This window comes from Loxodonta africana, chromosome 19 (genome assembly GCF_030014295.1).
Source record: "Loxodonta africana isolate mLoxAfr1 chromosome 19, mLoxAfr1.hap2, whole genome shotgun sequence".
Classification (NCBI taxonomy): domain Eukaryota; kingdom Metazoa; phylum Chordata; class Mammalia; order Proboscidea; family Elephantidae; genus Loxodonta; species Loxodonta africana.
This window is the reverse complement of record NC_087360.1, coordinates 4,064,084-4,136,172: the sequence shown is the minus strand read 5'-3', so window position 1 is coordinate 4,136,172 and position 72,089 is coordinate 4,064,084. Positions and strand designations below refer to the sequence as shown.

Sequence of the window (72,089 nt, the reverse complement as noted above, 5' to 3'; positions counted from 1 at the left end):
TATTTATTTTTTAGAATTAGTCTTAATTTGTTTGTTTTTGTGCTTTCCCTGTTTGAGTTGCGTTGATATCAGGACGTTCTGTTTTGTGACCTTGTATTGTGCTGGTACCTGATATTATTGGTCATCAGGCCAAACAATCTCCTTTAGCATTTCTTGCAGTCTTGGTTTAGTTTTTGCAAATTCTCTAAACTTGTGTTTATCTGTAAATATCTTAATTTCTCCTTCATATTTCAGAGAGAGTTTTGCTGGATATATGATCCTTGGTTGGCAGTTTTTCTCGTTTAGTGCTCTGTATATGTCGTCCCATTCCCTTCTTGCCTGCATGGTTTCTGCTGAGTAGTCTGAACTTATTCTTATTGATTCTCCCTTGAAGGAAACCTTTCTTTTCTCCCTGGCTGCTTTTAAAATTTTCTGTTTGTCTTTGGTTTTGGCAAGTTTGATGATGATATGTCTTGGTGTTTTTCTTTTTGGATCAATCTTAAATGGGGTTCGATGAGCATCTTGGATAGATATCCTTTCTTCTTTCATGATGTCAGGGAAGTTTTGTGTCAGGAGTTCTTCAACTATTTTCTCTGTGTTTTCTGTCCCCCCTCCCTGTTCTGGGACTCCAATCACTCGCAAGTTATCCTTCTTGATAGAGTCCCACATGATTCTTAGGGTTTCTTCATTTTTTTAAATTCTTTTATCTGATTTTTTTCCAGCTATGTTGGTGTTGTTTCCCTGGTCCTCCAGAAGTCCCAGTCTACATTCTAATTGCTCGAGTCTGCTCCTCTGACTTTCTATTGCGTTGTCAAATTCTGTAATTTTATTGTTAATCTTTTGGATTTCTACATGCTGTCTCTCTATGGATTCTTGCAACTTGTTAATTTTTCCACTATGTTCTTGAATAATCTTTTTGAGTTCTTCAACAGTTTTATCAGTGTGTTCCTTGGCTTTTTCTGCATTTATCCTAATTTCATTTGTGATATCTTTAAGCATTCTGTAAATTAGTTTTTTATATTCTGTATCTGATAATTCCAGGATTGTATCTTCATTTGGGAAAGATTTTGATTCTTTTGTTTGGGGGGTTGGAGAAGCTGTCATGGTCTGTTTCTTTATGTGGTTTGATATGGACTGCTGTCTCCGAGCCATCACTGGGAAACTAGATTTTACAAGTAGTCAGCTAAAAAAAAATGCAGTCAGATCCCTATCTGAATTCTCTCTCTGGCTCCGGGTATTCGGATGTTAATGGGGTCGCCTGGGGAGGGTGGGGGAGGGATCTGAGAGCTAGGAGTGTAGCACCACAGAATATAGAGCTGAACACCACGTTCACGCTCCGCCCCCGTTCGCCAAAATCCGGGCTGGACGGGTCCCTGGCTAGGACACTGCTTTCCTTGCTCGGAAACCAGTCCCTTCCTCCTGGGGACTTCCTCCGGTGCGCGGCACCGCTCGTGGGCACTGGGTGGGCGTTTCCCGCATGAACGGGTGGGCCCGCCCCCAGGGTCTATTCAGGCGATTATAATTAGATCCCGCGGTCACGCCCCGCCTGTGCGCGCGCCCAAATCCCAGCGGGATGACTTCCGGGTTGAGACGCTACTTTCCCTGTTCGGGAACCAGTCACTTCCTCCCCGGGACTTCTCCTTCCGGAGCGCCACACCTCTCGCGCGAACTGGGTTGGCGTCACCTGCACGGCCAGGTGGGCCCGCCCCCTGGGTCAATTCAGGGCAATAAAAATGGACTCCGTGCTCACGCCCCGCTCGTGCGCGCGCCCAAGCCCCGGCAGGACGGAACCCCGTCTGGGACGCTACTTTCTGCGCTTCGGGACCAATCAGTTCCTCCGCACGGCCAGGTGGGCCCGCCCCCTGGGTCAATTCAGGGCGATAAAAATGGACTCTGCGCTCACGCCCCGCCCGCGCGCGCCCAAGCCCCAGCAGGGCGGCACTCTGTCTGGGACGCTACTTTCTGCGCTTTGGGACCAATCAGTTCCTCCGCACGGCCAGGTGGGCCCGCCCCCTGGGTCAATTCAGGGCAATAAAAATGGACTCCGCGCTCACGGCCCGCTCGTGCGCGCGCCCAAGCCCCAGCAGGGCGGCACTCTGTCTGGGACGCTACTTTCTGCGCTTTGGGACCAATCAGTTCCTCCCGGGGACTTCTCCTTCCAGTGTGCCGCACCTCTCGCACAAACTGGGAGGGCGTCACTCGCACGACCAGGTGTTCCCGCCCTCTGGGTCAATTCAGGGTAATAAAAATGGACCCCGCGCTCATGCCCCGCCCGCGCGCGCGCGCGTGCCCAGATCGCAGCGGAATGGCTCCCCGTCTGGGATGCTGCTTTCCCTGTTTTGAGACCAGACACCTCCGGAGATTTCTCCCTCTGGTGTGCCGTGCCACACGCGCGGACTGGGTGCGCGTCCTCCCGCACGAACGCGTGGGCCCCGCCCTGGGGTCACTCCAGGGAAACACAGCTGACCCCCCCCCCGCGCGCGCCCCGTCGGCTTCTCGCCTAACTCCCGGCGGACGGCACGGCACCCCAGCTGGGACGCTGTTCTCCCCCCTCTCAGATCAGTCACTGCCTCCCGGGTGTTTCTCCCTCCGGCTGCGCCCCTACGCCGCCCGCGCCAACCTGCTAGGCTTCCTCCCGGGATGGGTTCGGGGGGGAAGGGGTGGGCCCCCTTTCTGTGCCGTCTGCCCCCCTGGGCTCTGCCCCAGATCGAGCTCCGAGGGTCACCTGCCTGGTGCGCTGGCTCCTAGTTCTGAAAACAGTCGCTGTCTGCCCGTATTTGTTCGTCCTCCGTCTCTAAGTCTGTGCTTGTTGTTCAGAGTTCATAGATTGTTATGTATGTGATCGATTCCCTTGTTTTTCCGAGTCTTTGTTGCAAGAGGGATCCGCGGGAGCGTCCACCTAGTCCGCCATCTTGGCCCCCCTCCAAGTCTGTTATCTTTTATTGCTGAAAAATATTTTACCTTATGAATATAACAAAGTCGGTTTATTAGATTGATGGAGATTTCCATTGTTTGCAATTTGAGGATATTATGAACGCAAACTCCCTGGTCATTTTTGTGTTGTTTTAGGCAACAATGCTTTCATTTATCTTGGAGAAACAGAAGAGAAATTGCTGACTATAGGGTAGGGGCACATTTAAGATCATAAGTACCTCCCAAACTGTTTTCCAAAGTGATCGCACCATTCCTGATGCTGAACAAACCTACCAGAGGCCAGTAAGCACCAGGGCCTGGGAAGGCAGCCTCAGGACCAGGCCCCGGGACACAGAGCAGGGCAGAGGAAGGTGGCATGAGTCTGACAGCAAATAAAGGGCCAGCAGTGCAGGGAAAACCAAAGCTGGGCCACTCCCCTGTCATCTCTGCAGCCTCATGAACAACTTGGGCACCTTCATCTTCCGCTTCCACTCTCTGCCTCCTGCTCCCCCAGGTCAGAATTGCTCCCACAGTCCCTCTAGCCCTCATTTTCTTATGCTACAGGAAACACATGCTCAGGATGGGCTGGATGGTGCACAGGACAGGCCAGGGCAGAGGCTGAGTCTAAGGGGTTCTCGCTGACTCCCACCCTAGCCCAAATCCCACCTACTCCCCAGTGGGATCATAACACTTAGGAAGACCTCACATGAGCACCTCAGCATCCCTCAGCTACAGTGTCCATGTTCTCAGAAGCTGAGTTCACTCCTCAGGCTTATGGAAACGTCAGCCTGCATCAAATGAGTGTTCTGATAATATTTTGAGCTTGTGTCTTAAGACAGTAATCAGGTGCTTAACAGGAAAGACAGCTTCCCCACGCTCTCTCTCTCATTCCTGCCATCTAGTCAGTCCTCAACTCATGGCAACCTAAGACACAAGGGAACAAAATGTTGCCCAGCCCTGTGCCAACCCCATGACTGGTTGCGGGTCCAATTGTTGTGAGCCATAGGGTTTTCACTGGCTGATTTTTGAAGTAGATTGCCAGGTCTCTCTTTCTAGTCTGTCTTAGTCTGGAAGCCCCACCAAAACCTGTTCAGCATCATAGCATCATGCAAGCCTCTACTGGCAGATGGGTGGTGGCTGTGCACAAAGTACCCTGGCTGGGAATTGACCCTAGGTCTACCACATGAAAGGCAAGACCTCTACTACTGAACCACCACCGGCCCCACCTCTCGTAGAAGAGGTCATAAGTTCACGGGTTCTAATCTACCAGGGTCTTCACTCTCTTGCTTCCATATTGGATAATATGGTACATGTGAGAAGGCAGTGGCTAGACTAAAATGAGGCCAGCAGGCCCCCATGGAGGAGGGTAGAATGCTCTTCATTTCTTTTCCCATTAAAAAAAAAAAAAAATCCATTACCTTCCCCAGGTAAGTGCTTAAGTACTTTATTTCGCCTTTTAAGATACAATGAGTATCTCCCACGTCTCATAGTAGCGGCAGCTGAATAAAATATTAATCTTTAGTGACTAAGATATTCAAACTCCAAACCCTCCCTGGGCACGTTAGAAGGAACGAGAAGGGGCTGCCCTGGATGATGGAAGGACGTGTTCCCTCTCTGGTGCAGGAGTGGAAGTCAGGTGGCATGCTAACTACAGTTAATTTAAAGTCCCAATTTCCACTCTTTATTCAAAATTCATAGAAAATGTTATTTAGCTTAATTACCCGTGTGTTTTCTTCTCTCTCTTAGTCAGAACTCTGATTTTAACCCGAAGTTGTGCATTTGTGTCTGAAGGTCAAATTGTGTGCACCGTGGTTGCGTGCATGTGGCTGCACAGATGTGAGGCGGTATGTTCCCAGGTTTCTCCTTTAATTGCCCTTGTAGATGTGGCGAGAAACACCATCAAAAGCATAGAAAGCTCAGCAAATGTTCTCAACATGGCCCATGGGAGCACATATGGATTCCGTATGTAAGAGTAAGTAACTGAAATCTCAACTACAGTTATAAATGATCTTGGAGACTTTGGAAGTATCCCACTTTCTGTGAGCTGGAGATACGAACCCACGTCAATCTATCAATATTCACACATAAGTCTGGGAAATTAAAAATACACAGACTCGAGAGCTTGGGACATCTGGTTTACCAGCCGCTTCCCCTCTAGCTCAGCTATAACTCATGCTCCCATTTGCTGCTGGGAGCCATGATTAACTCAGGAAGGTGGAAAGTCTTACACCCTGAAATCAGGCACTTTTAACTTAACCAACAGAGTTATAGTTCTGAGGCTAAAACATCTTCATCACAAACCACCGCTTTTGTTTGCATATTATTAAAAAAAAATCAGGTGCCATCAAGTCAGCTCCAACTCACGGCAACCCCACGTGTGTCGGCGTAGACTGTGCTCCATAGGGCTTTAAAGGGTTAAGTTTCTGGAGGTAGATCACCAGGTCTTTCTTTCAAGGCACCTCTGGATGGATTTGAACTGACGACCTTTTGGTTGGCAGGTGACTGCCTTAGTTGTTTGCACCACCCAAGGACTCCTACATGTTATATAACTGTGAGATGAATTTCCAGCTGTGGCTAGCAGAATTCTTTAGCACTATAAAAAGATGGAAGATATAGGAGGAATATCTTCTGAGCACACCCCTGACATAGCTTTTCATTTCACCAGTCACCCCCTGGTAGCCAAACAAATATTACAGGCTTGTATTAAATTCAATAACTAATCCAGCAAACGAGAGGAGTCTCCTAACCTTGGCCATTTTCATTTAGGACGTATTTCTTTTCCATTATGTTTTCTCCCCGATTCTTTGAATTATTAATCTATTATAGTTAAAACCTGTGCAAAACTGAAATTCATCAGGATCTGTCTTCCATTCACAGCACAGGGGCCGCCGCTCTGGCTTTCTCCTCTCCGCCGGTTTAACCTGAACATAAATACAGGTATTGGATGCAGGAGTCACTAAAGAGAAACTGCAAAGCCTTCAAAGCAAAGCTGGAGTCCTGCCTGAGATTCATATTTACTTCCCGTCTTTTTTGAGCACTTGGAGAAATGCCCACATCTTGCCGCTTTCATCCTGAAGGGAGTGGAAAACCGTCACCCTCCACCGTAATCAAATCCGGAAATAAAATCGACTGGCAAGACTTCACTTCTGAAAAATAATAATTGAAGCACAGGACCTGGGCTCTCTTAATGTGGCCAGTGTTCTGGGGCTTCTGTGCAAACTGGAAACTGATTCCTGTCTAGAAAGAGAAAACTCCAAATGTCATAGCAAATCTCCAATTCCATCACCTCTAACGCAGAAGGACTGAGGGGCTGCTAGCCACCGTGAGGCACCCCTAAGAACAGGATGAAACGGATGCTACTAAAATCTCATTTCTGGGGGGAAAAAAGAGGAAAGAGAAAAGGACTATGATTGTTTGTTTACAGTTTTTTTTTTTTTTTTTTTACTTTTTTTGTTCCACTTCCTCCCAAGCCCACATTTGCTGATGTTGTAAACAAAATGAGAAAAACCTACGATGTTAATAACAACCTTGGCCTAAGAACATATGGATAAGTTGTAGTTGATTTAGTCTAAATGTGTTCATAAGCAGGTAAGCAAAGTCTCAGAAAACAGATCCTTAAACAATGAAGATGCTTGGTATTTAGTCAATAAGAAGTCTGGAGGTGAACTCAGAATTGGTTCAGAATCTGAGGGATGCAATCAAAGTCCCGGGCTTTTTCCATCCTTCCAGGTCTCCATCCTCAGCACCTTAGTTTGCTCTGGAGTTGTGTACCTTGTAGTAACAGGATGGCTGCCACAGCTCCAGGCATCACATCCTCAGAGCACAGCCTCTAACCAGGCTGAGAAAAGAAAGGGCAAAGAAAGGTCTTCTCATATTGCAGTTTCCTTCACCAGGTAAGAAAAATTTTTCCATGAATTCACCAAAAGACCTCTCTGTGTTTCTCAGTGGCCAGAATACGATACATGCCCCATTCCTAGACCAATTCCTGGCACAGGGGGATAAAATCACGTGATTGTTTTACACCACGCTAGGTGGACTCCTGGGGCTGAGGGAGGGGTTGATGCTGCCCACCACCGTAGATATCCAGCAACGTCAGGAACAGAGTGGGGGACACGCACTGCTGGGGTTCCATCCGACGAGCCAGCGCTTTCAGTGTGATCTAGCTGGTTTAAATAGACATTTAATGACACAGTGACAAAGTTGTTCCCTTCAGATACTCTCTGGGCCCCTCCAACTACATCGAGGTGACAGTCTCACTTCTCTGCCCGAGTGTCTTTTACATCAATCTGACACTTCCCTTGTTTTTGTCTAAGAGGAAGCCAGCTCAGCCTTGACCCTTAGGCTGACCTCAGAATCCAAAAACAATGTTTTTCTTGTGCTGTTATTTATGGTCATAATTGTCTTCTACTCGGGGTAAGTACCAGTAGTTTTTTATTTGTAATGTCAATATGTTTTACTTTTGAAATACATCCATTTAAGTTAAACGAGTCTGTTTTACAGGAAATATTAAGTAAACAATGTTACGGGTATTATGGCAAATATGGCAGATATCATCACCGTGTTGCATAAAATGTTGGAAATCAAGAGAGGTTGTATTACACAGGAGTAGGAGGGGGGCTGTGGGCACAAGACGGAGCCTCTAGGACAACCAGGGACCCACAAGGGAGCCTGAAAGAGGAGTGGGAGGGCAAGTGGGGCATAGGATGGAGCCACCAGCAGGACCCCAGAAAGCTGCATCCGGGTTAATTTCAAAGCAAAATTGATGGAATCAGGGTTTTGCCAGGCCTTTCTTCTTTCTCACGCCACCTGTCGCTCCAAACAAAACCCCACGAGAAATCCCCAGTGTGGTGAATTTGCTCATTAACAAATATTTATTATTTCCTCATTCTTGCAACGACATGCTGGCATTCCTCACGGACTGTTATGGGCTGGAAGCAGTTCCATGGAGCCAGCCATGAGTCCCTGGGTGAAACAGTTAACATGCTCAGCTGCTAGCTCAAAGGCTGGAGGTTTGAGCCCACCCAGGGGCACCTCAGAAGAAAGGTCTGGCGATCTAGTTCCAAAAAATCAGCTATTGAAAACCCGAGGGAGCACAGTTCTACTCTGACACACGTGGAGTTGCCGTGAGTTGGCAACTTTACAGCAACTGGTTAGTGGTGGTAGGTTGTTGTCACAACTACTTTTGTTTCTGGAAATAAGCTGAGGTATTCAAGACCATGGTTAATGATTTCTTGAGATTTGCTACTAAAATGACTTAGGCATCCACGAGCCTGTGTGCGCACGTGTGTGCGTGCTTGAGAGCATGGGTATGCATGTGTGCGTTTCAGAGCAGTTAAGACTCTTTTACAAAAGTCACGGTGGGTAGCAGCAACAGTCTACACCCTCTAAAACCTGCTATGGCCTACATATCTGTCCTCGGTGCCATCACAGCCCTGACAGCCTACCTACATACGATAACAGCCTTTGCCAACCTGTGGGTCCCCCCCAGGGTGGCGCGCAGTGTGGTTTTAGGCGGTGCCACACAGGACATGAGAACATGGAATACATAATAAGGGATTTTATTTCCTCCTCAATCCTTTTTTAATCCTTTCCGTGATTCTGAGGAGAAACTCTTGCTCTGAGGACAGAAACCTTCAACAGCTCTCACATTTGTGATATCGCCTTCAACCCTGGTTGAGCCGGCTGGCCTCAAGCTCAGAGCCTTTGGTAGGAATCAGGATGTAACCAGACGTGCTTGTTTGTGTTTAGCAATTACTTTTCGTTTGTCTACAATTAGCAGAATCCCAACCAATAGCGACACAAGAACAGATTTTAATTTCCCACACAAGGAGCCGTCTGCGGGCCTTCTCTCCAGGGTTGTTCTGCAGCTGGAAGATGTCATTATCGTAGGTGTGTCTCTGAGGATCTACTGGCCTTTCTGAGTGGTTGCAAGATACTGAGCCTCCCAAACATGAATGAGGTGGGTAGGGTTAGCTTCCCTACATCCCTATGAAAAGGGTTTCTCCTGAAGAGACTCTGGCTCTACCTGGGTGCTTTCTTCCCCAGCCCTGACCCTTCTTCTGTCTCACTGGCCAGACCCGGGGTTTCTGCCCAACCTGGACCAGCCACAGGCAGAGGGGAGTGGAATCACCACAGTGTACACCCACCCTGACCTTCCTGGGTGACTGGCATAGGGGTCCAGGCCCCATTGAGGAAGCCCTGGCTGAGCAGAGATGTGGGAGGTGCTCTGGCATTTATCTCGCCCACTCTTTTGTCCTACAGAGAGCAGAGGCTCCCCTGTCCACAAGTCTCCTGGACACTGCACTGCCGACCCGAGGGCAATCCGTGTGAAAAGGGCAGCCCAAGTAAAGCCGCTCCCCAAGCAAACTCCGGTCTCGGTCCCGTGTCAGGACAGTGTGTGGGCAGGTCCCCAACACTCGGTCTTGGGGACTTTCTTGTCACCCTTTAACTGTTGTTGGCCTGGGATTTCAAGTAAAAGGAAAGGAGGTCTTTGAAGAGCCAACAGGTGCAGGGTAAGTCCGCGTGACCCAGGGCCGCTTAGCAAGGACACTGCAGATTCCCTCTACTGGACACTCACGCTTCTCTTTCAAAGAAAACTCCAGATTAGAAGTCCATCTAGATCTCGACAATGGTGCCTAATAAGGGGAACTTAAGGCTGTATTTGGAGCCGTGGTAGCACAGTGGCTAAGAGCTTCGGTTGTTAACCAAAAGGTCAGCAATTTGAGTCCACCAGCTGCTCCTTGGAAACCCTATGGGGCAGTTCTACTCTGCCCTATAGGGTCACTATGAGTCGGAGTCAACTCGATGGCAACGGGGTTTTTGTTGTTGTTGTTTTTTAAGGCTACATTTATTAAAGTTTGAACTATTAAATTTTGAAAATAAATGATTTTTTATTGTCAAATTCAGTAGCTAAAATAATTGAAACAAGGCATACCACCATTGAAACACGACTGTTTCAACGATCATCAGTATCCAACTGGGTTAACATAAACGGGGGCCTGTGTTTACGTTCCAAAGGGACGTTCGAAGGGAACACAAAGGCTGTGTTCCAAAGGGACAGTCTGACACATCACCGGGAACATCCATCCACAGTCCTGCCTGCAGGGCCGAGAGGTCATGCCGGGTCACCCTCTTCACGCAGCAGCCCATGGCTCTGCACAACTGCTGTTACGGCATCCACACACTCACACGTTTAGCTATATCTCTGTGTCTATATCTGCAGCCCCGGCCGGTGCAAACAATTAAGCGCTGGGCTACTCCAAAAGGCTGGTGGTTTGAACTCAACCACCCAAAGGTGCCTCGGGAGAAAGGCCTGCTGATCTATTTCTGAAAAATCAGCCATTGAAAATCCTATGGAGCACCGTTCTTTTCTGACACACGTGGGGTCGCCGTGCATTGGAACTGGCTTGGTGGCAACTGTTTTTTTTATGTCTATCTATACACATGTATACACACACACACGTACATTTATACATTATATACACAGACACATATACAGACATGCATGTACATACACACTATACATATACATACATATACACACACTCATATTTACACATTTCAATATACAACACACACATATACCTACACACACCTACGTTTACACTCACACGTATCCACACTGACATATATACAGGTAGTCCCCAACTTATAATGTGGTCAGCTGACAATGAGCTGCACTTTTGTCTGTGTGTTCATCTTCTCGTTAGTAATGTGTCAACATACCATGTTCCGACACGTTTGCTGAAGTTATCATTCTCAGATGCTCACTGGCAAGTGTTCAATGTTACAATTTCATGTTCAAAACATGACGGTATAGCAGTCTACGAAAACTTTAAAAAAAAGTATTTGACTTACATCAGAACCAATTTATGGCAGAGGAGTCGGAACAGAACCCCGTTGAAAGTCAGGGACTACCTGTGTACCCACACACTTAGACCAACACACAGCCACGTATCACCTCTCCCCAGCACGCAGCACACAGGATGAGAGGGTTGCTGTTCTAACTGTGAACAAGGGCACAAGGACAGCTGGCTTCCCCAGCAGCCCCAGCCTCCGTCTTTGGTGCCAGCTAACCCTCCATCTAACCGTTATCAAACATGTGGACACTTTCTGGAAAGCCAGTGGGGGGTGGCCCTGTTCTGCATCTCACTTCACTCTGAGGATGGACCACGAAGCACCCGGAATGCTTGAGAGTGGGTGTCACCACTTCACCACCCCAGGGCTGTAAGCTGCCATTCAGAAAACCAGATGCACCTGTCGAGCTAAGTACCCCACAGAGAGCAATGACACTTGGGTGAGAGGCACAGATTCTGGGCCCCAGTTAGTCACTGAGGTACAGTCATTACACCGTGGGCTTAACATTCTGCAGACGGCTACGCTGCCACAGTACAAGGCAGCTCAGTGGATATTGTGGTTAATGAAATAAATATGTTTTCCAGCTCTCATTAATGGGTGGCCTAGTGCGGCTGCTCTGTGTCTCACAGGGCTTCCACACTCCCCTGGGCCGAGGTCTCTATATGAGGAATGGATGACACAGGTTTTCTCATCTCCCTGCCTTGTCGCTCTGGACCTTCCACAGCACCCAGCAGCAGGTCTCACTCATCCTAGCGACCCAATCGGTCAAAAGGCATTAACTGGGCAGAGAGCACAGGGCCCTGAGGGAGAACTCAGAGGAGAAGGTGCTCAGGGGCAGAGTGAGAAAACCATAGAAAAACCATCTCCCTGCAGCCATCAGTTGGTCCAGCTACCCCTCACTCTTCTGGACTCCAGCAAGAGCTTTCTCACGTGTTTTCCTCACTCCCTGTCCCCAGGCCATTGGTCTACGTGGTGGCTCCATTCACTATCCCAAACTCTTTCTTTCTGCTCTGCTGCCTGTAGGGCCCACGCTTGGTGTTTGAAGGCTCCAGTCATCCGGCTCGCCTAGCTGCCCTTGTTCATCTCCCAGCACCAAGCATTGCCTGTATCCTTGCTGGGAGTACCTCATGGTGAACTTGTGCTTTGTGTCTGGTACTCTGGTCTAGAGACACCATTAAAAAAAAAAAAAAAAAAAACTGCCATAGAGTCGATTCTGACTTATAGTGACCCTATAGGACAGAATAGAACTGCCCCATAGGGTTTCCAAGGAGCATCTGGTGGATTGGAACTGCCAACCTTTTGGTTAGCAGCTGAACTCTTAACCGCTATGCCATCAGGGCTCCATGGACATCATGGTGAACATCTTATCCCTGCCTGCATGGAGTTACCTTTGTAAGTGGAGCCTACTGCCTGCCAGCTAAAGGGGTTTTCTTGCAAAAACTCGCTAAACCTGCACAGCAATTCTGTGACTCGTTAACACTAGTATTCCCATTTTGCAGATGAGAAAACTGAGGATCTAAGATATAGAAGCTGCCCAAGTCATTCAGGTAGTGTATAGCAGAGCCAAGGATTAAGCTAGACCTTGTCAGACTCCAGAGTCCTTGCCCCTAACTGCTAACCCACCTTGCCTCTAGTGCCTGTACCTTGTCTTCTGGTTCTCATTCCCGTTTGGAATGGACCGCTCAGAGTGGGATCAGTGGTTACAAGTGTCTGCGTATTTAATATTTCAATGGGTACTGCCAAAGTGACTTCTGAACAGACATGCCAATTTTCACAACCAACAACAGTGCTTTGCTTTACCTTACTCCCTCTCTTTGCTTGGCAACTGGGGTGTTTATTTGTAGCATTTCACTTAGAGACAAAGTAGATTCAACGCATTGCGGTGAAACATGAAACAGCCAGGCTCAGTCCCGGCCTACTATACACACGCTCATTGCCATTGAATCGATTCCGACTCCTACCGACCCTAAAGCACAGAGTAGAACTGCCGCATGGGGTTTCCAAGGCTGCCACATCTTTCCCCCGAGGAGCAGTGGGTTTGAACCGCCAATCTTTTGGTTAGCAGCCGAGTGCTTAACCACTGCGCCACCAGTGCTCCTTCTCAGTCTAAGACACCTCAGTGTCCCAGGCCCTGCAGTTAGCACTGGAAGCTGCTCAAACCTGTGTCCCAGCCCCATACCAGGGAGGCCACACTCCCCGGCCTGCAGTGCCCGCGTGCAGCATTGGTGCTTTCTGTGCGAGTCTATGCAATGAGCAGGGTCCTTGTGTGAACTGCCAAAACATGCCCTGAATCCAGCCACTCCTCACCATCGGCATTGTCCCCTCCAGCCCAGGTCACCATCACTTCTCACCTGGACACCTAACTGGCCACCTGCCTCCAGTCTTACCTCTGTACACACAAGCCACGTGGCATCCAAGTGCTGTTTTTAAAATTTAAATGAAGTCATAACACTTTTCTGAAAACAAGACAATGCTCAAAGACATGCACACATAATAATGGCTTCCTAATGTTGTTTTTTATTTTTAATTTAATGTTGTTGTTAGGAAACCCTGGTGGCATAGTGGTTAAGTGCTATGGCTGCTAACCAAAACGTTGGCAGTTCAAATCCACCGGGCGCTCCTTGGAAACTCTATGGGGCAGTTCTACTCTGTCCTATAGGGTCACTATAAGTCAGAATCGACTCGACAGCAATGGGTTTTAATGTTGTTGTTAGAGGGAAATCACTGACTACTTCAATTTCTTCCCGAGTTATCGTATCTCTTAAATATTTGTAATTATTTTCTTGTACCCTGGTTGTCTTCCCCACAAGGACGTTAGTCCCATAACAGCAAGTTTCTTAGTCCGATTTCCATAAAAACAGAGCCTGAAGCAAACCCTGCTGCGAATGCTGAGAACACAGGTAAAACGTCCATTTGCTTTAGCGATATGAAGGCCCTGTGTAACCTCAGCAAAACCAATGGCAGTGTCAGGCTGGGCCAGAAGCCAGATTGCTGTGGGTTTAAGGTAGCAGGAAGTGAGGAAATGAAAACCACAAACACAGACAGCTCTTCTGTGATGTTTGGCTCAGAAGGGGATTGGAGAGAGGACTCTGAAGGCAGAGGGGATGTCCTGAGCTGTCTGGAGGTGCTGTCAGGAGGACACTGGGGAAGGTTGGCACTGTCCCAAATGGGCGTCCGAGCCCTGTTCTGCTCGCCTGGCTGGTAAGCAGGAAACTTCTGCATCGTTTTCCATGGTGGTGACTACAGCTCTCATGACAGCATCGCGGGAATTAACCCAGATGCTGAGCGAGAAGCTCCCTGCACACAGTGGGGGCTCAGTGCACAGTGGGTCCCATAATGTAGCATAGGACACTGCATTTGGATGCATCTGGACAGATCTTGGTGAAGATTACAGAAATGACCCAGTAACTGGCCTTTACCTGACTCTCCGTGGATCATCACTTCTCTTTGATTTTTGTTTTTAAATGTCCGTAGCAACGTTATATTATTCCAAAACAGGAAACAACCCAATCCATCAACTGGTAAATGGATAAACAAGCCAAGATATATTCACAGCAGACAGCAATAAAAAAGGAACAGATAGACTACTGATGTGTGCCACAAAGCGGCTGGATCTCAAAGGCATCATGTTGAATGAAAGAAGTCACACACCGAAGACCACTGTATACCGTATTACGATTTCATTGACGTGACGTTCCAGAACAGGCAAAAATGACCTACATTAATGGTGAGAGAGTCTGATCATGGATTCCCTGGGGAAGGGGAGAGGGGGAGTTGACCACAAAGGGTAGAAAGGGAACACATGGGGTGATAGAAATCCTCTAATATTCTGATCGAAGGGAGAGTCACACAGGTGTATGCATCTGTCCGACTGTGCACTCAAGCTGTATACTTTATTGTATCCAAATTAGATCTCAATAAAGTTGACTTTTTGGCTTTTCTGTCAACAAACAATAAGCAAATTCCAGAGGCCAGACTTTCTGTGGTTAAAGCTATTTCTCTGCTCCAATAGAATTGCCACACCCATGCTGGAGTTCTTCTTGTCTACCCTGGGTCAAATTCTCCTTTCTGAAGTCAGCCAGGTAGTCGTTGCTGTTGTTGGTAGGTGTCATGGCATTGGTGCCTTGCGTTGTGTCTTGTCTTAGTTTTTATTTCCTTTACAAAGATTTCCCCTTTTCCCTTCCTCCTGACCCTGGTAACCACTAATAAACTTTGGCCTCTATACATTTGTCTGTTCTAAATATTTTATACAAGTGGGATCATACAATATTTGTCTTTTGTGATTGATTTACTTCACTAAGCTAGTGTTTTTCAAAGTTTATCCATGCTGTGGCATGTATCAGGACTTCGTTTTTCTTTCTGGCTGAGTAATACTCCACTGTGTGGATAGGCCATATTTTGTTTACCCATTCATTTGTTGATGCTCATTTAGGTTGTTTCTACCTTTTGGATCTTGTGAGTAGTGCTGCAATGAACACTGGTGTACATGTGTCTGTTTGCATCCCTGCTTTTAAGTCTATTGAGTATATACCTAGGAGTGGGATTGCTGGGTCATATAGTAGTTCTGTGTTCAACTTTTTGAGGAACCACCAAACTGTTCTCCAAAGCGGTTTACCATTTTACATTCCCACCAGCAACGGACAAGGGTTCCAGTTTCTCTGCATCATTTGTTGTTTTCCGTTTTTTTTTTTTTTTTTTTAATCTTAGCCATCCTGGTGGGGTGAAGTGTGATCTCATTGTGGTTTTGATTTGCATTGTATCTCCTTAATGGCTAACGTTGAGCATCTTTTCGTCGTTGTTAGGTGCCGTCAAGTCGGTTCTGACTCATAGCGACCCTATGCGCAACAGAACGAAACACTGCCCAGTCCTGCGCCATCCTTACAATCGTTGTTATGCTTGAGCTCATTGTTGCAGCCACTGTGTCAATCCACCTCGTTGAGGGTCTTCCTCTTTTCCACTGACCCTGTACTCGGCCAAGCATGATGTCCTTCTCCAGGGACTGATCCCTCCTGACAACATGTCCAAAGTATTTTGATTAGCTTCATTGGTCTTGTCGTTTCTGGATCTTCAATCATCTTCACGATTGGTTCATTGTGGACTTGAAGCTGGTGTGCAACAACTGTGACCCTTTTCTCTCAAGGGCGAGGAAGAACCAAACTGTATTTGTCCAGGTGAGCAGCAAACAAGGTGGTTGTAGATATGACTCTCCTGTATTAGGGACAAACAACTGCAGAACCTCTGTCCCACGAGAGTCAGCTGGGGCAGCTTGACTGGGGCATGGAGGATCTCTGCCCAAGACGGTTCACTCAACTAGCTGGCAATTTGGGGCTGCTGCCCTTCCTCTACACATGGGTCTCTCCACTGGCTTCCTCAGACGTTGGCATCTGGGTCTCAAGAGAAGAGATCCAAGTTCCCTTTGATTTTTAACAGTTGGGAATCTGAAAGGATAATGAGCAAAAAGGGAGGCAGGAAACAGCTAATATGAGAATGGGTACACTTTTATCAACGTACGAGGAAAATCGCTGGTTCATTATTTCCCAATTCCTGCTGCCTTCCACTTTAACCCATGATTTATGAACTGAATTAATAGAAACCAATTGAACATAGCTCTACACACAATGTCCTGTTCAACCACAGATGTTTCCCACAGTAATTATATTAGAATAATAACAATGCAGAAAAATGCCTGGTCATCAGTACCGGGTCATGACTGCAAACAAGAATGCAGTTCTGCCAATAAAACTGCCAGCTGCAGAGACCAGGAGAAGGGAGGTGATTCCCTGGGTACTTTCAATCAGTCATGGCAATTCTTTGTACCTCAGCTTCCTGCACTGAAGAATATAGAAAACAAAATACTTCATTGCTTTAGTTTATTCCAAAAGACACAGGTGTCTAAGGAAATTTGGTCAGAGAGAGAGAGGTAGAGTTTCCATGGACATCAGTTTCATCAAAAATTGTCTATGGTTTGTGTAAGTCTGCAAGCTTTTTCTGTAAATGGTCAGATTGTGGATTTAGGCTTTGGGGGCCAGAGGGTCTCTGTAGCAACTTCTCAACTCTGCCATTGTAGCACGAAAGCAGTCATAAACAAATGAGGTGACTATATTCCAGTAAAACTTTATGTATAAAAACAGACAACCAACCAGTTTTGGTCTGTAAGTTGTAGGTTGCTGACCACAGCTCTGAATCATTATATTTTACCTTTGGCTCCTAAAAACGGTGATCTGCATACTGGCAAATTAAGTTAGTTATTCAGAAGTTGTTTAGCCAGTTGTACATCACTCAGATGGCTCGCGTTCTGTCCATAGCCCTCATGCAGAAAGTGCATAGCCTAATGGATAATCCTGAGCCAGGTAGACATGGTCTGGAGTCAGGACCACCCTACCACCTTTGTAATGTGGTGACGTGCTAGTTACTGCCTCTGTACACCTCCCAGCACCTTTGTCTGTAATGTCTTTGTTGTTGGATGCCATTGAGTCAATTCCGATTCATGGCAACTACATAACAGAGTAGAACTTCCCCACAGAGTTTTATTGGTTGTAACCTTTACAGAAGCAGATCACCAGGTCTTTCTCCCACAGACTTGCTGGGTGGGTTCGAACTGCCAACCTTTTGGTTAACAGCTGAGTGCTTAACCATGGCACCACCAGGGCTCCTTCTCGTCTGTAATAGGGAGTCGGTAATAGCACTTAAGGAACTAACAGTTAAATGCTTAGCTGCTAACCGAAAGGTTGGAGTTCAAACCAACCCGAGGCTCTGTGGAAGAAAAGACCTGGAGATCTGCTCTCATAGAGATTATAGCCAAGAAAACCATATGCGGCAGTCTGTCTCTATCACCTGGGGTTGCCATGAGCTGAAATCGACTAGACAGCACGTAACAACAACAACAACAGCAAACACTTATTTCAAAGGGGTGTTGCCAGGATTACATACCATCACCCCGCGTGTAGCTGCGTGTGTGTCACCTGGCACACGATTGACATATTCAGCTGCTGTATTATCATCGTTGCGACCTTGTTCTCCTCTGAAGGGCACACGCTCACTGGCTGATCAGCTACAAACAGAGAGCAGAAGCCAAGCAATTCCACCGGGTCTGGAACAGTCTAGAAGAAGGAGGTGGAGTTTGAGCTCAAGTCACACATTCATGAAAGGCCTCAATTTAGTTTTTTGTTTTGTTTTGTTTGTTCGTTTTGCTTTTTTCTTTTACACTGTCTTTGAACTAGGTTTGTTGTTGGTGCTAGTTGGCCTGGAGTCAGCTCCTACTCATGGTGACTGAGACATAACAGAACAAAAGATTGCAGGTCCTGCACCGTCTTCATTATCGCTGGTATGTTTCAGTCCATGGACTAGGTTATACATCCAGAAATAGTCACACTAGTAAGACTTCACATCTTGCCACTTAAAACGTCTATTCGATTATAGGAACAGAGTTTCCACTGGGCACTGGTCCATTGGTGACAATTTTTCTGAGTTTTACTTCACCCAGAAGTGATTTTATTTATCCTTCATTCCTGAAGGACATTTCACTACACGCAGAATTCTGAATTGACAGGGTTTTATGTTTGTTTGTTGCCTTTCAGTAACATTGTTGTTCCGCTGGCTTCTAATGAGAAATGTGCACAATTCAGGTTATTAAAAAAAATAAAAATAACCAAACTGAACCCACAATGGGGGTTGATTCCTACTCATAGAACTGCTGCGTAGAATTTCCAAGGAATGGCTGCTGGTGGATTCTAACTGCCGACCTTTTGGTTAGCAGCCATGGCTCTTAACCACTGCGCCATCAGGGCTCCATTCAAATCGTAGTTTTCCTGTATCTACTGTGTCATTTTTTTCTGGCTGCTTTCTAGGTTTTCTTTTCTTTTTTCAGTATTTTAATTCCATGTGTTTGGGTGAGGTTTTATTTAAATTTATCCTACTTGGGATTCACTGAGCTTCTCAAATCTAAACATTTACTTCTTTTAACAAATCTAGGAAGTTTCAGTCTCTTATTCCTTCAGGTATTTTTTCTCACTCAGTCTCTATCTCTGATCATTCTAGGACTCTGATTATACATATTTTATACCTTTTTACGCTGCCCTACATGTCCCTGAGGCTCAGTTCTTTTTCTTTTTCTTCAATCTTTGTTTCCTCTCTGTTATTCTCACTGCATTAACTAATTAATTAATTAATTTCCTACTGATGTCCTCTGTCATCTCCATTCTTCTACTAATCTCATTTAGTAAATATTTAATTTAAAATATTGTATTTTCCGGTTCAAAAATTTCCACTTAGTTATTTTTTCCACATTTTCTATGTTTTTACTTTTCTGCTGAGAAACAGAGGGTGCTGCAGGGTGGATGGGCCCTCCAGCACTGATTCCAAAGCCAGGCACCTAGTGACAGTAACCCTGGGCTTTGGGGAAATCCACACTGTCAGTCTCAGTCCCTGAGGGGGAGCCAGCCGGGGACACTGTAAGTAGGGAGCTGGGGTAAAGGGGCCAGAATGAGCCAGTGTGGAGACTCCTCTAGGCAGGATGGCTTTTGCAAACCAGGAGCTGGTGGACAGAAGAGGAGGAAAAACAAACGCTCGGTTGAATGGAAGAAACACCATCTTTCACAGCTTCTGTGAGAGCCTTTTGTTTTAGAGGCTCCAAATGGTCCTGTGAACTTTGTAGAGATGTCAGGGTAACTTGGTGGACTAAGGCCTGAGTTTGAATCTCAGATCATCCCTCCACTAAGTGACCTTGGACAACGTATTCCAGTTTCCTCAATTCTAAAGTAGAAATAATGAGAAAACCAATTTTACGGGATGGAGGTGAACATTAAAATAGGTTCTGATAGTGTAGCCAGCAGAGGACCTGGCAAATGTGTGTGTGTGTGTGCACACACACACACAAGACTCTATGAGTCAGACCCTGCTCATGAAGAGAAATGAGCACTTTCCATGAAAGCAAAGAATAGCATCACACAGCTAATCATCCTGAGCCTCATTCCATCATTTGTTCATAATTAGATTTGGACCTTGATCCAGTTATCCAGATCTAGTGTCACGCCTTCCTCTATACTTATCCAATCTCTATGCTGAGCGAATAATCTGAGAAGCTGGGCTGTATGAAGAAGAATGCAGCACCAAGACTGGAAGAAAACTCATTAACAACCTGGGATATGCAGATGACACAACCTAGCTTGACGAAATTGAAGAGGACTTGAAGCACTTACTAATGAAGATCAAAGACCACAGCCTTCAGTATGGATTACATCTCAACATAAAACAGAAATTCTCACAACTGGACCAATAAGCAACATCACAATAAACGGATAAAACACCGAAGTTGTTAAAGATTTAATTTTAATGGGATCCACAATCAACACCCATGGAAGCAGCAGTCAAGAAATCAAATGATGTATTGCATTGGGCAAATCTGCTACAAAATACCTCTTTAAAGCACTAAAAAGCAAGATGTCACCTTGAAGACTAAGGTGTGCCTGACCCAAGTCATGGTATTTTCATTCCCCTCATATGCATGCGAAAGCTGGACAATGAATAAGGAAGATGGAAGAAGAACTGATGCATCTGAACTATGGTGCTGGTCAAGATTACTGAATATACCGTGGACTGCCAGAAGAGTGGAGCCCTGGTGGCACAGTAGTTAAGAGCTCAGCTACTAACCAAAGGGTCAGCAGTTTGAATCCACCAGCTGCTCCCTGGAAACTCTATGGGGCAGTTCTACTCGGTCCTACAGGATCACTACGAGTTGGAATCGACTCAGTGGCAACAGGTTTTTTTTTTTGGCCAGAAGAATAAAAAAATCTGTCTTGGATGAATTACAGCCAGAATGCTCCTTAGAAGCAAAGATGGAGAGACTTTGGCTCACATATTTTGGTCATGTTATTGGGAAGGATCAGACCCTGAAGAAGGACATCATGCATGGTAAAGTCGAGGTTCAATCAATGACAAAGAGGGAGACCCTCAATGAGATGGATTGACACAGTGGCTGCAACAATGGAGTCAAACACAGCAATAACTCTGATGATGGCACAGGACTGGGCAACATTTCGTTCTATTACATATGGGGTCGTTATGAGTCGGAACCAACTCAACAGCACCTAACAACAACTGCAAGTATCTGACTCTAAGCTAAAGAAAGTTGTTTTCAACCACTCTGACTTCCTGCCTGGCAGTAAAGAGAGACCTGCTGTGGCTGGTGGATTTCCAAGAGCTGGCCTCACAGATGACAAAAGCTAAAGCCACAGGTAGTAAAGGAAATCGTATTTTCCTCCGAGTCCTAATTAATTACAGCATGTCACCACAGCCTGATGAGTATTCACCCAATAGAATGAAACACTGTATTGATTTCTAAACCACCAAAAACCTCAGTTGTCATTTAAATAAGGCATGATACTAAAAATACTAAATTTGTTATGTTTTAGCAGCTTATATTTATAAATCTAAAGTGTCGCTCAGAATATATTTGTATGCATAATTTATCATTATTTCTTCTCCATGCCATCAAAGGCTGCTATTTTGATTTTTCAATCTGAGCCTGGAGAAGTTGTGGTGAGGGGGAAGAGGGAAGAATAAATGAGATATTTCCGCCTGCTCAATGTCTGAAGAATATACAACATGGGGGTGAACGGGCAGCCAGTCAAGACAGGAGTGCCACATCCACCACTTGCGGTGTGTTTGTAATAACCGTGTGGCTTTAAGAGGTTCACGCTCTCTGCTGCTGGCTCAGTTAACAAATTAAAAACCACTTTGGAAAGCCTCAAAAGCAACGCCTGTTATCACAGGAATGCTAGTTATTATCATCTGACTTCAAGATTCTCTAGCTGGAATTGCTGTATTATTTTTCTAGACTATTGGTGTTTTCTGGGCAGATGTTTTTGATTGTGTATATCTGTATTTGTCTTGCATGCATATCAAAAAAAAAAGTCTCTTACGCATCACAATAGGGAAAGCCTCTAGTACTCTTCCCCAGGTTTTTCTCTTCCAAGGCACGTGGTAGGATTGTAATTTCAGACCCCTGTCTCTAGGCACGGCCACATGTCTAGTTCTAGACTAAGAGTTGGGAGCACAACTGGCATGTGCTGTAAGGAAGGAATACCCACGGAGGGCAAGCAGACACGGGTTATGTCATTGCCACCACTTTCAGCAGGGCCCAAGCCACACGTGCCACCTAAGCCTGCACAACCTGGAACTCCTTCTTCATCTCTCCCAAACAGGGTATTAATGGTAAATTCTATATTATTACAAGCAATTAGATCAGTCAGCCTTTGTTGTAGGAAAAAAACAACAGATCTCAGTAAGCTCAGATCTTAGCGGCTTACCAGAACATTTATTTATTGCTCATGGTAATAAGGGCTGCAAGTGAGTTGCAGGGAGGCTGAGCTGTCCTGGGCTCGGTTTGCTGCGCTCTGCTCAGCTCCTTGTGTCTCCTCATTCCAGGCCCTACAAGAAGGAGAGAACATTGTCTAGGCTCTGCTGTTTTCATGACAGAGGGCAGACAAGGTGGTGGCAAGTAGAAACGCCCCAATCCTCCTAAAGAATCCCACTGGAATTGGCTCTCAGTTACTTCAACCCTCATTCTGCTGATCAACGCAAGAAACATAACCATGTACAAAGCCCACAGGGCAGGGATATGCACGCTGAAAGCTGCAGGGAGCAAATACTCCAGTCCACCAGGGAAGCTACCACCAAACTGTATCATCACCATCGTCACAATAGTTATTTATAGATGGAAGCCCCTCTATTAACCACTGAGGCGGGGATGAAGATGTATAGGAGGCCATCACTGCCATCAAGCTCATAAGCAAAGCTACTGGACAAACATAAGGAAAGTGGTGACTCCTCAAAGCCCCTGGGTGGTGCCAACAGCTAATGCACTTGGCCACTAACTGAAAGGGTGGAGATTCGGGTCTACCCAGAGGTACCTTGGAAGAAAGGCCTGGTCATCTACTTCTAAAACATCAACCATGGAAAACGCTATGGAACATAGTTCTACTCTGACACACATTGGGTTGCCATGAGTCGTAGTTGACCCGACAGCAACTTGTTTTAGTTTTAGTGACTGTTTACATTTTATAAATTCAGGGAGGACAGGTGTGAAATCCACGAATACATATGTGGACATGTAGACCCATCATGACTAAAAAGTCTGTGTAGTAACAGTCACTGCTCTTGATGTACACGCTGAGCCCAGCAGGGGCCAAACACGTGCTGCAGGCCTGGCCCAGAGAGCAGAAGTAAGCAGCCACTGTGTGTGCACCACTGTTTTTAAGCGTCAGCGCAGATACCAAAATGCCACCTTGTGGCCCGTCCTACAAAGACCCGTTTGAGCACAGAAGAAATATTTAGAAGGAAGGGAAGCTGGCTTGACGGATTCCCTCAGCCGCATGTTTTTTTGTTGGAGACGTTTAAGGAACGTTCCGTGGATGCTAAGTGCGGGCCACTCCTTCAAGGCACCCACCTTCCCCACAGGGAGGACGAGTCTCTCTCACAGGGGATACACTTTGGCATTTACAAGACACCTCCACATCTAATCTGGAGCCCCTAGTGGTACAAATATTTAACACGATCAACTCCTAACTGAAAGGCTGGAGGCTCAAATCTACCCAGAAGTACCTCAGAAGAAAGGCCTGGGGACCTTCTGAAATATCAGCCACAGAAAACCCGATGGAGCACAGTTCTACTCTAACACACACGGTGTCACCTCTGACTCATGGCTGACTGGCTCTGGTTCACATCTAATTTGTTTCATTCCACCTTCCCAGCAAAACCACCAAGTGTGCCTTACCTCCTGTGTTTCAGAGCTGGAGGTCGGCCTCAGAGAGCACCCAGGCCAGGACTTCCATGGGGAGCCCGCTGTCTGCCCCCATGCCTGGCTTCACCTTCCTCCCCTGCTGTGACCCTGAGGAGCCAGAATGGGAACTCGGGGATGGGAGAGAAAATTCAGTTCTTCATTTGTATGTATGAAAACGTACGCCTAGTGCTTGTTGTCGTTGCGGGGGAAAAAAGTCTGTGTATACAATAGAGGGTCCCAGACAGAGGTGCAGAAAAATGTAGAACAAAATTCTAATTCATGAAAAAAGACAAAGACCAGACTTACTGGCCTGACAGAGACTAGAGAAACCCTGAGAGTATGGCCCCAGATACCCTTTAAGCTCAGTAACGAAGTCACTCCTGAGGTTCACCCTTCAGCCAAAGATTAGACAGGCCCATAAAACAAAATGAGACTAAAGGGGCACACCAGCCCAGGGGCAAGGGCTAGAAGGCAAGAGGGGAGAGCAAGCTGGTAATAGGGAACTCAAGGTTGAGAAGGGAGACTGTTGACATATCTTGGGGTTGGTAACCAATGTCACAAAACAATATGTGTACTAATTGTTTAACGAGAAGCTAGTTTGTTCTGTAAACCTTCATCTAAAGTACAATAATGAAATAAATAAAGTTAAATTTAAAAAAATCTGTGTATACAAAGATGAAGCTGCTATAACAGTTATCTTCCTTTATGATGAAACTTACCCTAAGGCAGAAAACAAATATATATTAAGTAATTTAATCTTTAGGAGAATGGTGACATTAAATTTAATATGAGGCAGTAAAATCCATCTTGTGGTTTGCCCGTCGTTAAGGCAGAGTTTTCAATCTGTAGAATTAATGAGACTACAAACTTACTAAGTCTGCTTGTGTGCCAATTTTGGGGGGCTGATGAATACATTTCCTATCTTAAAAATTGCTGGGTAATCGATCGCAGACTGCGCTTGTTTCAGGGGAAAACAAGTTTGTCTGGTTTGTTTAATTAATGGTGGTATTTGAACTGGTTTCGTCATTCATTTATTGTAGCTGGACTATTTGGAGGAGCCCTGGTAGTGCAGTGGTTAAAGTACTAGGCTGCTAACCAAAAGGTCTCCAGTTCAAACCCACCAGCTGCTTCGTGGGAGAAATAAATGACAGTCGGCTTCTGCAAAGATTTACAGCCTTGGAAACTGTATGGGGCAGGTCTACTTTGTCCTATAGGGTTGCTATGAGTCAGAATTGACTTGACATTAGTGGGTTGGGTTGGTCTGTATATGGACGAGTTATCCTCCACAAGGAACTGGCTCAGAGGAGATACCCAGCAAGTGACAAGTGGAGAATGGTTAAGAGAAGGGATGATAGGACAACTTTTTTTTTTTTTTTAATAAACTAAACCAGGACACAAAGCACAGTGGTGGACCTTACTTTACAAAACAGAGGTGTTCTCAAAGCTGTGTGTTGGAGAAATTGCCAAAATGAGGGTTTTCATTTTCAGAAATGAATCCCCATTATGTCCCAGCCAAATATTGATGGTTCAAATGGAGAGAAAATTGAAAATGCCTTATAGAAAGAGACAGGCTCATTCGGATAACCATGTTCTAATTAGCATTTGACCCTCTCCATGTGGTCCCACATAGCTCCTTTTGGGCTACCTTCTGTCAAACCCTTTGAAATGCAGTGGGGGTTTCCTTTGGCTACAAGGTGTTAGCCATCTCTCTGTAAAATGCTTTTACAGCTAATGCCTGGGTCTCCTAGCTCCATTCTCTAAATCAAATTGAGAGCATTTCCAGGCTTTTTCAGCTTCAGGTCTTATTGTCAATGTTAACCTTTATAGGACCCACTGAACACCAGCCTCTGGGGGCAGCCCATATCACCTGTGGTTTGTACACTGTCCACAAACATGTTGTAGTCTATGGACAAGAAACACAGAAAAGCCTTTCTGGCTGTCAATGTAATGAGTCCCATGAGGGGCTGAGTTGCTATGTTCCCAGCCATGAAAGTCTGTAATAAGGGGATGACTGAATGCCCCTCCTTGAATATTTCATCATCAGCCATTTGGAAACATGAACCTGTTCCAGCTGACTCCTGTGGAATCTTCCAATTCCTGCTCCTTAACATCCTGTTTCCTAGAGGTGCCAGTGACTCGAGAGAGCTTAAAACAATGCCATCCTAATCCAGCATCCGACTGAGCAATTTTCCTATCTTAATACATGAAAATGTTGTCAGAGCCTTACTCTGGAATTCTTACTTTGCTTGAGACTGTTGATGCTATATAACATTTATTTTTCCATTTAAAATTATGCAGGGATTGTGCACTTTTTCCTCTTGCCACTTTGGTTTTCCAAGTGCTGTTTTTCACAACTGTTTTTTGAGCTAAAGATTTATTTTATGAATTTTCTGAGAATACTCTTTGCCATTCTCCATCAGTGCACACTTGTGAAGGGCTCTAGACGACCACTCAGGAGTGGCTACCAAATCATGATTGAGAATATCTGTTCTGGCCACTGTACAAACGGATTAAAACCAAAAAAACCAAACCCAGTGCCATCGAGTCAATTCCGACTCACGGCGACCCTATAGGACAGAGTAGAACTGCCCCATAGAGTTTCCAAGGAGTACCTGGAGGATTCGAAATGCCGACCCTTTGGTTAGTAGACGTAGCACAGATGGATTAAGAAGACCAAAATGGCCAGACAGAAGACACAGAGCAGGGCATACATGCCAATCTCCAGGTCAGTTAGCCCCCTTGAGGTCACTGTAAGGTCACTGGGATAGTTGGGTTCTGGTAACTTCCCCTGAGTGGGGAAGCTGGTGAAGGCATCTGGACCACCACTCTTGCGTAACTTATCCTTTCCATCCATGGGAGACTGTGGGGTTGTGCTCTTGTTGGTGCCCTTCTCTTGGTCAACAGATGCACCATGTTGGAACCACTCCTGAACTGCTCTCTCCTGGTTTCCTTCACGCTCTATGAATTACTGAGGTGGTCTTCATATTCGTGATTTAGGCCCTCAGCATCATTGGTGCCTTCTTACTGTTCATCAATATTTGGTTCAAATTGACCTTGACTTTTCCTTTACCCCAGTGAGAATACCCTTACTCTTGGTCTTATGACAAGATTTACTTATCATCATGTCTAACTTAATTCAAGAGCCCTTGGTCTGAACTTTCTGAGACCATAACCAGCCATTTGGACCGAAGGTTTGGCTAGACAGACACCATCATTTCACCCAATGATGAGACAGTAACTGAAAAATCCTTGGAATCATAAATGTCTAAAGGTGTCACTGAACCATCACTGAACAAAATCCAAGAACTAACGATTGCTTCCTAAGAAAAACGAAACCAAAGCATTACGTTATATTCAGGTTTCTATAAAATATGCTTTAAATATATAGAGAAAAATAAGCCCTCAGGTATTTAATCTTAAACAGTTTTGGGGATGCCTTGAATGGGCATCAATAAAGCCCCAGAGCCCCCCTGGTGTGTGGAACAAATAATGCACCTTAATGAATGCATTAAAGTATATATTAATTTACTGCACGCCATACAACAGAATTTGACTTTGGCCTTTCCAAAAACATTTTGACAGACCAGGCAATTTATCTGAATCAACTTCAGGTGCAACTAATCAGGCTGCTGCTCAAGAGGATATCACTTTGAACATTCTTTATTAGGAAGCCAGTGCTGATAAAGCAAAACATGGATGGTGCAAGGAAGCACTTGGGGAAGATGCATTAGGAGGCTGGCTTGCTTGAAAGACACCGTGACCCTGCTATCTGTAAAAACGATTTGCTCAAAGTTTACAGATGGAGGAGAGTTTTAGAGCCAACAATACTTGCAGTAAACAGTTTGGTGCCTGTTAGCCATGCTTGTTCAAGTGACTAAAATTGAATTTTCAAGTACTAAAAGCTACCTGCTTTGGCAAAAGTGGACACATCCTTTAGTCATGGTCTAGCAGCAGATTGTGCCTGGCACACACAAGCCCCCTGGAAAGCAAATGGCCTGAGGACATGTGGTCTGTCCACGTATAAGAGAAAGCTTTATCTCAGACACTGAGTACTTTTCTCAGACAAGACAGACTGGACAAGAAGCAGGAAGAAGCTTCTAGAGCCACAGTCCCAGCTGCAGTGCTCTACTGATCTCCTTGCTGTACCTGATATGAGAGAGAAGGCGTCTCAACTGACCATAGACACAGGGGCCCCTACAAATCTTACCTGCTGTGGGGCTTGAAGAACATCCTGGGCAGCCACTGTTGAGACGATGGCTCTTCTGTCTGCTCTGTGAGGCTGCAGGGAGAGAGAAAGGCCAGCCACCAGCTGCACGCCCAGGTCCGCGATGGTGACACGGTCATCCAGGACAATCACTGTCTTCTCAGCCAGGATGGAGTCAGAGAGAGGCGAGAGGACCTTCAAAGGTAATGAGAAAGCTCTGGTCTCTGCTCCATATAACCATTTTAAACTCCTTAATTGATGTTTCCACCAAAGCGTTCTCCAATTCTCTGCTAAATGAACGCACTTACAGAGAAGGTTTAAGAAAGTGCCAGGCCACTGTTCAATTACACTTGCCAGTCGAATGAGGAATTTTACAAAGATCACCCTGATGCATTTTCTTTCCTTTGATTCATACGATGTTATTAGCAGTGTATTTTCTGAGAAGAGCTTGATTTAATGTAAGCAGAATAACTTAAAATTGTCCACTTTGGCACTGGGCACGCAAACAGTAACATTTTCTCAACAACTCATTTATGCTTCAGAAATAGCAGAACTGTGTTTAAAACTGTTTAAAGGAACAGCACTCACCCATCTCCTCCTGCTCATATTCCTTCCCGTGGGCAGTGAGATGTTCATTAGGGAACAATATTGATCATCGTGTGGGCCGCTGTGCCATCATTGGATAAACCAGTTTAATAGACTGGGAAAGACAATCTTAATGTCTTAAGGATCCATCCTTCCTAATCTAGCCAATTTACGACTAAGGTGACTAAAGCCTGGAGAGGAATATGTGCAGGTAGAATTTCTAAAATGCCACCCCCAAAGATGTCCCTGACCTGTAAATACAATGAGAAATCCCTTAAATGATTGTTATGTTATATGGTCATACATTTGACCTTAAATAGGGTGATTAGGCCCTGGGTAATGCAACTGTTTAAGCTTTGGACTACTATCCAAAAGGTTGCGAGTTCAAACCTACCCAGAGGCACCTTAGAAGAAAGACCTGGCGATCTACTTCCAACAGATGGCAGTCACAGAGAAAGCACATGGAAGGCAGTTCTACTCTGCACCCACGGGGCTGCCATGGGTTGGAATCGCTCAACAGCAACTATTTTTTATTGTTATCTTTGATTATCCAGGGGCCCAATATGATCACACTAGCCCTTGAAAGCAGAGCACTTTCTCTGGCTGGTGGCAGTGGGGAAGTCAGATTCAAAATATGAGAAAGACTTGATGCTTGAGTTTACACCTGAGGAAGGAGAGGCCATGAGAAGGAATGCGGGTGGCCTCTCGGTGCACAGAGTAGCCCTGGCTGAAAGCCAGAAAGGAAACATAGACCTCAGTCCTGCAAACATAGGTGTTTTAGCCTGGGTTATCTGGAGGAGCAAAACCAGTGAGGCATATATGTATACACACACACACACACGCAGAGAGAGAGAGATTTATCTCAAATGAATGGCTCGTGCAGTTATAGAGGCTGGAACGTCCCAAGTCCATGGGTCAGGAATCAGGCTGGAGGCTTCTCCTGACTCACGTAGCAGCAGGAGCTGAAGAATCCAAGATCGGCAGGTCAGACAGCAGTCTGCTGGCTCACAAGCTTTGGAGGCTGATGAATCCTCATGTCAGCAGGCAATACAGCAAGCAACTGGCTCATGTCCCAAGAAACAGAGGTCAGATGATAACGAGTGGATGCAGGATCCAGAGCAAGCAAGCAAGCTTTTCCAAACCCTCCAGGTACATATGGGATGCAGGCCACATCCCTAAGGAAACTTCTCTTAAAACTAACTGGCTGATGACATCATGAAGGATGACTGCATCATTACATAACTGACAAACTACATCATTACATAACTGCCAAACTACATCACTACATAACTGCCAAAACACGGAGAATCATGGCCCAGCCAAGCTGACAGACAACCTTAACCATCACAGTAACTGTATTCTGCCACCAGCCTGAACAAGTTTGGAAGCAAAATCTTCCACAAAGCCCATACACGAGCCCAAACTGGCTGCCAGCCCGATTTCAACCCTGTCATATATTGAGCACAAACCCACTGAGCACACCCAGATTTCTGATATACAGAACTCTGAATTAACAGGTGTTGTTTTAAGTTACTAAGTTTGTGGTAAGTTGCCACACAACAATTAAAAAAAAAAAAAAAACGAATACACACTATAACATGTTTAATGAAGCCTTGTCAAAAATTAACTCTGGTGAAACGTAAAATGTGACTTAATTGACAGAAGTATCATTTTTAATTTGTATAAAGAAAATATTTTGTACCATTTCTATATAATTATCCTGTATTAATTGGCTAGAATAGTTTTACTAATAAAGAGCATGGAATTCTGAATGCTTCTATTATTTTTAGTGCCAATACATTTAAAAAATATATATATATGTCCAGTGTTCAAGGCATAATACAGCTAAATGGTTAAATTTCAAAGGCTATAAAGAACTAGCTTTCAGAGGTTCCACTGACTTCCATCAGGATATGCAAAAGGTGGAGTCTCACATTAGGGGAAATTATTGCTTGTATTCTGTGTTTAATTTAGCTTTCGCTGGTAAAAAGAAATTAGATGTTCTTTATTCAACTCTAAAATGCAAAAATTAATGTGAGTTTAAATTATTAAGATTGATGAACACCATTTACTATTTCTCACGATTGTCTTACACACATATATATAGACTCACATGCATGCCCACCGACACATACTTATGTACACGTGTTTGCACACACGCACACAGCCACACTCATGCTCGTGCACACACATGTGCACATGCATGCGCACACACACTCACATACACACACAGCTCTGCACAGTGTCATCCGCCTGATGCTCATACATACAGACTGGTATTAGGGCAAGTGGCAAGGGGTGGACTGACTGTACCTGCACAGAGGTTATTCCTGACTCCGACCGGCCAGGGTCCTACCATCCTGTAACTTTGTAATTTTCGGCTCTTTCACCTTCATGAAATCAGTCACAAGGTCTGTGATGTCAAATTGCCAGTCAGGGCCCAGCATGTAGGGCAGCTGACCCAACTCTGGCAGCTCTGCCACAAACTGGGTCAGGACCCGGACCACGGCGTGCTGGTACTGCAGGGAGCACCCTCGGCCTTTCTTCTCCTCATCTTCCTCATCGTCACTCTCGCGGGTGGGCCAGGAACACAAACACCGAGAATAGAGTAAGCATCCTGAGGTTCACCCTTCAGCCAAAGACTGAAGAGGCCCACGGAACAAAACAAGACTAAAGGGGCGCACCAGCCCTGGGGCAGGGACTGGAAAGCAGGAGGGAGCAGGAAAGCTGGTCATAGGGAACCCAGGGTTGAGAAGGGAGAGTGTTGACACGTCGTGGGGTTGTTAACCAATGTCATAGAACAATGTGCGTACTAACTGTTTGATGAGAAACTAGTTTGTTCTGTAAACCTTCATCTAAATTACAATTAAAAAAAAAAAAGGTGGCTTTCCTTCCTCTATGCTCTATTTCCCTGACCTCCAGGTGAACACAGACAAAAATAAGACCCAGGCAGAGCCACAGAGGGAAGGAACCTGAGCCTCTGGATCTCTGCATCCCCATGGATGGTTGTATGACCTGGAAATACTCGTGCCTGGTGTTTGATCCCTTGTGCATCCGGGGTCTTTTTGTGACAGCAGTTAGCATACTCTAAGTAAGACAATAACAATGTCTGATATTTACAAGGGCTTACTTTGTGTCAAGCATCATGTTTAAGTGCCTTGTAGATATCATTTCTTTGGATTCTTAGGGCAACTCTATGAAGTATAATTATCACCCTCAATTTGTAGATGAGGAAACTGAGGGATACAGCAGTTAAGTCAACTGTTCAAAGTCACACAGTAGAAGTGGCTGAGCCAGGATTGACACCAGGCACTCTGACACCAGAGTCCACAGTCTTAACCACTACACTCCATGGATGCTGGATGCCATTCACAAGCAGGGGGATTGAGAATGAATAATGTAGGATGAACAATAAGGGAAGAAGAGCTATAAGCAACTACTGAGCATCTCTTAAAGGCTGGGCCTTGTGGTAGGTGCTTTTTATGATCCATTTTATTTAATCACAGCAACTGCCTTATGAGGTGGATACTCTTACTATTCCCGTAATAATTTTCTTATGTCAAAGTAAGTAACAGAGTCAGATCCACCCGAGCCCAAAGACCAGACCATTGTTACCCCCTGTGGCTGTTGCTCTATCAGGCTCTACGACCCTGAGAACCAGTATTATCACCATTACACAAAGATCTGGGCCCACAGAACATCCAATCCACAGTACTCTCTCTGGGAGCCACTCCCACCCTTGGCTCCTCACCTTCTGTTGGGGGCCACTGGGATCCTCCAGCCCTTGATCTGGCTCAGCTCCGTGTCTGAGATCTCAATCTGCAGAGGGAGCCTGGGTACCCAGACAGTGACTTCTAACTGGGACGTGAAGTGCTGGTGGGTGAAGTTCACAATCGTGTCCACTCTGCTCTTCATCTCCTTCCCATTCACAAAAATGGAATCACAGTTGTTGGAAACCTTTGGGGAGAGGTGGAATCTTGAGATGCATCAGCAGAAAAAACACAAGCAAAAAGCCCCCAGCGATGAGGGCTCATGAACTGCGACAGCCCTGATTTATTAGACACCGAGACAGCCGGAACAACGTGACTTACACACCAGGTAATTTGTAGGCACTAATTAGTGACAAATACTGATAAATGGACTCTAGGAAAGCCACTTACAATACAAAATACTGACAAGCAAAACCATAAACATAATTTAATGAAGTTACATAACCTCCGTTGCCTTCTTTGTGTGAGTGTGTGTGTTTGGTGCCAGATGTACTCAACCCACCACTAATCAAACCCCAGACACATCACAATTTACTCCCGCACCATACATAAAATGTTACTAAAAAAATCACCTTATTCAACCCGTTAAAAACATCCTTTTTAAAAAAAACCAAGAGAGCTCTGCACTAGGTTAAAGTTTTAGTAGGCAAATTGTTCACAAAGTTCACTGGAAACATGGGTATAGTTGTTTCTTCCCCATTAAACTATAATTTTGTAGAATGGAAGTGGGGACATAGTGTTTCATTCTGGTCTTCTGCCTCAGCACTTGGGGTGCACATATCAGCAGGTGAAGTATTAGACCATTTAGCCTCCCTCTCACTCCACATCTTTCTGATAAGAAAATCAGGCATTGATGACTTTCTCTTCTAGACCATCAGGAAAATGTCATACGTGTATAGGTAAAGGGACTTTCCTTGCCCAGGGTTTTACATGTATGTGTAACAGTTAGAGCCAGCATCCAGGATGGTCTCCTAGCCCAGTGCCCCTTTCCCTGCGCGTTCACCTCAGTCCTCTCCAGCGACTTCCCAGGACACACAGAATAAACTCCAGACTCCTGCATGAGTGAGCCTGCCCCCCGCAACCTCATCATGGACGCCCCTCTCTCCATCCCAGTCCACGCGTAGGATCCCACTCTTACTTGAGACACCTAAACTAAATCCTCATCCTAAGGCATTTTCATGGCCTCTCAGGACTGTGATCTCCTCGTCACTTAGGTCTCAGGCAGACATAATTGCTTGTCTTCTGGCTTTACAACCACACACCTGCCCCTCTGCCCCAGCACACACATACTTATACAGAAGGTAATTTTTAGGCAATTCCTTTCTTCTAACCTTCTTTGTTTCTAACATTTCTAAGGTTTTTTTTCAGATGATCCATTGACAGCCATGCCACCATTGCCTCATCAAGCCAGTCACTGTCGTCCCATTCCCCCTGAAGTGATTGGTTTAGGGAAGGTCACATAACACGTTTCTGGTCAATGAGGTACGAGGAGTCTGCTGGGGCATTCTGGGAAAGGATTCCTTGCTCTAAAGAGACACAAGGAGGTGGTGTCCTCTTCTCCCCTGGATGTTATAACACTGGATATGACACCAGGCATGACTGCAGTGATCTCAAAGTCTTGAAGGAGCTGACTGAAGACCAGGCTGACAGGGGAGCATGACAGGACAGAGAGACAGCAGGAGAAAGAGGCCCAAGACCCGGGTCCTGGATGACCAGAATGGACCACGGGACCAGCCAACCTGGAATTTTCCAGCTTTGCGAGTGCTTCTTAGGTAACTTTTCGTAGTTGTTTTTCTTGATAAAGTCATTTTGAGCCATGGGTTTCTGTTAGTTGCAGCCAAAAGCATCATAAATCATATAAGATCTCAGATAAAACATCATTCCTCAGAAGGTATTCCCTGAGTCATTCCTAATTTAAACTTGTTTCTCCCTACCTGGTCACTCTCCATCTGTTATGGATTGAATTATGTCCCCCCAAAATATGTGCTGTAAATCCTAACTTCTATGGTTATAATCCAAAAAGGGAATGAGTTGTGTTTGTTATGTTAATGAGGCAGGATTAGTGTAGGGTGTCTTGAGTCAACCTCTTTCCAGATTTAAAAGAGATTGAACAAACCAGCAGAAGGAGAGATGAGGAAAGATGGGGGTCAAGACACATGGAAATCTCCAAGGAACCAAGAAGCAGAAGCTGAAGAGACAAGGACCTTCCTCCAGAGCCAACGGAGAGAAGAAGCTTTCCCCTAGAGTCAGTGCTGTGAATTCAAACTTCTAGCCTCCTAAACTGTGAGAAAATGAATTTCTGTTTGAAAAAGCCATCCACTTGTGGTATTTCTGTTATAGCAGCAGTAGATGACTGAGACACCAACTATATCACATTATTTGGCTCTAGATTACATACACGGTCTCTATTATAACATGTGCCCTATGTTACTTCCACCACCTGTCAGTTTTTCGTACTTGGCGGCTTGCAAGTTGCTATGATGCTGGAAGCTATGCTACCAGTATTTTAAGTGTCAGTGGGGTCACCCATAGTGAGCAGGTTTAAGCAGAGCTTCCAGACTAAGACAGAATAGGAACAAAGGCCTGGGGATCTATATCTGAAAATTAGCCAGTGAAAACCCTACGGACCACAACAGAACACAGAACACTGTCTGATAGAGTTCTGGAAGATGAGTCCCCTAGGTTGGAAGACACTCAAAATACACAGCGGTCACAACAATGGACTTGAGTATCCCAACGACCATACAGATGGTACAGGACTGGGCAAGGTTTCATTCTGAATCAGTTCTGAGTCAGAACCCCACCACTCATCTCAAGGATTCTTTAAGGCCTCTCCGAGCACCGAGAGGGTGAGGAGAGCCAAATGCTGAGCACCTGTGGTAACACAAGCTAAGGGTAACATGACTTGGTGATGGCAAGCAGACACTTTGTGCCATTTCCATGTTTGAACATGTGGAACATGGCCTACAGATGTCATTTGGGAAGTTGTCTTTGGAAGATAATATTTCACTGCCAAATTAACACTTTTGCAACTGCAGTACTCTAGGGTAGTCCAGGCAAAAAGGAAGTCTTAGAATAAAAGGATGTTTCCTCTGGGAAACCCATAAGAAGCATCCATTGCTTTGTTTTCAGCTTAGAAGACAAACGAGCATTTAACGTGTGGGTCCACCACCTGCTGAGTCTGCCACTGTGTCCATCCATCTGTCTACAGGGTGGAAACTGACTATGCATGACAGTCAGTCCCCATGATCCTGCTGTCTGCCCGAGAAACATGCCGCTATGTTAGGAGGAAGTAAAGCTACAGAACCAGATGGTAAGTTTCGCACACATACACAAAAAATGCAGTAATTCCAATTTATGAGGAAAAAAGGCATTTAGACCACATAAAGAACAAAATGTGATATTTGTTTGTCATCAGAATCAAATGTTTAGTATTCATTACAGAGCTTAGCAAGAGGCTAGCACTGTATGTGATATATAAAATATAGCAGTCTCAAAAATAGTTCTTACTTTGTCTTGAATTTTCATAATGCCTAGAAATAATAACAATGATGACAATAATAAAAGGAGTCCTTGGGTAGTGTGAATGGCCACTGCACTCAGCTGCTAACTGAAAAGTTGGCCATTTGAGTCCATCCAGAGTTGCCTTGGAAGAAATTCCTGGCAATCTACTTGTGAAAAATGAGTCCCTGAAAACTCTATAGAGACCAGCTCTACCCTGACACACATATGGTCACCATGAGTTGAAGTTGGCATGGCAGCAGCTGGTTTGAGCTTTTTTGTTTTTGTTTTTTTATACCTATTAAATCCCCCAAATCTCTCTGTGTTAGATGCTTCGTCCCTAGATGATGGATGAGAAAACTCGGGCACAGGCGAAGCTGCTCCTCCAAGGGAGCACGGCCCGCAAAGAACAGCGCAGGAATCTTCACTCATGTCCTCTGCATCTGGAGGGTTCCAACCTGTGCTCTTCTCCCTGGGTGCAGCCCAGAGTGGCCTGCCCTCTAAGGACTCTAGGCTGGTTGGGGAAGACCAGGCCTAAATCTACACACTGGTATTTTCTATCAACATTATTGAGGTATAGTTTATGTACAATAGGCTACATCTATTTCAAGTGCACAGTGTAGACACCCATGAACCAATTGCTAGAAAAGGACATCCTGTTTGGTAAAGTAGAAGGGCAGCAAAAACAAAGGAAACCCTCAATGAGATAAATTGACACGATAGCCACAACAATGGGCTCAAACATACCACCGGTCATGAAGACACCACAGGACCTCGCAATGTTTGATTCTGTTGTATTTGGGGTTACCATAAGTTGGAGCTGACTCGATGACAACTAACAATAACACCACCACCCAAGAAACCACTACCACCATAAGACACAGAACTTCCTATCCCACCAAAAGGTTCCTTGTGTCTCTTTTCTATCCATCCTTCCCTCTGTGCCTGGCCCCAGAAGCCACTGGTCTGCTTTCTGTCAGTACACATTAGATACAAATGAGAGGCGAGTTAGATAGTAAGTCCTCAAGTCCTGGAGGAGGGGCCCAGGAGTGGCAGCTCAAGGCTGCAGAAGAAGGTCAAGGAGCTGGGGCTCACCCCTCCTTTCCATCCCACATCTGGGCAGGTCACTCCCCAGTCCCTGGGCCTCAGATTTCACACCCTGGAGCTTGTGGGAGCCCAACCCCCGCACCCCCAGCTTTGCGTCCACTCTAACATTTGGAGGAAGTTTGTGTTGGAGGTTAAAAGCAAGGCCCCTGGGTTTAGAGGCCAAACACGAGTACCGGTGACATTGGACATCATATAACCCTAACAACCATAACCATAATATCCACTCTGCACCTCATACACCTCACCTATAAAACGCAAGGTAAGGAAATCGATGCTTATGAGGGATGTGGTTCTAGTCAGAGTGGACGATTCCTGGAACACTTCCTTAGGCAAGGGTTTCTGTCCCTCAACAGATTTTTCACTTTCTTCTTGAAAGAAAGAGGTAGATGAAACCATCACCACACACTTGCCTGGCCACATAAGCAGATGTGGTTTCTAAAATAGATGGTAGATAGATAGATGATAGATAGATAGATGGACAGACAGACAGACAGACAGACAGACATGGATGGATAGAGATGATGGATGGACGGACGGACGGACGGATGGATGGACGATAGATAGATGGTAGATAGATAGATAGACAGACAGACAGACAGATAGATAGATAGATGATAGACGGACAGACAGACAGATAGATAGATAGAGAAAAAGCCCAAACCACACTCAACACAGTTTGATTCTGCCTATGTAGAGAAGTCTTGCCCCTTATCAACAGAACGCCAGCAACCTGGGCCCTAGATTATGACTTGGTGCAAAGTTCAATACCCGCTTATTTGTGGGATGCTTTCATTTTAGCATTTCATCCCTTGATTTGAGAGATTAAAAAATTGCCACCATACTCCCTAGTTTAGGAGAAGATCCAAGCACTTTGCATTCATTGAGCACTGCCCCAGAAGGGATTAGGAGCTGTTCATCTGGTGGCGGCTCAACAGATGGTGCTGTGCAGCTCCCTTCACCGGCCCTAACTGTGAACATGAAATCTTCCGAAGAGAAGCCTGTTAATGAGGTACCATTGGCAACAGTGCTTGAGACACCAACTTAGGTGTTCCAGTTTGAACATAAATTAGTCACATAAAAGAAAGGCATTTTGGCAGGATAAGTGCACTCTTGGGGGCAAAACAGAGAAAGATCTGCGGGGTTTGTGTTTATTTTGAAACTATTTCTAAAAGTTTTTCTCAGAGAAGAAACTTCTATAAAAGAAAGCTGTGAATTGTGAACTCAAGGTGTAAAAATCAGTAGCTGAGAGTTTATCCCTGAGTCTCCAGGAAAGGACAAAAGTAAATAAAAATGGTGGCCTCCCACACCTGCTCCAGAAACAGAAAGCAGAAAAGAGGGACTCTGAAAGGCAAAGTGAAAGGGCCCAGCAGAGGCAAGATTGCTCACTGCTGCCAAGAGCAGGCTGGAGTAAGTCAGAACCCGTGTGGGCCAAGTGGGTCATGGGGGAAGCTGGATGCACAGGACGCCATGGCAGCAAAAGGAGGCACCTGGATGCTCACCGCTGAGTGACCTTGAGTGCTGTCCTGCATGAGAAGGGCTGCCTGGAATTCCTGGTCATAAAAATTGCTCTGGGTGACCTGGGAAGTAGCATGCATTTCCTGGGGTGTCAAGCTGAAAGGCTCCGATGAGACATCACTGGGATGATTTACGAATCCCATTTGAAGATGCCGTTAAGATGCAAATCTGTTTACTGGTTCCTGTACCCCTAGGGTCCCGACCTTCCCAAATGTTCTTAGGAGAACCAATAACTCCCTTCTATTTGGGGAAGCTGGATTAGCTCAGACTCGCCAATTATAACCTGGAGTCCTGATGAACACACCGTCACCTCTAACTTCTCAGGCCCCACATGAGGCGAATGAACTCTGGGACACCTGCAGGTTAGCCCCACAAAACACCCATCCTACCAGAGGTGGGATTTGCATTTGCTCTTTGGTTTTCGTTGGTACCTTTTCTGTGTTGTTTTGTTTTCATTCTTGTAAGTGTTCCAGTCCCATCTTTGAAGTTAAACCTTGGCACCCCTGGGATTATTCGTCCTGGCTGACAGAGATAACTCTATTAAAGATTCTCTTCTTTTATGCAACCTGAAGATGTGGGCTTACTGATTTACCCTGACAGAACTACCTTCGGTGATAATAAGATGTCTGTTCACTTCATCTCCAGTAAGAGAAGGCCATGTACCAGCTGCAATAAGGGAAGGACTTTAATTTACCCGGCTGTTGGTACAGACTTTTCTAGAGGGCTCCAGTTTCTTTCTAGAGCTCTCATTAACCATAGCGTCCTTCATTGCAACAACCCTCTAGCCTCAAAGCCAATGTTTCATCATAATTCCTGTGACTCTCCTACGCTCTACGTGCTATAAACACTTTCCCACTAATTCAAATTCCTTGGTTTCATTTGGTCTCTCCTAAGTCCTACAGAACACATTTATTGATGGCAGCAAACAGTTCATAAAATACAGACTCTGGAGTAAGGTGAACCTGGACTCCAGTCCCACGTGCCCTCTTTAAGACCAGCATGATCTCGGCCAATTAACTTCTCTGAGCCTTACTCTCTTCATCTGTGCAATGGAGGTAAGATGGCTGAAATCTGGAGAGTTGCTATGACCTCTACTGGAAACACCCAGGGCAAAGGGCACATGAGGAGAGTGACAGGCACCTGGCAGGCACTGGACAAAACTGAATTCTCCATCCTGTTCTCCTTTGAAGTTACTGAAAGGAAAGGATGATCTGTAGGACCGGGAGGTCTTTGAAATCTCTTCTTTAAAAAGTCAGAAAAACTTTCATGAATGTAATAAGTATTCTGAACACCCAATAATAGTGTAAGCCACTTGCCACTGAGTCATCTCCAACCCTCAGTGATCCCATGTGTGTCAGAGTAGAACTGTTATCTGTAGGGTTTTCAATGACTAATTTTTCAGAAGCAGATTGCCAGGCCTTTCTTCTGAGGTGCCTCTGTGTGGGCTTGAACCTCCAAACTTTTGGTTAGCAGCCGAATGTGCTAACCGTTTTTACCACCCAGGGTCTCTGAGCATTGTTTTCACCTCCCTAAAAGCATCCCCACTTACCTGAGTTAACACCCCTCCATTGCGCTCTGAGAAACCACCTCTTCCTCACTCTCAGTCTATGGGGTTTGGGTCAGGCTGGATGCCGGGGAGGGCATGGTACCCAGCTTGGCCGGTCAGCACACTCCATCTCCCTGAGCAATGAATGGGATTGGTCCAGAGACAGGCATGTGACCCAAAGCCCACCCCAGAGACGCTCTCACAATGCAGGTCTTGCGAAAACGAATAGGATGAGAGCCTGGGACTTCGGGAGGCCCCATCAGGGGAGAACCAGCCCGATACTGATTCTAACAAATTAAAAAACAGGGTCAAAAATTCAAGGGGGACAACAACCTGAAGACACTATCCAGCTGTAGATCTTACTATCCTTTCTAGATCTTTCAGTTGTATAGTTCTGTGATCCAATTAACTTCTAATATTGTTTAAATCATTTGAGTTTCCTCAGGAAACCCAGTGAGTCTGAATATGAAGCTGATGCACTCTGCCCATCATAAGCCCGTTGCCATCGAGTTGATTCTGACTCATAGCAACCCTAAAAGACAGAGTAGAACTGCCTCATAAGGTTTCCAAGAAGCGCCTGTGGATTCTAACTGCCCACCTTTTGGTGAGCAGCCAAACAGTTAACCCACTGTGCCATGGGGTCTCCACCATAAAAGCTGAATGAAATGTATAAAGACCAAAGTTTATTAGTGGTTACCAGGGATGAGCAGGAAGAGGAATGGAAAGTATTACTTAAGGGGTGCTAATTTTCTGTTAGGAGCCCTGGTGGCACAACGGTTAAGTGGCTTAGCTGTTAACTGAAAGGCCAACAGCGCAGTTGCTTCACATGAAAAAAGACTTGGCATTCTGCTCCCACAAAGATTACAGCCTAGGAAACCCTATGGATACTTTTACTCTGTCCTATATGGTTGCTGGAAACTCTGGTGGCGTAGTAGTTAAGTGCTATGGCTGCTAACCAAGAGGTCAGCAGTTTGAATCCGCCAGGCCCTCCTTGGAAACTCTATGGGGCAGTTCTACTCTGTCCTATAGGGTCGCTATGAGTCAGAATCGACTCCACGGCAGTAGGTTTTGGTTATACGGTCACTACAAGTCAGAACTGACTTGATGGCACACAAGAACAACAAGTTTCTGTTAAGGGTGTTGAAAACAGACAGTGGTAATGGTTGCACAACACGGCGAATATAATTATCATCACTGAATTGTACACATAAAAATGGCTGTAATGTAAATGTTTTGTTATATATATGCCCCCACTATAAATAAATAAAGCTGTGTGGCAGAAATTTAAATAGGGGATCAAGAACCAAAACATCAGCCAGGGCCTCATCCTGCCTACTGAACACAAAATAAACACATCTCCAGGAGACAGGGGTCATGCCTGACCAGGGCCTGGTGTCTGAGACACATCCATGGGCCAGTCTCAGCGAGTCACCAACCTTGGAGCTGAGCCCCCTGGAGGGGAAGAGCAGAGGACAGGCTGAGGGAAAGGAGAGAAGGAAGCCCCCAGAAGAGGTTTCCCGGGTGCGGAGGAAGCCGGGGGCTCGCAGGTTACCCTGCCTCACTCCAGGATTGCTCTGCGTCATGGAGAAACCGTGCCAGAATGTGGTTCTTAGTTAGAGATGCCAATGGCAGAGACGAACGGGCGATCTAATTAGTACGAAACCACAGTGAAAGCGAAGAACAAAAGGTTGAGAACGCAGCGGCGTCTGTCCTCTGGCCAACAGGAAGTATGTGGCGCATCTCCAACTAGAAGGGAACAGAAAAGTGCAAATTGCTGGCATAAAGAAGAACAAGATTAGACAACAGCATCCATACTGCCGACAGCTTATTCTTAGCTGCCTGGCTCCTGGCGATGGGCACAGGGAAGGAAGCGCCAGCTCAGAAATAGAGCTGCGGTGCTCTGGGTGGGAATGTCTGCAGGCTGTGCCAGGGGAGAACAGAACAGCCCTAAATCCCTTCTGGTTTCTCAGCTCTCCTGCTAAGGAAAATGAGAGGCAGCCTGAGGGCTTCTTGGGAAGCTCCTTCCAGCCCACAGCAGACAGGGGCTCTTTCAAGATAAATTACCTCAAAGAGGCTGCTAGGAAACCCTGTCCCCCGTCCTCCACACCTCGCTGGGTCCTCAGCAACAGCCGCAGCCCCATCGCACCTCCCCCGTCTCCCGCCACCCCTACAGACACCACGTGCACGGGACAGACTGGCAGCCCCAGGAGGACCTGTTCACAGACCTCTCTCCTGTTTGCTTTTCAACAGAATGACTTGCAGACATCTAAGCACAAACAATCTTATATAAAATACACATTCCCAGCTCTGTCTGTAAATCTGTCTTTAAGTGAGAGAAGAAATGAACAGTTTGTCCATTTTCAGTTCTGCACACGTGGATACACAGTGACTAGTGTTCATTCAAAGCCCGCTGAGTACCAGATAGCTACGCTTCCCTGTGCCTCGGTTTCCTGAGCTGTGAAATGGAGATGTTAACTGTACCTGCCTCGTGGGGTGCTGTGTGCGCTGAGTGGGTGCTGAACTAGAACAGGCAGAACAGTAGGGGCACGGTATGACTGTGTGCTTTCCCGGGTAGGGTGCTGTGTGCCCTGAGTGGGTGCTGCACTGAGAACAAGCACAACAGTGGGGACATGGTATCACTATGTGCTTTCCCGGGTGGGGTGTTGTGTGCACTGAGTGGGTGCTGCACTGAGAACAAGGAGAACAGTGGGGGCACGGTATGACTGTGTGCTTTCCTGGGTGGGGTGTTGTGTGCACTGAGTGGGTGCTGCACTGAGAACAAGCAGACAGCGCGAGGCACAGTATGACTGTGTGCTTTCCTGGTAGGGGTGTTGCTGATTATTCTCATAGACCTGGGGATGGCATATAAACACGACACAGTGCCTGCCTGAAAGGGGCAAACATCAAGACACACAAGGACATACAGTGTGCTTTGTCCCTGATACCTGTGTCTGCACAGGCGGTGGAAACACAGAGCTGAGAAGCCCTGAGAGCTCAGGAGGGAGGAGGCTGCACAGATGAGGGGACACCTGAGCCAGTCTGCAGGATGACAGGCATTTCTGAAGGGGCAGGGGGTGGGGACCAGGGCAGGCACGGTAGATAGAGGGGACTGCATGAGCACGGGAAAAGGATTTGTGACATCACCCGTGTGGCAACTCAAGTGTGGTCCAGTGCTCCTGGGGTACAGACAGCCCCTCATGGGAAATGAAAATGCCCTTGAGGAATGAACTCTCCCTGACTCCTTGTTGGAAACCCTGGTGGCATAGTGGTTAAGTGCTACAGCTGCTAACCAAAACATCAGCAGTTCGAATCCACCAGGCACTCCTTGGAAACTCTATGGTGAAGTTCTACTCTGTCCTATAGGGTCGCTATGAGTCGGAGTCGACTCGACGGCAATGGGTTTGGTTTTTTTCTTTTTGACTCCTTGTCTTGGTCATCTAGTGCTGCTATAACAGAAATACCACAAGGGGATGGCTTTAATAAAGAGGAGTTTATTCTTTCACAGTCCAGTTGGCCAGAAGCCCAAGTTCAGGGTGCTGGCTCCAGGGCAATGCTTTCTCTTTCTTTCGACTCTGGAGGAAGGTATTCATCATCAGTCTTCCCTTGATCTGGGAGCATCTCACCGCCGGAACCTCAGGTCCAAAGGACACGCTCTGCTCCTGGCACTTCTTGGTGGTATGAGGTCCCCATTCTCTGCTTGCTTCTGTCTTCTTTTATCTCTTGTAAGATAAAGGGTGGTGCAGGACACATCCTAGGGAAACTCCCTTTACATTGGATCAGAGATGTGACCTTAGTAAGGGTGTTACAATCCCACTCTAATCCTCTTTAACATAAAATTTCAATCACAAAATGGAGGACAACCACACAATACTGGGAATCATGGCTCAGCCAAATTGATACACACATTTATTGTGGGACTTAATTCAATCCATGACACTTCTAGACCACGCGGTTCAGGTGAAGCTGATCCCACCTCCGGTCCGGTTCCCCTAGCTCCCGAAGTAGGCGCATGACCCAGGCCTGGCCAGTCCGCATCCTCTATTCTCAGGCCATAGAGACCCTGGATGAAGGACAGGTATGAGCCCCAAACCAAAAAGAACCAAGCGCATTGTTGTTGAGTTGATTCCTACTCATAGGGACCCTACAGGACAGAGTAGAACTGCCACCTAGTGTTTCCAAGGAGCAGCTGGTGGATTTGAACTACCAACCTTTTGATTAATAGACAAGCTCTTAACCACTACGCCACCAGGGCTACTGCTGTCCAGACGGGGACTCTGGTCGGGACTGTTACGCAACAGAAGCTTCCGCCTCGTGGATTCGGATATGAAATGATGTACACCTTGGAGCTGCTGGTGCCGCCACACAGAGAGACTCCATCCAAGAGTAAAGCCAGGACAGAGAAAGCACTCTAAGGACAGGAGAAATGCCTAGTCCTAAAGACCTTAAAGACCTCAGGATACACCTTTGCCTAAAGCCACCATGACCCTTCTCATTTCATGAAACGGTAGGTTTCCTCTTTTGGAGACTTAGGCCAGCTGGATTTGAGTTTCTGCTACTTGCAACTAAAAATAAACAAAAGACTAATAGGAGAATTCATGTTACACTTACCAGATCTACTGCCTCAGCAGCTGTCTGATGTTGCCCCACCCAAACGGGGATGTTTGCAGTTCAGTGCCTATAGCTCAGGTATGCCTTCCTAGAGGATAAACTTCAAGAAACACACCCCCTTCTATATTATTTTGTTGTTATTGCTTGCTACCAGGGAGTCCTGACTCATGATGACCCCATTAACTACGGAACAAAACACTGCCCAGTCCTGTGCCATTCCCATGACTGGTTGCAGATTGCACCATACTGATCCATAGGATTTTCCCTGGCTGATTTTCAGAAGTAGATCACCAGGCCTCTCTTCCTAGTCTATCTTAGTCTGAAGCTCTGCCAAAACTCGTTCAGCACCCTAGCAACACGCAAGCCTCCACTAACAGACGGGTACTAGCTGTGCATGAGGCACACTAGCTGGGAATCAAGCCCGGGTCATGGAAGGCAAGAATTCTACCCCTCGACCACCACTGCCTCTTCCATATTAGCTCCTCACAAAGCCCTTCTGTATCTGCTGCACATGAACCCAGGAAACACAGCTCTCTTTGAAATACAGCTGCTCTTTGACAGCTGCTGATGTTCTGTGGAAGAGGCGTCAGGCCCCCTTTGGTGGTCTGCTCCCCCTGCGTTTGTACAGTCAGTGGGATGACTCTAGATTTTCTCTGACAGCAGATCCATCAGAAGACAAGCCTTAACCACTTAGAAGTTACAGCCAAGTTTGGAAACAAGATGCCTCCCCGGGGCAGGGAAGGCTTTGAAATATGAATGCCCTTTGATGATCTCTTTAGCGTCTCATTATTGCTGTGTCCAGCTGGCTCTGGAAGCAGAGAAGCTTAATTATTACAGAAATAAGTTGGAGGGCACCATCTTCGAGATCAGCATGAATGCATTTTTTTTTTTTAATTTCTCTTTAAGAGTTAAGACATTCATCCCCTGCTGATGATGCCTGACTGGCTATGGAGCTTCTGGAAGCCACAATTTATGGACAAACAGTACAGTCATTAATCACTTAAAAATGAAAGCCCATAAATTAGTCAGAAAAATAGATACTCAAAGATTACAATATAATCACACTCTAAAATTCCATTCTTCATCTTTTCTGTGAAGATGTTCAAAAAAGCTGGCAAAAGGAAGAAAACAAGCCTTCCTGGTGGCATGGCATTTTACAAAATTGGAGAAGTCCACTACCAATGGATTCTCTGAGGGGGAAGCTGTAGGAATGGCACTTTGCTACTCACTCATAAGCACCTCTCCCAATCATGTCCTACACAACTACAAACCAAATCCATTGCTGTCGAGTCAATTCTGACTCGTAGCCACCCTTTAAGACAAAGCAGAACTGCCTCATAAGGTTTCCAAGGAGTGGCTGGTGGATTCAAACTGCCGACCTTCTGCTTAGCAGCCAAGCTGTTAACAACTACAAGGAATGACAGTGTAGTAATGCCAGGTGGCTAAGATGACAGGCTCCAGTGCCAGCCTGCTTACCTTGGAAACTTGGTTCTTACATTCACAGAGTAGGTAAACTTAGGTGAGATACTTAACATCCCTGGGTCTCCATTTCCCCATCTGTAAACTGTGAATGGTTATACTACCTACTTCAAAGGCCTGTGGTGAGGGTCACATGGATCAACACTTCTGATGTACTTATTGATTTAGTGCTATTGTTGTTACTTGCTGTCAAGTTGACTCTGACTTATGGTGACCTCATGCACAATAGAACAAAATGTTGCTCAGTCCTGTGTCATCTTCACAAACACCAGCATGTATAAGTACACTCTTGGAGTTACTATGGCAATCCATCTCACTGAGGGTCTCCCTTGCCCTCACTGGTCCTCTACTTAACCAGACACGAAGTCTTCCTTCCAGCGATTGATTCCTTCTGACGACATGTTCAAAGCAAGAGAGTCAGGTCATGTTCTGTTGTGATCCATAAGGCTTTCATTGGCTGATTTTTTGGAAGTAGATTGCCAGGCCTTTCTTCCTAGTCTCCCTCAGTTTGGAAGCTCTGCTGAAACCTGTCCACCATGGGTGAACCTGCTGGTATTTGAAATACTAGTGGCATAGCTTCCAGCATCACAGTAACATGCAAACCACCACAGTGCCACACACTGACAGATAAGTGTGCAAACAATGTTCATGATTAATACTCATTAAGGAGACTGTAAGCTCCTAGGAGCAGGCGCCATATTCATTCCATCTTTGTAGCTCCCAAAACTCTGTTTACTTCCTTCCACACAGCAGATGTTCAGTAACTGTTCACAGAATAAAAGCATTCCACAGGAACGGTTCCCCACACGTCTGTATGTTTGTCGTAACATGGGGGCTTTCGCGTTGCTGGTTCAAGTCTCCACCCAATGCCAAGTCCCTTTGAAGATTTTCACTGATATGGAATTCACTGCTTACGTTCCTACAAAGACTGGGCAGCCACCCTTGCAGCAGTTTATTTCATCTCTGGACAACCCTATCATTCATTCACTCATTCATTTATACAATCGACAAAAACTCACTGACTACCTGATATGTACCGGCCACTGTGCTACCACAGGGGCCACTTGGTCAGTAAAGGGACACAGGCCCTGTCAGCCTGTCAATCAAGTAGAGGTTTAAATGTATAGATGAATATATAGATATAGGAGTTAGAGGGAGAAAAATGGAGGTACATGCATACGGACATGGTGTGGGTCTAAGTACGAATACAGATAGGGCTGTAGGATCACTACAAGTCCACGTCAGCTCCGCAGCACCAGGTTCGGTTCCGTCTGTTTGTTGTTTTTTATAGTATGGTTATAGATTAGGTATAACATTTACTGACATATTATTATTACCAGTTGCTGGGGAGTTGACTGACTCATGGTGACCCCATGTGTGTCAACATAGAACTATGCTCCATAGGGTTTTCAACGCTAATTTTTGGAAGTAGCTCACCAGGCCTTTCTTCCAAGGTGCCTCTGGGTGGACTTGAACCTCCGAACTTTCAATTCGCACCTGAGTGTGTTAACCATTTGTACCACCCAAGGACTCCTTTTACTGATTTAGTAGAGGTCAAGCACTAGGTGACTCCTTTATAATTACTGTCTTATTTTATCCTCCCCAAAATTCTACATTGGAATTGCATCACACACCATTTAAATGAATGATAATTCACTTACACGTGCTCAAAATAACTTTAGATTTCATCTGACAGAACTTCCATCGGATGACACAAAGGAGAAGAATAAAGAGAGGAGGGAATTTATCTTACATGTGATGCCCCCCTCTAAATCTAACTTATCCAGACTGCCCCCACGTCCTCTTTAAAACTAGACCTCATAATATACTATTCCAGGAAATTTGACTGGAGCTCAAATGCAAAGATAAATTAGAAAAAAAAAAAAAAAAGCCACCTGTCTCTTGAACTTCTAAAAGCCCAGGTGTTCTTTAAAGGGTTGTCAAGCATCACTTTGATTACTGCTGGGTATGCCTTATACCTGAATCTGGGACAAATCTCTGCAGAAGGGGCCTTTCCACTGTACTATCATCATCCCCATTTTACAGACGAGGAAGCAAGACCCAGAGAAATGAAGTAATTTGCCCAAGGTCAACCAGCAAGGAAGGCGGAGCCAAAATCTGAACCAACATCATCTGCCTGAAAGCTTAACCACAGAGCTCACTGCTTCTGCGTTTTCCTTTATACTGAGCTAAAAATGGGTCCCTTTTAACTTCCACTCTTGGACTCAAAAAAGGACAAACTGACTCCATCTTCCACACGATGGCCCTTGAAAGACTTGAAAAGAGCTGTCCGTCTCCCTCTGCCCTCACCCGGGCCTTTTCTTCTACTCACCAGCTCAAAACTTGTTCTTCCTTCAGTCACCTCCGTTGCGATTTCATTTCAAGGGTCCTCAGCTCCCAGACGCTCTCTGGCAGAACATGATCCAATTTGCTGGTCTCCTCTTAAGGCCTGACAGACACAGAACTCTCGGTCAAAGGGACAGAGGGAGGCCTGTCACATAGAGACAAGAATGCAGGAAATAATCCCGCTTTCCACTGACTCTGCTGTGAGAAAGCCAGCAGTGCAAGTGTGATAGAAATGACAAATGCCCCTCAGCCTCGGTGGGGAGCGAGAGGGAGTGGTGGGCACTGCAGTGAACTGGAGTGGTGGGGAGTAGAAAGCACACATTCTAGACAGGACTTCCACAGGTCAGCTCCAGGCTGACAGGCAGGAAAGTAGGCTTGAGACACCTGACTTGTGGTTTTTCAAGAAAAACTGGAAATTCAGATTTCAATGTGAAATTGCCAATTTTTTTCACCATGTCAACTGATCCCGTTTAAAAAATGCAGACCACATACACACCCATTTCTGATCAAGATCTGGCCTGCAGTTGGCCTTTGTGTGACGTCTGTGCTGGGTTCGTGCTCTGTCAATGCAGATAAAGATCATGTTAGCATCTCGCAGTTTCTCCAAACAGGTAAACCTTTAACCTCTCATGATTGATAAAAACGCCAAAGCTTTTCACACAGATGTTCTACTAAGCTGTTACTTCAGTTGGTGTTTTTTTTTTTTCCAACCTAAAAGTAAGACTTTATATTAAGTCTCATGTACTTTGGACTTGTTATCAGGAGGGATCAGTCCCTGGAGAAGGACATCATGCTCGGTAAAGTAGAGGGTCAGTGAAAAAGGAAGACCTCAATGAGATGGATTGACACAGTAGCTGCAACAATGGGCTTAAGGATAAGAGCGACTGTGAGGATGGTGTGGGTCCAGGCAGTGTTACGTTCTGCTGTACGTAAAGTCACTATGAATCAGAATCCACTTAATAGCCCAAAGCAACAACAACAAACTTGCCAGATTAAGCCAAGTTTCCAGTCTCTAGGAGTTATTTTATTGTTCTACACACTGCACTCAAACCATTGCCCACGACGTTCCTCCAAACTCACACCATCCTGGGACCAAATGCTGATGTTGTTTTCGTAGTACCGACATTCATATTTCCCCCAATTCACACTTTCCCCCTTAGCTAAATCCCAGTGCACAGAGTTCCCCCAGCTGTACTCTTTTCTTGCAGAAGCTCTGGACGCTCTTAGATGATCCATGCAAGCTCCTCCCGGGGACAACCCAGCATGTCCTGCACCTTTACACCAGAGTGAATATTTCACAAACTGGGGGACTCTCCAGAAGGTGCTAGTAAGTGTCTCACACCTCTAGAGGTCAGGTGTACTGCAAAGGAGAGCCCAGCTCTATGGAGGCCTCCGTTCCATTCACCTCGGAGTTTTGGCAAGCTTTATCATTCGTGGTGGCATGAAAGCTATGTAAAATGCAATGCAGCTAATTAATTAAGTCCCTTCAATTTACACAGGAACCAGGACTGGCAATGCCACCTGCCACAGCCCAGAAAAGTGGCAAAGCACCTCTGGGCTTGGTGATCTGCTGACTCCAGAGTGTTGCTCTGGCAGGAAAGTCCCCACTCCACACAGCTTCAGGCATGGACACCAAGCACATAAGCTAAATCGTCTTCCAAGGGAACGTATCTATTTTCAGTGCATTCCTGGGAAGGCGAAACAGCCAAGTATACGGCAATTATGGGATCCAGCCACCATGCGTCTGTCAGTTCCACTATGCATCTGTCAGTTTGTCGTACTGTAGTGGCTTATGTGCTGCTGTGATGCTGGAAGCTATGCCACCGGTATTTCACATACCAGTAGGGTCACCCATGGTGGACAGGTTTCAGTGGAGCTTCCAGACTAAGACAAGCTAGGAAGAAGGAACTTGCAGTCTACTTCTGGAAAAATGGGCCAGTGAAAACCTTATGAATAGCAGTACCACATTGTCTGATATACTCTGGGAAAATGAGCCCCACAGATTGGAAGGCACTCAAAATACAACTGGGGAAGAGCTGCCTCCTCAAAGTAGACCATATGATGTGGATGGAGTCAAGCTTTCAGGACCTTCATTTGCTGATGTGGCATGACTCAAAATGAGAAGAAACAGCTGCAAACACCCATTAATAATTGGAACATGAAATTTACAAAGCTTAAATCTAGAAAAATTCGAAGTCATCAAAAGTGAAATAAGAACGCATAAAGATCAATATCCTAGGCATTAGTGAGTTGAAATGGACTGGTTTTGGCCATTGTGAATCAGACAAACATATGGTCTACCATACCAGGAATGACAAACTGAAGAGCAATGATGCCACATTCATCATCAAAAAGAACATTTCAAGATCTATCCTGAAGTACAATGCTGTCAGTGATAAGATAATATCCATATGCCTTCAGGGAAGAATAGTTAATATGACTATTATTCAAATGTATGCACAAATCACTAACGGCAAAGATAAGGAAATTGAAGATTTTTACCAACTTCTGCAGTCTGAAGTTGATCACATATGCAATCAAGTTGCATTGATAATTATTGGAATGTGAAAGCTGGAAACAAAGAAGGAGCTGTAGTTGTAAAATATGGCTTTGGTGATAGAAATGATGCAGGAGACCACATGAAAGAATTTTGCAAGACCAATGACTTCTTCATTGCAAATACCTTTTCTCAACAACATAAATGGTGACTATACACACACGTGGACCTCACCTGATGGAAACACAGGAATCAAATCGACTACATCCACGGAAAAAGATGATGGAGAAGCTCAATATCAACAATTAGAACAAGGCCAGGGGCCAACTGTGGAGCAGACCATCATTTGCTCATAAGCAATTTCAAGTTGAAGCTGAAGAAAATTAACACAAGTCCATGAGAGCCAAAAGGCAACCTTGAGTACATCTCATCTGGATTTGGAGACCATCTCAAGAATAGATTTGAGGCATTAAACACAAATGACTGAAGACCAGAGGAGTTGTGGAATGACATCAAGGACATTATACAGGAAGAAAGCAAAAGGTCATTAAAAAGACAGGAAAGAAAGGAAAGGCCAAAACGGATGTCAGAAGAGCTGGATGTCTGAAGCTTGCTCTTGAATGTCAAGTAGCTAAAGTGAATGGAAGAAATGATGAAGTAAAAAAGCTGAACATAAGATTTCAAAAGGTGGCTTGAGAGGACAAAGTAAAATATCATGACATGTGCAAAGACCTGGAGTCAGAAAACCAAAAGGGAAGAACACTTGGCATTTCTCAACCTGAAAGAACTGAAGAAAACATTCAAGCCTCGAGTTGCAATTCTGAAAGATTCCATGGGCAAAATATTCAACGACACAAGAAGCATCAAAAGAAGATGGAAGGAATACGCAGAGTCACTGTACCAAAAAGAATTGGTTGATGTTCAACTATTTCAGGAGGTAGCATATGATCATGAACCAATGATACTGAAGGAAGAAGTCTAGGTTACACCAAAGGGATTGTGGAAAAACAAGGCTCCAGAAATTGACAGAGTATCAATTGAGATGTTTCAACAAAGGGATGAAGCACTGGAGGGCTCACTCGTCTATGCCAAGAAATTTGCAAGACAGCTTCCTAGCCAACCAACTGAAAGAAAGCCATACTTATGCCCACTGCAAATAAAGATGATGCAACAGAATGCAGAAATTATCGAACAATGTCATTAATAATATCACAAGAAAGTAAAATTTTGCTGAAGATAATCAAAAAATGGTTGCAGCAGTATATCGACAGGGAACTACTAGAAATTCAAGACGGATTCAGAAGGGGACGTGGAATGAGGGATATCATTGCTGATGTCAGATGCATCCTAGCTGAAAGCAGAGAATACCAGAAAGACATTTACCTGTGTTTCATTGACAATGCAAAGGCATTCAACTGTGTGGATCATAATAAATTATGGATAAAATTTCAAAAAACAGGAATTCCAGTACACTTAGTTGTGCTCATGAGGAACCTGTACATAGACCAAGAGGCAGTCCTGTGAACAGAACAAGGGTATACTGTGTGGTTTAAAATCAGGGAAGGTGTGCAGCAGGGTTGTAACCTTCCACCACACTTATTCAATAGCTACACTGAGCAAATAATCCAAGAACCTGGAGTATAAGAAGAACGTGGCAGCAGGATTGGAGGAAGACTCATTAACAACCTGCAGATATTCAAATGACACTACCTAGGAGAGATGGGGGAAGACACATGCCAAACCACACGAAAATCACCAAGGAGCCAAGGAATAAGGACCTTCCCGCTGACAGAGAAAGCCATCACCTAAAGCCAGAACCCCAAATTCGAACTTCTAGCCTCCTAAACTAAATGGGTGGTGGATTGGCTAGAAGTAAAAATACATTGTATGTATCCAACCTGCCATTTTCCGTGACAAACCATGACTTATACTGCATATTTTCCAAGAACAACAAAGTTGTAAAGGTTACTATAATGAAAGTTAGCGATACCAGGAAGAGTAAAGGCGTTGTATTTTTTTATTTTTGGATGAAGAATGTGCACAAAACTGTACCAGGGCAATAAACAACCAAGAGTTATTTGGTAGAGTGATAAAAGCAAGCATTGAGTTCATCCGAAGACAACACTACTTTGATGAATCTAAGTGTTATGAAAGTGGGAAAAATGGCCACTTAAGTTATGCCTGTTCTAAAAATATGTTTGGAAAATGTGAAATTCCAAAGAAGAGGAGAAAAAGGAAATAAAAAAAGGAAATCTCTGAACCAGAACAACAAATTGAGTAAGCGGAAGAAAGTGACGATGAAGGAGGAAGGTCCTGCTCTTGGCAGTCTGGGCCAAGTCATAGCTTTCCAGCAAGCCAAAATTGAAGAAAGAAACAAAAAAAGGAAACCCAGTTCGGGGAACCCCTCAACATCAGATGATTTAAGTTGCCCACGAATAAAGAAAAGCAGTGATGAGGAGGAACTTAGTGATTAACATTTATTACATAAATATCATTAAAATAAAAAAAATCTTGATGTACAAAGTTCAGTTGGGGACTAAAGATTACTTTTAGAATTTTAAACATAAGAACACTTGTTACCAAATAGTTTTTTAATATAAAATAGTTCATCGGAAATTGAAAAATTTTTAAATTTAAATTTTAAAATATTACGTTTCTATCTTACCTTAGCAAAGTATTAGAAATCAAGACATGTTAATAACCATTAATTCTGAAAACAGCAAATGTTAATAAGAAAACAATATTACTTTAGAAATGTTACTGTCATCTCAAGAAAGAAAGTAGATATTACAAAGATTTACTTTGGAGGTTCATTATGAAAGCTATATTCATATTCGATTGGTTTACATGAGTACTGTTGAAGTAAGTTGAATCTTTAAAACAAAAAGTTCCTAAAAACTGTAAAAAAATGGAATGATTTATTGTTATTAAATGTTAATAAAATTTTCAACAGAAAAAAAATGACACAACCTTGCTTGCTGCAAGTAAAGAGGACTTGAAGCACTTACTGATGGAGATCAAAGACTATAGCCTTCAGTATGGATTATACCTCAGCATAAAGAAAACAAAAATCCTCACAACTAGACCAATAAGCAACAGCATGATAAACAGAAAAACTATTGAAGTTGTCAAGGATTTCATTTTGCTTGAATCCACAATCAACACCCATGGAAGCAGCAGTCAAGAAATCAAATGACTAAGGAGTTTCCTGGATACATCCAAACACTCTGAGGCACAGAGTAGCTGGGGCTGGGCCCTGGGGACCACCATTTTGGGGGACAGCTAGGTCAATTGGCATAACAAAGTTTATTAATAAAATGTTCTGCATCCCACTTTGGTGAGTGGCATCTGGGGTCTTGAAGCTTGTGAGCAGACATCTAAGATGCATCAACTGGTCCCTTTCCACTTGGAGTAAAGGGCAATGAAGAAAACCAAAGACAAAAGAAAATACTAGCCCAAGAGACTAAACGACCACGTAAACCAGAGACTCCACCAACCTGAGGCCTGAAGAACTAGATGATGCCCGGCTACCATCAATGACTACCCTGTTGGGGAACACAACAGAGAGTCCCAGATGGAGTGGGAGAAAAGCAAGGCACAGAACTCAAATTCACATAAAAAGACCAGACTTAATGGTCTGACAGAGACTGGAGGAACTCCCCAAACTATGGCCCCTGGACACTCTGTTAACCCAGAACTGAAACCCTCCCCGAAGCCCACTCTTCAGACAAAGACTATACAGAACTATAAAACAAAAAAAAGTACACATGAGGATTGTGCTTCTTCATTCAATCAGATTCCTGAGACCAAATGGGTGGTTCCTGTCTGGAGGCATGATGAGAAGGCAGGAAGGGACAAGACCTGATTAAATGGACACAGGGAGCCTGGGGTGGAAAGGGGGAGTGTGCTGCCACATTGTGGGGATTGCGACTAATGTCACAAAACAATATGTATATAAATTTTTGTATGAGAAATTAAAAAAAATAAGCAGAGGCAATGTCATTATGCAAAGGAATGATTAAAAAAAAAAGAACTCAAATGACACTGCATCGGGCAAATCTGCTACAAAAGACCTCTTCAAAGTGTTGACAAACAAAGATGTTACTTTGAGGACTAAGGTGCGCCTGACCCAAGCCATGATATTCAAACACCTCCTATGCATGTGAAAGCTGTACAATGAATAAGGAAGACCAAAGAAGAATTGATGCCTTTTTATTATGGTGCTGGTGAAGAATATTGAATATACCATGGACTGCCAGGAGAACGAACAAGTCTGTCTTCAGAGAACTGCAGCCAGAGTGCTCCTGGAAAGCAAGGATCACAAGACTTTGTCTCACATACTTTGGACATGTTATTAGGAGAGGCCAGTCCCTGGAGAAGGACATCATGCTTGGTATGGTAGAAGGTCAGTGAAAAAGAGGAAGGCCCTCGACAAGATGGATTGACACAGTGGCTACAACAATGGGCTCAAACATAGCAATGATTGTAAGGATGGCACAAGACTGGGCAGTGTTTCGTTCTGTTGTACACAGGATAGCTGTGAGCTGGAACTAACTTGATGGCATCTAATGACAACATCAGCCTCGATGAGCTTGGGTTCACTTCTCTCGGGGTTGAGTTCCCCATGGCAGAAGAGTGAGGACTCCACCCTACGAGGCCTCACACCAGGCTTTCTGGAGGGGACAAAAGGCTTAGGGACTGCAGAGGTGAGCGATGTTTGGCCCTGTTTTAATATTTATTTGTACTTTATTAGCTATAGTCAAGTTGGCCCCAACTCATGGTGACTCCATGCACAATGGAATAAAAAGCTGTCTGGTCCTATGCCATCCCCATAACTGGTTGGGGAACGGGCTATTGTGATCCACAGGGTTTTCATGGACTGATTTTCAGAAGCAGATTGCCAAGCCTTTCTTCCTAGTCTGGAAGCTCCACTGAAACCTAGTTTGCATCATAGCAACACAGAAGTCTCTACTGACAGGTGGGTGGTAGCTGCATGAGATGCATCGGCTGGGAGTTGAACCCAGGTCTCCCACATGAAAAGTAAGAATTCTACCACCAAACCACCAATGTCTCATCCTCATAGTACAGGCACACAGATATCATCTCTCTAAACACTATTATTCTTGTCTCCCTTCTGTAATAATGAGATGGGAACCATAACTAATGTTCATTGTCAGGAAGACTAAGGGAAATGAATCCTCAATATTTTTTGTTCCTGAGCAGACGATCCTGTAAAGTTTGGTTCACATCTTCTTAAATTATGAATATTTAATGCCGTAGACTTGTTTGATCAAATCCTGCCCACAGAGTACAAGGGCTGGCAGGAGCCCGAGGGCAGGGCTGTGTATACAGGATTTAAGCTTGGCCACCTTCTGTCTATAGGGAGAGCTAACACTCCAAGTCCAGGAAACAGGCTGTCCAAATCTGGGTTTAGTAAGGAATATTATTTATTTATCTTTTAATTAGGCCTCATGACATATTGAAACCATAGAAGAAAATTCTAAAGGCTTTTCTGTCTCCTACAAAATTATTAAGATTGAAACCAAATTTCCTTTAACCTCCACACAGGAGCTGGTGGAATGCCAGCAAGGACAGAACTTACTGTATTTTTCTAAAATGAGTGCATATATTGGACTTAGCAACTTGAAGGAGGAAGAGTGGTTCTGAAGAATTTTTTTTCTCCCTGAGGTATCTGCTGCACAATTAAAGGGCCAGCCAGCGTGGTATGAAAAAATAGGCAGAAACACTGAATCTGATAGTTTCAAACAGACCCCAGCAAAGAACATGAAAACAAAAAACAATGGGCTGGTTTCTGGCTCAATTTGGAGTCACAAATCCAGAATTTGATGGAATAATTAGAATGAAGAAACCAGTAGAAATGTCTCATGATGAGATTTCTCCAACTCTGAGCAGCGTCCCCACTCATAATGCTCAAATTTGGTGGCACACTGACAACCTTATTTTTTAACAGCTTTATTGAAGTATAATAGACATTGATGTTTTGATTTAAGAATATTCCCGTGAAACCACCACCACAATCAAAATAATAAGCATATTTGCCACTCTCAAAAATTTCTCCATATCCCTTTGCAATCCTTCTTCCATCCACAGGCAACCACCGATGTGCTTTCTGTCACTATGCATTTCCGGGAATTTCATATAAATGGGATTATGCAGTATATACTCTTTTTTGTCTGGCATATATGTGTTGATTTACTTCTGAACACTCTATTCTGTTCCGTTGACCTATTTATAATGCCGTCTTGATTACTCTAGCTTTATAAATAAGTCTTGAAATATGGTAGTGAATTGACAACTTTTTTAAAAGTAGTCATTGAATTCAACGTATATTAAGGAAAAAAAACTTAGTACATCAAACTCATGATTTTCTTATCATGCAGTGAGGCTAACATTGACTTTTAATTTTTAAAAACTGAGTTATTTGAAGAAAATATATTAGGAAATGACATGTGATGTAGAGCGTTGTCCTTGTTGCTGTCAGGTGCCATCGAGTTGGTTTCGATTCACAGCAACACTATATCCAACAGAACGAAACACCACCCAGTCCTGCGCCATCCTCACAACCATTGTTATGCTTGAGCCTATTGTTGGAGCCACTGTGTCAATCCATCTCCTTAAGGGTCTTCCTCTTTTTTTGATGATCCTCTACTTTGCCAAGCATAATGTTCTTCTCCAGGGACTGATGTCTCCTGACAACATGACCAAAGTGTGAGATAATCTCGCCACCCTTGCTTCTAAGGAGCATTCTGGTTGTACTTCTTCCAAGACAGATCTGTTTGTTCTTTTGGGGGTTCATGGTAAATTCAATATTCTTCGCCAACACCACAATTCAAAGGCATCAATTCTTCCTCGGTCTTCCTTATTCATCATCCAGCTTTCACATGAATATAAGGTGATTGAAAATATCACAGCATGGGTCAGGCCCAAATTAGTCTTCCAGGTGACATCTTTGTTTTTGTTTTTGTTTTTTTAACACTTTAAAGGGGTCTTTTACAGCAGGTTTGTCCAATGGAATGTGCCTTTTGATTTCTTGACTGCTGTTTCCATGGGAGTTGATTGTGGATCCAAATAAAATGAAATCCTTAACAATTTCAATCTTTTCTACTTTTCTCATGCTGTTGTTCATTGGTCCACTTGTGAGGATTTTTGTTTTCTTTATGTTGAGGTGTAATCCGTACAGAAGGCTGTACTCTTCTATCTTTATCAGTAACTGCTTCAAGTCCTCTTCACTTGCAGCAAGCAAGGTTGTGTTATCTGCATAAGCCAGGTTGTTAATGAGTCTTCCTCCAATCCTGATGCCCCATTCTTCATATAGACCAGCTTCTCGGATTATTTGCTCAGCATACAGATTGAGTAGGTATGGTGAAAGGATTCAACACTGACGCACACCTTTCCTGATTTTAAACCATGCAATATCCCCTTGTTTGGTTCGAACGACTTCCTCTTGGTCTATGAACAGGTTCCTCATCAGCACAATTAAGTGTTCTGGAATTCCCATTCTTCACAGTGTTATCCATAATTTGTTATGATACATACAGTTGAATGCCTTTGCATAGTCAATAAAACAAAGGTAAACATCTTTCTGGTATTCTCTGCCTTCAGCCAAGATCCCTCTAACATCAGCAATGATATCCTTGGTTCCACGTTCTCTTCTGAATCTGGCTTGAATTTCTGGCAGTTCCATTGATATACTGCTGAAGCCATTTTTGAATGATCTTGAGCAAAATTATATTTGAGTGTGATATTAATGATATTGTTCAATAATTTCCACATTTGGACGGATCACCTTTCTTGGGAATAGGCATAAATATGGATCTCTTCCAGTCAGTTGACCAGGTAGATGTCTTCCAAATTTCTTGACATAGATGAGTGAGCACCTCCAGCACTGTATCCATTTGCTGAAACATGTCAATTGCTATTACATCAATTCCCGGAGACTTATTTTTCGCCAATGCCTCCAGCGCAGCTTGGACTTCTTCCTTCAGTACCATCGGTTCCTGATCGTATGCTACCTCCTGAAATGGCTGAATGCCAAGCAGTTCTTTTTGGTATAGTCACTCTGTGCATTCTTTCCATCTTCTTTTGATGCTTCCTGCACAGTTCAATATTTTCCCCATAGAATCCTTCAATATTGTAACTCGGACTTTTTCTTCAGTTCTTTCAGCTTGAGAAATGCAGAGCATGTTCTTCTCTTTTGGTTTTCTAGCTCCAGCTCTTTGCACATTTCATTACAATACTTTGTGTTCTTGAGCTGCCCTTTGAAATCTTCTGTTCAGTTCTTTTACTTCAGCATTTCTTCCTTTCATTTTAGCTACTTGACATTCAAGAGCAAGTTTAAGAGTCTCTTCTGACATCCATTTTGGTCTTTTCTTTCTTCCCTGTCTTTTTAATGACCTCTTGCTTTCTTCATGTATGATGTCCTTGATGGTCTGGTCTTTGATCATTCCTATTCAACGCGCGAAATCTATTCTTGAGATGGTCTCTAAATTCAGGTGGGATATACTCAAGGTTGTACTTTGGCTTTTGTGGACTTGTTCCAATTTTCTTCAGTTTCAAATTGAATATGAGCAATTGACGGTCTGTTCTGCAGTCAGCCTCTGGCCTTGTTTTGACTGATGATATTGAGCTTTTCCATTGTCTCTTTCCACAGATGTAGTCTATTCGATTCCTGTGTATTCCATCTGATGAGGTCCAAGTGTATAGTTGCCATTTACGTTGTTGAAAAAGGTATTTGCAATGAAGAAGTGTTGGTCTTGCAAAATTCCATCATGCGATCTCCTGCATTGTTTCTGTCACCAAGGCCATATTTTCCAACTATGGATCCTTCTTTGTTTCCAACTTTTGCATTCCAATCTCCAGGAATTATCAATGTGTCCTAATTGCATGTTTGATCAATTTCAGAGTGCAGAAGTTGGTAAAAATCTTCAATTTCTTCATCTTTGGCCATAGTGGTTGCTGTGTAAATTTGAACAATAATCATATTAACTGGTCTTCCTTGTAGGTGTATGGATATTATCCTATCACTGATAGCGTGTTGTACTTTAGGGTAGATTTTGAAACATTCTTTTTGATGATGACTGCAATGACATTCTTCTTCAAGTTGTCATTTGCAGCATGGTAGACCATATGAGTGTCAGATTCAAAATGGCCAATACCAATCCATTTCAGCTCATTAATGCCTTGGATACTGATACTTACACATTCCATTTCATTTTCGACACTTTCCAATTTTCCTAGATTCATACTTCGGACATTACACATTCCAACTATTAATGGATATCTGCAGTTGTTTCTTCCCATTTTGAGTAGAGCCACATCAGCAAATGAAGGTTCTGAAAGCTTGACTCCGTCTATCTCATTATGGTCTACTCTACTCTACTTTGAGGAGGCAGCTCTTTCCCAGTTGTATTTTGAGTGCCTTCCAACCTGAGCAGCTCATCTTCAGGCACTATATCAGATAATGTTCCACTGCTATTCATAAGGTTTTTACTGGCTAATTCTTTTCAGATGTAGACCACCGGGTCCATCTTCCTAGTCTGTCTTAGTCTGGAAGCTCAGCTGAAACCTGTCTACTATGAGTGACCCTGCTGCTATTTGGATACCAGTGTTTGACCAGTGGTATAGCTTCCAGCATCATGCAACAGGCAAGCCCCCACAGTATGACAAACTCACAGACGCATGGGGTTTTCTCTGTATAGTGGGCAGCTATTAATTTTGCCTGTCTAGCATTCATCTCCATGCTATATCTGGCCCACCCAGCAACTATCCTCCTCTTCCTTTCAATAACATCACTACATTTTTCATTTGGTATTATCATTTTATTATTATTATTATCCCACTACTATTATAAATACATGTGCCATGGATGGCACTGACCCAGGCCACCCAAATGGTCACATAATCCACAGCTGGCCAATCAGGTTATTCCAGTCTCTTGATCACAATGACTATTTAAAGGAAAGCCCAAATAAAGGTGAACAGAGACAGAATCTTGGTAATAATGACTGTACTCCTGGACTCAACTGTATTGAGGACTCAACTGTATTGAGCCCTGTTATCCTTGGAAACATACCTACATGAACTGTTTGCTTGGTCAAACAGGTTTTTTTGACACTTGCAAGTGGAATTATTCTGAACAAAGAGTGTGTGCACAGACACCATGCCAGCACTAGGGAAACAGAAAAGACTAAGCATTAATCTCTTTCCACTGCAAGCTCACAGCCTTCAACAGGACACTGCAATGATTATCCCAAGCTGAATTTCAAAGGGAAATAATTTTACTTTGCATTATAACAAATCACAGTTGATCCAAGCTTACGATTCCCTTACGTATTTCTTCGTAACCGTGTTCATCTCATCTAGCTTTTTTATGAATGGCTGAGATGTTTGCACCAGGGCTTTGGACTGGTTTGTTCTGGTTCGAGCCCCTGCTGAGAACTGGCATTTCCACCCCAGATACACTGATCAGAATCTGCAGTTTAACAAGATCCCCAGGTGATTCTTCTGTACGATAAATTTTGAGAAACATTGATCTACTGGTGGTTCTCAGAGTCGGTCCCTAACCAACAGCATTAGCATCACCTGGGTTAAAACCAGAATGAACCTGTTTAAAGCCCTGGTTTGTACCCATTTCTCAGGTATCCATTAACAACCTCTCAAGAATCCCAAGGACATATCCTCCCTATCTTTGGCACATCAAGAAAACAATTTCTCTGTGTTAACTAATTCATTTAAATCATTCCCTGATGCCTGAGACTGCTAAATACTCACCATCCATCAAAGACAAGTCTTTTATCCTGTTTCCATTTCTGCCAGCTCTTGGTTTTATGCCTTGAAAGCATGTTTATGTTATTTATGGAGATTAATTTCCACTAAGATTGCATGTTAGTCCAAAGAGTGCGGCAGTATACACCCTGGCCACCCCAAGCATTGGAGACAGGAACGCAGGCAGCCGTAGGGAGGCTCACAGCTCAGTGCCGGCCATGAGTCCAGCTGTGTAAATGGTGGACCCTGGGCAACATGAGGACAGTGCCAAGCAGAAAGCATTCAGCAGAACCTGAAACTCCAATGAATGGATCAGGTACAGGTGACCTTCAACAACCTCTGACCAGCTGAAATTTTACCAGGGGAAGGAGACGCCTCATGCCCTGGAACTACAAGAGTAATCCTTAAACCTTGGCCCTAGGAATCCTCCGAGTGTTGACGGTCTTTCCTTTTCTCATCTTGTAGCTCAGATGGTCACAATTTCTTAAACAATAGCATGTCTATCAGCTTCTAATCTGGAGTCCATGGAGTAGCAGAGGGATTTTAGAGCTGGAAGTAGCTATGATAGGTTGTTGGTTCCAGGTACCTGCCTTCCACGTGAGGAAACAGAGTTACCAGTGGCTTAGGTGAACTACCCATAGAAAACGCACCACACTCAAGAGGAAAGAACAATAACAGCATCTACATAAGCGTGTATCTGCTGTGAGCCAGGAATTATTCTAGTGACAAGCATCTCATATAATCCCCTCAACAAATTTATGAGATTGAATCAGTTTTCACCTCCTTGTTACACAGGAGAATTCAGGATATGAGAAAGCTTTAAACGGTAAAGAAAATGGACTATTCAAGTACGTCAGCTTCTGGATACTGGGACAACGGAAAATGATCACACAGGAAATCTGTTGAAGGATATTCACTGGAGCACTGTTTCTGATGGAAAAGGGTTAGGAACAACCTTCAAATGTCTATCAATGGGGATACGCCTAATAAACTAGTATGTACATATACATGTGTGTTGTGCATATACACACATATAAGATGTGCATACATACATATGATATACATACATATACATATATACATATGAGTTCCCCCATGCATCTGTCAGTTTGTCATACTGTGGGGGTTTGTGTGTTGCTGTGATGCTGGGAGCTATGACACTGGTATTCAAATACCAGAGGGTCACACATGGTGGACAAATTACAGCTGAGCTTCCAGACTAAGACTGGGAAGAAGCACCTGGCGGTCTACTTCTGAAAAGGATTAGCCAGCAAAAACCTTACGAATAGCAGGGGAACATTGTCTGAGCATAGCAACAATTGTGAGGATGGCACAGGACCAGGCAGTGTTTCGTTCTTTTGCACATGGGGTTGCTGTGAGTCGGAACTGACTTGACAGCACCTAACAACAATAACAACCACCACATATGAGTTACGCTATAAATTAAAAAGGGAGACAGAAGAATTGATGGGGTCAAACCGTGGTACTGGCAAAGAACACCGAATACGTTGCAGACTGCCAAAAGAGTGAATGAATCAGCCTCAGAAGAAATAACAAGCAGAATGCTCCTTACAAGCGTGGATGGCAAACTTTGGCTTGCTTATTTTAGACATGTCGGCAGGAAAGACTGTTGGCTGGAGAAGGACATCCTGTTTGGTAAAGTAGAGAGTCAGTGAAAATGAGGCAAACGGTCAATGAGTTGAATTGGCACGGCAACTACTACAACGGACGCAAACATACCGACGATCAGGAACGTGGCACAGGACTGGGTAACGTTTTGTTGTTATGCGTAAGGTCATGAGTTGGAGTTGACGCAATGGCAACTATCAGCAACGTAAACTAGGCAAGCATATCCACCTGAACACATGGTTGGAGTGCATGTCCTGCCGCCCTTGAATTTTGGTGCTTGGCCAATAAACTGCGAGTGAAATCACGTGGTCACCTCCAACCAGAAGCTTTAAGAGCCAGTGACCAGTAGCCCATGCTCTCCTCTCCTCGGCCGTGGTTGCAGCAACAGCCCTGTCAACCTGGAGCTCAGGGTGAGGACAATGCTGAACAAGCCTCCAGCTGATGCTGTCGGGCACACAGTGTGGGTGAGAATACATCTCTGTTGTTCTAAGCTATTAAAATGTAGGGATCACATTTGAATGCATTACCCTGACTATGCAATTTCAGCACAAAGACAAAAATGGAAAAACGTATTAAACTCTGGTTAGTAGGTTTATTCCCCAGAGATAATAGATGAGCAATTCCGAAATTATTTTAGTGTATTCTAAGATTGAACAAATCATTTAATGTATTGTGAATGATAAGAGCCAGGTTTCTCACTGATGGAGAAAGCATTTACAGAATAGAAAGGGAACTGGTTAGAATGCACATCTGGTGTTGGATTGGAACTGGACAGAGAAAAACAGTGAACACACAAACTTATAGAGGAAAGAAAGACTAATAGGGAGAGAGAGCCAGATAGAAGGGAACAAACAAAAAAAACCCAAAACAAAAAACACCCACACTCTTAAACAAAGCTAGGCGGACAGTTGGAGAAAGAGTGACCTATGGCAGAAAGAAACACAGAGAACACTGAAGGTCAGAGGCACGGAAAGATAAAGAGATAGTCATAGAGCTAAAGCAAAAGAAAGTCGAAGGGAGAGACATACAGAACACACACAAGGTTATATTTTGGTTTGACTCCTCTGCCTTCGTGTTCTCTTTGCTTCCACCAATTCAGGTGGGTCCCGTTTATTCACACAGACCAGTCCCAACACCAAATAATAATTATATAAGTGTTTTCTCTTCTTCCTTCCCTGCACCTGATTATTAACACTTCCGCAAAGTTCTGCTTAATTACAACTCTAACCTTTCTGGTCTGAAATGTCTTCTTATATATCTTGGGCTAAATTAAAAATTAATAAAGCTTCAGGTTGCCACAGAAGTAGCAAGTGAATGGCAGCTGTTCAATTAAAACTGAAACCTGATTAGATGGCACCATTGAGAGAAATACTCCAGAGAAAAAGCATAAAGCTATTGAAACTCACATCCACGATAATGACTTTATTTAAATATGAATAAACCCCTCTGTGAGGTTTTACTGCAAACTGGTGGGTGCCTTGGTGATTGCAATGAGCAGGGAAAGCTTTGACTTGAGTTTCAGGCTCATCCTCAACCCTTTGTTCCCGGTGGATGGGAGTTCTGTTTCTGAACGGATGGAGAGGAGGTAGAGAGGCACCTGGAGTGGGAAACCAAGACAGAAGGGAGATGGAGAGGGAGAAGAAAGAGAAACAGGGAGGGGAGGCCGGAGAGGGAGAGAAACACAGAGAGAGAATGATGGGAATATAAATGAGAAGGGAAATCAAAGGTATAAAGAGTCCCAAATGGAACTTCTGGAGATGAAAAACACAGGATTTGAATTAGAAAATACACTAGATGGAACTAACAGCAGGTTACGCACTTTAGAAGAAAATAATTTGAAGACATACCATTTGAAATTATTCCAAATGAAGAACAAAGATTTAAAAAAAGACTGAAAAATATCAACAAGGCATCAGGAACCTGAGAGCAACATCAAATTAACAGACATACAACTGATATAATCGTGACCAGGACGGAGCAGAAAGGAGAGGGTGCAGGGAGAACATAGGTACAGACATAGACAGAGATACAGATACAGGTATAGATATAGATAGCTATAGAGAGATGGATATGGATAGCTAATAGATATCTACATAGATATAAGAGCCCTGGCGGCACAGTGGTTAAAATCTCAGCTGCTAACCAAAAGGTCAGCAGTTCGAATTCACCAGCTGCTCCTTGGGAACTCTATGGGGTAGTTCTACTCTGTCCCATAGGGTCACTATAAGTCAGAATTGACTCATCAACAATGTGTTTGGGTTTTTATATAGATATGTATAAAACCATGGTCAAAAAGTATCCAAATTTGATGAAAACTAACACCCCACAGATCCAAGAAGCTCAAAAATACCTAAGCAGGTTAAACATGAAGAAAATCACACCAGGGGACAACAAAATTCAATTGTTAAAAACGAGTGATAGAAAAAAATCAAAGGATGGCAAAAGAAAAAAAACAAGTAAGCATTAGGTACAGAGACACAAAGGTAAGAATATTGGGCGCACTTCTCAACAAACAATGGAATATCTCCTTAGTATTTACCCAAGAGAAATGAAACATCTCTCACACACAAATACCTGTGCTTCAGTGTTTAAAAAGTTTCATTCTTAGGAGCCAAAAGCTGGAAATAAAAACCAAAATATGAGCCAACTGTCATTAACTAAACTGGGTGGATTTAAGTGCAGGCCAGTCAGGATCATGGTGTCTTTTCTTAGAGACACCAAGTCTGATTGTTCCCCTGGGGCCTTAACCCTGAACCTTCCATAGACCTCCCTCCCCCCCGGGGCTTTAACCCTGAGCCTTCCATAGTCATCCCTCCCCTGGGGTTTTAACCCTGAACTTTCCGTAGTCCTCCCTCCCCTGGGGCCTTAACCCTGAACCTTCCATAGTTCTCCCTCCCCCCAAGAACTGAAGCTCCTCCCAGAAGAACCTGTCTAGTTCAGATACTTCTATGAAAAATATGCCCAAATAAAGAAGGCCACATGTCTTTATGGGAAAAACTGATGGGCGAACGTCACCTTTTTCTTCAAAGCACTTGGAATTTCTGTTGTTGAAAAAAGGATGAAAGACAGTAGCAAGAAGCAGAACTCAGTGAAATCAATCCTGTTTTCCCTTCCTTTCACATTGAACTCGCCAAGAAGAAAGGTATAATGTCAAGATTGAATCCATTCTTCCAGTGCTCCATTTAAAAACATAAGTTATAAAATGTATTATGTGTGTACTTTTTTCTATCTGATAAATTATTTAGCACCTTTTTCTTAATACACATGGATCTATTCATATTAATATATAAAGTGAAGTCTGCTAAATTATTATAATCCAAAGTAATTCAAATGTGCTGCCCCTAGCACTTAGGAATAATATTTCAAGAATCAAATACATATGAATGAAGCTGCTACCTACAAATCTATTTTTGCCTTCACAGCTGTATTACATCAAACCCAGCTTCATCATTTCTTTGTCTGAATCTTTCAGCACGTTAGTGAACTCGTTTCTCAGGACGGACCTTTATCATATTAGAACACACACACACACACACACACACACACACACACACAGAAGATTATTTGACTCTCCCCTTAATTGTGAGAAAAGCTGAATCTTTTTCATTCTCCATGGATTTTCTAGTGGGAAAAGCAGGTCTCCCCAACTTTTTTTTCTAACTAATTCAAATTAAACAATGATTTCTCACTCATTTTCTTGACTTCTTATATAAATTATAATATTCATTATACTATAAACCCTAGGAGATGCTAAAGGTTTCAGTTTTAGCTTTCGAAGGATCTAACTAGAAAACCAGAGCCCTGGTGTCACAGTGGTTAAGAGCTCTGCTGCCAACCGAAAGGTCAGCAGTTTGAATCCACCAGCTGCCCCTCGGAAGCCCTGTGGGGGCAGCTCCACTCTGTCCCATAGGGTTGCTATGAATCAGAGTTGACTCAAAGGCAACAGATTTGGGTTTTTTTTTTTTTTTTTTTTTGGCATAGTAAACTATCCTTGTCACTTTTCACAACAGGGGGGGAGTGTTAGCCATTCCCAAGGAGAAAGTCCCTTCTCCCCAACGTTGTCAATGGCACACTTCTCTGCCCCTGGCTGGGAGGCAGCGTTCAGAGGATACCCAGGTCTGAAACAGCTGTTTTTATGACACCTGCCCAGGCCGCAGCCAGGTGGGTGATCACCAGTGTTGATGATGGTCGATAGTGGCTCTGCCTGCCTCCTCGAGAGAAGGAAAATAAGAATATTTGTGGTCACATGGGAGGGAAGCCAAAAGCCGCTCAGCGATTTTCTTCAGATAATGTCTTTTGAAGAAGGATCGGTAGTTGGAAAATACGGCCTTGGTGGTAGAAACAGTGCTGGAAATCAAATGATAGAATTTTGCAAGACCAACGACTTCTTCATTGCAAATACCTTCTTTCACCGACATAAACTGTGACTATACACACGGACCTCGCCAAGTGGAACACACAGGAATCAAATCAACTACATCTGTGGAAAGAGACGATGGAAAAGCTCAATATCACCAGTCAGAACAAGGCCAGGGACTGACTGTGGAACAGACCATCAACTGCTCATATGCAAGTTCAAGCTGAAACTGAAGAAAATCAGAGCAAGTCCACAAGAGCCAAAATATGACCTTGAGTATATCCCACCTGAATTTAGAGGCCATCTCAAGAACAGATTTGATGCGTGAACATTAAATGACCGAAGACCTGGTGAGTTTTGGAATGACATCAAGGACATCATACATGAAGAAAGAGGTCATTGAAAAGCCGGAAAAGAAAGAAAAGAACAAGATGGATGTCAGAGGAGACTCTGAAACTTGCTCACAAATGTCAAGCAGCTAAAGAAAAAGGAAGAAATGATGAAAAGAACTAACAGAAGACTTCAAAGGGTAGCTCAAGAAGACAATGTGAAGTATTATAATGACATGTGCAAAGAGCTGGAGACAGAAAACCAAAAGGGAAGAACATGCTTGGCATCTCTCAAGCTGAAAGAGCTGAAAAAAATTTAAGCCTCGAGTTCTAATAGTGAAGGATTTTATGTGAAAATATTAAACGATGCAGGAAGCATCAAAAGAAGATGGAAGGACTACGCAGAGTCATTATACCAAAAAGAATTAGTTGACATTCAGCCATTTCAAGAGGTGCCATACGATCAAGAACTGATGGTACTGAAGGAAGAAGTTCAAGCTGCTCTGAAGGCATTGGCGAAAAACAAGGATCCAGGAATTGACAGAATATCAACTGAGAAGTTTCAACAAACGGATGCAGCACTGGAGGCGCTCAGTCGTCTATGCAAGAAATATGGGAGACAGCTTCCTGGCCAACTGACTGGAAGAGATCCATATTTATGCCTATTCCCAAGAAAGGTGATCCAGCCAAATGTGCAAATTATAGAACAATATCATTAATACCACACGCAAGCAAAATTTTGCTGAAGATCATTCAAAAACAGCTGCAGTGGTACATCAACAGAGAACTGGCAGAAATTCAGGCTGGTTTCAGAAGAGGACGTGAAACCAGGGTTATCATTGCTGCTGTCAGATGGATCCTGGCTGAAAGCAGAGAATACCAGAAGGATGTTTACCTGTGTTTTATTGACTATGCAAAGGTATTAGACTGTGTGGAAAACAGCAAATTATGGACAACATTGAGAAGAATGAGAATTCCAGAACACTTAATTGTGCTCATGAGGAAACTTTACATAGATCAAGAGGCAGTTGTTTAGACGGAACAAGGGGATACTGAGTAGTTTAAAGTCAGGAATGGTGTGCATCAGGGTTGTATCCTTTCACAATACATATTCATTCTGTATGCTGAGCAAATAATCCGAGAAGCTGGACTATATGAAGAAGAACGGGGCATCAGGATTGAAGGAAGACTCATTAACAACCTGCATTATGCAGATGACACAGCCTTGCTTGCTGACAGTGAAGAGGACTTGAAGCACTTACTGATGAGGATCAAAGACCACAGCCTTCTGTATGGATTGCATTTCAACATAAAGAAAACAAAAATCCTCACAACTGGACCAATAAGCAACATCATGATAAATGGAGAAAAGATTGAAGTTGTCAAGGATTTCATTTTACTTGGACCCACAACCAACCCATGGAAGCAGCAGTCAAGAAATCAAAACATGCATTGCATTGGGTAAATCTGCTGCAAAGGACCTCTTTAAAGTGTTGAAAACGAAAGATGTCACCTTGAAGACTAAGGTGCACCTGACCCAAGCCAGGATATTTTCAATCGCATCACATGCATGTGAAAGGTGGACGATGAATAAGGAAGACCGAAGAAGAACTGACACCTCTGAATTGTGGTGCTGGCGAAGAATACTGAATATACCAGGGACTGCCAAAAGGATGAACAAATCCGTCTTGGAAGAAGTACAGCCACAATGCTCCTTAGAGGCAAGGATGGTGAGACTGCATCTTACATACTTTGGACACGTTGTCAGGAGGGATCAGTCCCTGGAGAAGGACATCATGCTTGGCAGAGTACAGGGTCAGCGGAAAAGAGGCAGACCCTCAACGAGGTGGACTAATGCAGTGGCTGCAACAAGGAGCTCAAGCATAACAAGGACGGTAAGGATGGCGCAGGGCCGGGCAGTGTTTTGCTCTGTTGTGCGTAGAGTGGTTAGGAGTCAGAACTCACTTGACGGCACCTAACGACAAAACAAGAACAACGTCTTTTGACTGCACAGCAATGGGTTGGTTGGTTTGGTTTTGGTTTTAACGTCTTTTGAAAGGAGGCACCAGATTAGTAATTTGGGGTATTTTATTTGAGCCAGTTCTGTTACTGACCCGAGCCACGGTGTTTTCAATCACATTGTTCGCCTGTGAAAGCGGGACAGTGAATAAGGAAGACTGAAGAAGAGCTGACTCGTTTGAACTGTGGTGTTGGCGAAGAACATTGAACATACCAGGGACTGCCAAAAAACAAATAAATCTGTCTCGGAAGAAGTACAACCAGAGTGCTCCTTAGAAGCAAGGATGGCAAGACTATGTCTCACATACTTTGGACATGTTGTCAGGAGGGACTAGTCCCTGGAGAAGGACACCATGCTTGGTAAAATCGAGGGTCAGCAAAAAAGAGGAAGACCCTCTATAAGATGGATTGACACAGCGGCCGCAACAATGGACTCAAGCATAACAACGACTGTGAGGATGGCACAGGACTGGGCCTGTTTCCTTCTGTATATAGTGTCGCTATGAGTTAGAGCCGACTCGACGACTCCTAACAAGAACAACAGTCCTATTACCGAATGGGGGGGAAAAGTCCATGCTGTTCCTTGATACTTCAATTTAAGGAGTGGCTTTCGATATTGGGGCGTCTTGAGTGGAGCAAATTATTAGGCACTTGGCTGCTAACTGAAAGGTCAGAGGTTTGAACCCACCCAGAGGTGCCTCGGAAGAAAGGTCTGGCAATCTATGTCTGAAAAATCAGCCATTGAAAACCCTATGGAGCACGGTTCTACTCTGACACACATGGGGTAGCAGTGAGTTGGATTCTACTTAACAGCAACTGTGGTTTTTCTGTTTTTGTTTTTTAACATTGGGAAGGCAGGTGAAGCATGCCTGAATGATGGAGACAGATTTATTGACACCCACAGCTTATCTATTTTTTACATTTCTGTTATAATGGATTTTGGAAATGATTTCTAAAGGGTCATAAAAACCCCAAGGAGGGAGAGGACACGGTGGCTTATGATTTCAAGCGGGGCACTGGCAACACCAGACTCCTCCCTCCCATTGAGTAAGCCCTGCTCCCTAGGGGTGAGCCTGACCCAGGATCTGCTCTGGGTCCCTTTAGCCCCAGGCACCCCCCATCGGCCCCACCAGACCACGTGCTTCTGGCTGGAGCTGGCCCCACCCCCACTGAAGTGCAGCCAACCAGTGCCTGGTATTCCTCCGGCCCCAGTGACTGGGTCAAGGCCTGGCACATGACCCCAGGTGGCCCAATCAGAGTGGGCATTCTGTCCCGGACGCCCTTCCAGAAACCAGGTGTCTGGTCCTGGCACCTGGCTGTGACTCAAGTGTGCCACCCTCGAGTCGCAGCTGAGGAGCTGAAGCCCGAGCCGCCTGGGGGCTGGAGCTCCACCTGAGGCCTGGCTGCCTCCCAGCCGTCTCACCGGCTCCTCACACGTCAGCCAACCAAGCGCCCCAGCCCCCATCCAGTTTGCAGGTAGACTCAGAAACAGTCTTAGCAAGCGCTGGGTCAGACCAGTCACTGCCTGATTTAAAGGGGACTCTGCAGTGACAATGCCAGGCTCAATTAGCGACAAAGCCCCTGCCACCACACCTCGATCCCATTTTCCCTCCACTTCTGCCCACCTCTCTCCTCCCTCACTGACAGCAGTGTGACTTCCCGTCCCCGCCGCCACGCTGTCCACACCACCTGCACGTCCAGAGTGTCCCAACATCCCAGGGGTGCGCAGGAAGGTGCGATCGTTCCCATCACGTGAAGGGGAAGCTGAGACTCAGAGAGGGCACTGGGCTTGTCCAAGGTCACAGAGGGTGACCAACATCGCCCCAACAAGAAGCTGCGTCTCCTGTCTTCCAGGATAAGATCTCTGTTGGCGTGCACACACGCAGGCACGGCCTCCTTCCACCATCCCGAGCTGGGGTGCAGAGCCTGTGTCCTCTGGTGCATCAGCCCGTCCGCCTGTGCCCCTCCCGGCTTTGCATGCAGAGAGTGACTGTCAGCCCCAGCGACCTCCCCCATATGACATCCAGAGTCGCTTCATCTCCAATATATTTCCAATTCCAGACCCATTAAAGGGGCTCCAAATAAAGCAGTGAGGCTACTGATCCAGACCTTCACATCATGAGGTTAAACTGTTGTCCAAAAAGCAGAGACAGCAAAACTCGTGCATAAATAAAGTAGCCACATTCTGGGAAAAGTGAGCAGAGACCAGGGAGGGGCCTTTCTCCTGAGGCCTCCAGGATGTGGGGAGGGACAGGAAGAGATGCAGTGGGTTTGGATGGGAAACT

At 44.6% G+C, this 72,089-nt stretch overlaps 2 pseudogenes; one reads left to right on the top strand and one right to left on the bottom strand.

The window, feature by feature from the left end:
- Positions 1–26,095: 26,095 nt before the first annotated feature.
- On the bottom strand, positions 26,096–33,333 carry LOC100659375 (transmembrane protein 132B-like; annotated as a pseudogene).
- Positions 33,334–52,423: 19,090 nt separating this feature from the next.
- On the top strand, positions 52,424–53,492 carry LOC100670654 (zinc finger CCHC-type and RNA-binding motif-containing protein 1-like; annotated as a pseudogene).
- Positions 53,493–72,089: the final 18,597 nt, after the last annotated feature.